The sequence below is a fragment of the Grus americana genome, chromosome 4 (assembly GCF_028858705.1).
Source record: "Grus americana isolate bGruAme1 chromosome 4, bGruAme1.mat, whole genome shotgun sequence".
Taxonomy (NCBI): Eukaryota; Metazoa; Chordata; class Aves; order Gruiformes; family Gruidae; genus Grus; species Grus americana.
In genome coordinates this window covers 64532023-64587260 of record NC_072855.1, presented here as the reverse complement: position 1 = coordinate 64587260, position 55238 = coordinate 64532023, and the positions used below count along the sequence as shown (strand labels likewise).

Below are 55238 nucleotides of genomic sequence, written 5' to 3'. Positions count from 1 at the left end.
TACAAATCACCCCCAGCTTCACTCTTTAAGGAAAATACAGTATTTTTTGCCCCCTCTGCTCTCACCTTCACTGCAAACCGTGTAAAGGGCAGGTAGAGGTTCTATCAGTGCTGCAGGGTGGGTCCGTGTGGCAGCACTTCCACCTGCCTAAACCCCAGATGGCCCAGACGGTCCTATGGATGATCCCTGAAAATATAGAAAACTGCATTTTTAGCCTAAGAGAGGTAAAAGCCAGGAAAGTTGAGAGAGGAAGAGAAGAAATAGCATGCTGCCATCTCATCCCAGTACAGCGTGGTATCATTTCGTAGCTGTACCTCGAGGCAGTGCCTGTGTCACCCGGTGGAGTTACAGTCAGTTCTTGCTGATGCTCAGGCTGAATGAAGGAAGGGTGCTGCACCTCCAGTGGCGCATGGCCAGCAGCCTGAATGCAACCTGTCCTGCTCTGAAAACTGCTACCCAAAGTGACGTGTCCCATGGGGGCTCTGGGCCTCCAGGATGCTGGAGTGCCGAAAGGGGAGGAGTGGCAGATTGTAGCCGGCCACCTTCAGTGGGGAAGCTGTAATTGCGCAAAGCAGAACCTAGGCTGGTTTCAGGTCTCTTAGTCAGAGGGAGCAGAGGTCGTTCGCCAGGGAGCACCCAGAGCATATAAAGGATGAGAACCAGGAAAAGGACGCACCTCCTGGGACAAGGGTGGCTTGGCAGGTACGTATGGCTTGGCTTTGCTTCAGCAAGAACTGTGGTACTAAACTATAGAAACTGCTCATGGCTGAAGTGGTGTTGCTGGGGAAGGGGTGGGAACAGAGGTGAGGTTTTCTACCTAGAAAACTACTTCAGAGATAAACCAGAGCGTGCCAGGTGCTGCTGAGCAGCGTCTCGACAGAAGTGGGCAACAGAGGTAAAGGACAGCAGCTTTTGCACTGTGTTGCTTGTTTGTGCATGTATACATGTGCCTAAACATAACAAAATGCTGCTTTATGACCTTGATTATCAGTGAAATGTGGCTGCATGCACCTCAGGATCCATTTTGTTCTCATCAGCCGGTTCAACACCGCTGGTGGTGCCGTGGAGCTGTAGGTTTGGGGGTACTTGGGGTGATGTGCTGGGTGTGCTGGGCCCAGCCCATCTCTCAGAAGACGAGCGTGAGGCAGAGGCTTCTCCAGGCTGCTGCCTGCTCCACATCGCAGCCTCTGTCCATGCAGAGATGTGGTGCGCTCGTACTTGGGGAGAGGAAGGGAAACTGCGTGGTCAGCCCTGCCTGCAAAGGGCACGGTGTGTGTGTGGTGGTGAGTGCTACTGGGCTGCATTTTCAATGCGCGCTGCTATTAATCTCATTATCTGGCGGTGGGGGCGTGCCTCCTTTGGTATGGGAGTCTGGTGGGGTCCTGCCCCTAAACCATCTCCTGCTCCCCCACAGGCTTCTCCCTGTAGTCCCTGCGGCCCTGCCTGCTGCTGGGCAGCCCTGTCCCTGCATGGGACTCCCGTGCTGTCCCTGCCTGGTGATCCCACTGCACAGCCCGTCCGGGCTCTGTCCCCTCCTCTGCCACTCCTGGCTCCGGCTTCTTCTTAAATCATCCCGTGCCCAGGCTCCCTGCAGGGATGCCATCTTGGGCGGGCCGTGGGGTGTTACATCGGCTGCAGAGGTGGTGGAAATAGGTGCCGGGGTAGGGCAGGAGGTGTCCAGTGAGGGGCCTGTGGCCCCCATTGCACCCATGGGTGGGGTTGCCTGCACTTGCTCCAAAGGTCCCTGCCAACAGCTGGGTTGCTTGCCCCAGAGAGGGCACAAGCAACATTTTTGCTGCTCAAAAGCCCCGTTCAGTAGCAGCAGGAAAACACCCTTGTCTTTTAACCCCCAGCAGGGGCTGTTGACTGAAACAATCCCACCAGCTGTCAGGTCACTCGTTAACTAATGGGACCAAATACTGGTGTCTCAGGGTCAGCCCGGCCATGCTTCCACTGCCTGCAGAAAGCTGCAAAAAAGTCATGAACAAATCACATGGAGACTTTTCACATGCTTGCTTTCCTTTTATGGCATAATTTAACATCCCTTTTCCTCTCCATGTGCTACCAGGGGACAAGGGTTGGCCATATGGCAATAGGCTGTGTCTGACAGCAGAGATGTGTCCGGACCAGTCTGTAAATGATGGGGAGCCGCAGGAGCTGCTGGCCAAGCCACTGACCCCTTTGCCGCCTGTTGACAATAATCAATACAAACACAATGCCACAGCCTGTATCTCTCTGGTGTCAGATGTGGGTACTGTGCTCAACGGCGTCATCTGAGTGCTGGGCATGCGAATGTATTTAGTCGGCTGTATTCCTTGTGTTTAATACTTAAGTTCTGTGTAAACATGTAATTCTTATGTGAAAACAATCCCATTCACTTTATAGTGTTTTAACAGAATTTACAGCGATTAATGCCATCATCCCTTGCTTCAAAACATTAATGCTTCCCGTTTTTCTTTTTGCTCCTCCCAGCATCCCAAAACTCAGGCGCTCCCTTGTCACATGAGGGCAGGGAGCTGCAGGGCAGGGAGGGGAGGGCTGCTCAGTGGGCACACGTACCCACACACACCCACACAAACACCCCACTCCACCCCCAGCCATCACCCAGACAGGCATCCGTGCAGGACAAACGTGTCAAAGCTGGGCAGGAACAGGTGGGACACGGACTGTCCAAAGGTGCTCTGTTAAACATCCCTAACAGTGGTCATGGAAATGCTATCAGGACTTAGCCTTTCTCTGAGCTTCAGAAAGTCAGGGCTCTGCCTTTGAGGCCCAAACCCACAGGAGTTAGTCTTTTTCTGAGCCCCAAACCCAGCACTGAGTTTCTGTTTTCCATGTGTGATGTGATGATGGGGGTAGGGGGAACATAGCCCCTGCACAGCCCAGCACCTCGCACGCAGTTTTAGGGAATGCTTGGGACCTGGGGTGGGGGCAGCCCTCCCTCTCGGGAGGGCCCAGCCCTGTAACCCGCCGCGTTAGCTGTTGGTGAAGGCACACAGTCGCCAGGCTTTAAGGCCTTTCGGCCTTTATTTGCTCTCTGCAAACAGTGACCATCCCATACAGCAAATCCAAGGGTGGCAGCATCTTCTCCCCTCTGCAGGGAGCTGTGCCTGTGAGCGCAGCCCCAGTTGGGCCGCTCACATGCGACATGGCAATGCCTGTGGGCTGTGTGGGAACCTGGTGGCTGGAGACGACCTCCCTGGGGAGCTGCCAGGACCCTTGCTGGGAAAAGGAGCAGCAGCCTGTGGTTATGGGGTCCAAAGCTCAGCTGCTTTCCTTTTGATGATTTCTTTGCTGAGGATGTGTGGCTGTGCGTTCGGAGCAGAAGAGAGCCCCTGTAGCTGTAGGAATACAGGAGCCTTTGCATCTCATCCCCATGCTGTTTATCAAAGCGGTGACGAGCCTGGGCACAGGGCAGAGCGTGTGTCTGTATGGGACTTCATATGGGAGCATCCTCTGTTTTATTTTCTTTTTAATTAAAGCTCCAAGGCTGAAGTGAGAATGGCAGAGGGTGGTGCCATGCCTTGCAGGGGGCAGCGGGGAGGGAAGGGGCTGTGCCTGGAGGTGGAGTTGTTACCTGGGTCAGGTGGGTTTGGGGATGGTGCTGTGGAGCAGGAGCTCCACTGCTCTAAGAGGCTGCAGCCCCTCACTGGGGGAGGATGGGCAGGAGTGGGGCTCCAAGGGCTGTGGTGGCCCCAGGGAACCAAGGAAGAGGAAAAGGATGAGGCACTGGCACAGACAGGCAGCTGGAGGAGGGATGGGAACTGGTCACTGGGCTTAGGAGGATGGAAAGGGACAAGGAAAAACTGCTGCCTCGAAGCCTGCTAAGAAAGCAGGTGAAGAAGAAAGGGAGAGGGGGAGGCAAACAGGCTGAGACAGGTGGGGAACAAAGCAAAGATTAAGGTGACTACTGAGAGCTTGGAAAAGCTAGGACCAAGCTGTAGTAGCTTTGGGACACTGCGAACATAAGAACACCCCAACATTTTAAGCAGATGAAAGATGATGAAAGATGAACTGGGGATGAAATGACAGGATTGAAGTGTTGAAGCACTGAGGCTCTGATGCAGAAGGACCTCTGATTTCAGAGGCATTTGTCTTGCATAGGCAGGGTATGAGGTGCTCTGCCTTTGGTGGCGGGCTGGTTGGGGGGAGGGCTTTGCTGCAAAGGACAGTAGCAGCTTTGGGCAGAGTTGTACCCCCCACTTAGTGGTGAGGGTGGTGGTGCCCTGGCAGTGGGGACCCCTCTGGGATCTGTGCTGCCCTCTCCCTCTTTGAATGCAGCAGCCTGAGCAAGACACCCACTTCAGAAACACCTGCAGCATCTTTCTCTGATGGCTTTTCCTTCCAGACCACAAACTGCCTGGAGTGACCCCACCCCACGCTGGCAATGGCATCTCACCACGTGATCACGGTCCAGCCCCAGTTTTCGGCTGCCCCACGGTCAGGCGAGTGGCAGTCAGGGCTGCTGGACTGCTGCTCTGACTGTGGCGTGTGTGAGTACATACATACTCCTTGCTCTTAGTGTTGGCTCATGATGTGTTTCTGCTGTGTTCCCTGCCCCTTCCACAGCATCGCCCCTGCTGCAAACCCCACTTTTGTGGGTACCAGTGGTGGAGCAGCTCTTGTCTGAGGTCAAGAGCCACGGCTTCCACGGCTGCGTCGCCAGCTGGCTTTCCCCCCCGCCTTCCTCTTTCTTTGCACCCCCCAGCCAAGCCCATGTCTTGCTGTCCCGCAGGTATTTGCGGAGCCTTCTGCTTCACCTGCCTGGGGTGCCAAGTGGCTGGGGACATGGACGAGTTCTGCCTGTGCGGTCCCAGTGTGGCCATGAGGACGCTCTACCGCACCAGATACAACATCCCGGTCAGTGACCAACCACGAGGCCTGCCCTGCTGGCAGCGCCGGCTGTGAGCTGGGTGCTGGGATGTGGGCTCAGGGAAGGAGAAAGGGGTGCCCAAGGGGAAGAGCAGCAGCGGGAAGTTGCATGGGCAGCCCCATAGGCAGGGAGCCAGGGACACGTGTGCATCCCTGCCGTGAGCCGGGTGTAATCCCATCGGACACTGCCTCATCCCAGTTCTCGCTGGGCATGAGCAGCAGCGTGCTGTGGGGCCAGGGGTGAGCTGCCCAGGGGTGTTGATGATGAAAATTAGGAAGACTTAAAAAGTGATGTGGGAAGGGGTTATTTGTGCAACGTCCCTTGCTCCACAGGGCTCCATTCTGGGTGACTGGATCTCCATCATGTGCTGCCCCATGTGTGCGCTCTGCCAGCTGAAGAGAGACATCAACCGGCGGAAGGAGCTGGGCATGTTCTGGTAAGATGGGCATGCTGGTGCTGGCTTATAAAGTCACTGCTGCACAGAGCCGAGTGTGTTCCCACAGTCTCCCTTTCCACCAAAGACTGACTTAAGACACAGGGTTGCTGCGTTGCGAAAACAGCAATGGCTGGTTGGCAAAGGTGACCTGTCCTGCAGCAAAATGTTGCTGGGAACCTCATGCAGGACAGGGGATCTGCTCAGGGCCCATCACCTGGGTCCAGCCAGCAAGGCGCAACTGGGACAGGGACACACGTTGTGGCGAGGCATGACCGTGCTCCCTGACCCTCCTCTCCCATCCCGTTGCAGATGCCACCATCCTTGCTGCACCCTGCGGAGCCACTGTGGGCAGGAGTCGCCACTGCCCTGGCCCTTGGGAAACAAACCACGGGAGGGTTGCCTTGATCGTGGTTGATTTCCTCTTCCCTGGGTAACACCAGCAATAAACAGCAGAGTTTGTCTTCCTGCCTGCGTGTTGTTATTTATTCCTCTGTGTCCTCCTGCAGCACCAGAAGACAGCATTGTACTTCTGTATGCTGTGCGGTCAGAGCAATGCTGAGGCCCAAGAGCACTGAACCCATCCCTGTTTCTGCCTGGACCGAGACACAGAAGGCGGCAGCGGGGGATTGATGGTGATGGTGTGGGGATTGCAGTTCCACTTGGCTCCCTGTGTACAAACCTTGTTGGGAGCCTGTCATGTGGGAGCTGCTTCTCTGTGGGGTGAGAACCTCACGGCTGTGGGTGGGTCGCGTTAAGCACACTGGCTGAGGGAAGCCCTCCCGTTGAGCCATGAGGTTCAGAAAGGAACCCCTTGCTTTCTAAACTCCTTCTCAGAGAGGTGTCTAGGTGCAGCTAGGTCCAGTCTTAGTTCCAGACCTGGTTAATGGTTTATGTCTAAAGGATTATCTGTGCAGCCACTTATAGAGTCAACACTTGCCTGTCAGAGTCCTCTCAAGGACTTTCACTGAGACAGTTTTGCAAATTTGAAAAGATAGGTAATTTATTAAGGCAACAGATACAACAGGTTCAGAATGGCCATTGATAAATACACTCCGGTGCAAAAATCAAGCTCAAGTTAATAGTTCAGTGCTTTTTTTAGCAATACTTTCCCGGGGTAACATCTAACATAGCCGGAGGTCCAAGTTTTACCAAAGAGGTGTCCCTGCTTGGGAAAGAGAGAGGGGTCCAGGCCCGTCAACCCATCCAGATAGTGGGAATTCTCATCCTCAAAATGGAGGATTCTAAATGCCAGATTGATACTCTTGGCGACGTGGGACTAAGTCAATTATCGTGTGCCGATTGGCTCTTAACAAGGCTTGTTGCGCTGTCGATCAAGGGGGGTGTGGCAGAGAACAAAGGTGTTCTGTACAGAGGCGGGGGGCCTTATCTTGTTTTACTGAAGGAACATCGGACTGTGAGGTCTCTGTTTCACCCCAGGCGTCACTCGGTTGATTCAAGCGAGCATTCGACTGCAAGCCATGACGCCTCTGGTTCTTTGCAAGATAAAGCAAGTTGCTCGACTCTTGCCCTTGCTCCATCAGTGTGGGGCAAGCATGTTGCTCAATCCGCGTCTCGCTCAAGTCAGACCCCATTACTTTCTGCCGACTCACAGTGGCTCTGTATTTGGCACCAACAAGGCTGGTTCTCCACATTATCCACTCTGTGACTTTAATCACAACTCACCAAGAGAAACACCATATAATTTGCATTTAGATGGGCCAAGGGATCCATCTTTCCCATGTTTTCATCCTCACAATTTTCAACAGAGGATGGCATTAAAGGAATGTGTTCAAGATCACAGACCCAAAGCATCCTAAGTCGTGTAGTTACAGTTCTACTGACCATAGAGTTCATGCATGGCAATCCAATAATAATAATAACAATCATTATGGTAAACATTAATGCATACTGGATTAGACTCTGAATCCATCCACTAACAAAAACAATAAATACAATTAAGCCTGGAATATATTCCAAATCAACATCTTAATAAACACACACAAGTTATTTCAACTATGGCCCACAGTTTTGTTAGCCATGGCCATATTAAAATTTTGGTTTCCGGATAAGTATGAAGATCAGAAATAGAAATACCCAACTGTCCTGGTTTTAGCTGAGAGGGTTGATTTTCTTCATAGTAGCTAGTGTGGGGCTATGTTTTGGATTTGTGCTGGAGACAGTGTTGATAATATAGAGATGTTTTTGTTCTATGGACTTATTGTTGATCAGTGCTTACACGGGGCCAAGGCCTTTTCTGCTTCTTGCACTGCCCTGCCCGCGGGATGGCTGGGGGTGCACAAGAAGTTGGGAGGAGACACAGACAGGAAGGTGACCCAAACTGACCAAAGGGATATTCCATACCATATGGCATCATGCTCAGTTTATAAGGAGCTTGGGGGAAGGGGGTGGGGTGGGGGCGGCAGTGTTCGGAGCGATGGCGTTTGTCTTCCCAAGTAACCGTTATGCGTGACAGAGCCCTGCTGTCCTGGAGATGGCTGAACACCTGCCTGCCCATGGGAAGTGGTGAATGAATTCCTTGCTTTGCTTTGCTTGTGCACGCGGCTTTTGCTTTACCTATCAAAATGTCTTTATCTCAACCCACGAGTTTTCTCACTTCTTTAACTTTTGCAATTCTCTCCCCCATCCCGATGTGGGGGGAGCAAGTGAGCGGCTGCGTGGTGCTTAGCTGCCGGCTGGGGTAGAACCACGACACCAACAAATAAAAATCAGCAGCCCTTGGGGGCATTCTAGATTGGTATAGGGGAGTCCTTGATCCTAGGTGCAATTTTCTGGCATTCAGAATACCCATGAACACAAAAGAAGAGGTCCTTAGTCATTATTTAACCAGCAGATATAGGGTAGAAAGTGAGTACTATCCACCTAGTACTGATTCGACAAGAGTTTTCCAGAGCTATCTTTTGCTTCCCGAGCATAAAGGTTCTTTGGGGTTGTTAGTACCATTGCCGCTGTCCCAATCTGAGGCATTTTAACCAGCACAGGCCAGCCCACATAAAAGGCAGTAGGGCATTTCCCTGGTTTTACATCTGCCTTTGGCACCAAAATTGTGGCAGAAGCACAAAAAGCTTTCATCTTCAGACAACCGTCTCTGCTCCATGTATTGTTTAATTGATAGGTGGCATTGGACAGTCGCAGATGCCACCTAGATTCATGGAGTTTAGCAAATTGCTTGACCAAGCCATTTGTTCGCTCAACAATACCGTTGGCTTGGGGGTACTACAGAGTATGGAATACCCACCAGATCCCTTCTTCCTTTGCCCAGTCTTGTACTACTGTAGCTGAAAAATGCGACCTGTTATCGCTTTGAATCTCCTCAGGAAGGGGGAGTGTACTAAACCTTCAGACTATTGACTGTGTTTCCCCAGTGGCAGCTGTGGTAGTGGTATGGCCATGGCTGTAGCCATGGTAATTCCTGAAATGATTTCCACTCTCACCAGTATGTATTTTATACCCCCTGAGGGTCATAGTGGGCCGAGGTAGTCAACCCGCCAGGTATGCCACAGTGTTTTCTGGTCCCGGATATGCAGGGACGGTGCCTTACTCAGATGATCTTTGTTAAGTCGCAAACAACATTGTGAACAGGCGGTTACCACTTGTTCACACAACTTTACCAATACGGGCCATCCTTGGGCTATACCTTCCCAATATCGGCTCACCTGGTGTGGCCTCATTTTACGTGCGTGTTCCCATTCCTGGCCATCATCCACAACATCAATTTTTCATAGTTGTGTGAGGCTATCGAATTGCTGATTGAACTGGGCAGTGATAGAAGCTGATCAATCATATCCTTTCACCCATCCAATACGCAGCACCCTTTGTTCTCCTGTTTTTAGCGGTTGTTTCCAACTGTTGGTTTGCCAACTGTTTACCTGCCAGTCACTGGCTGCCCAGTGGCCTACCCACTCTGTGGCTCCCTTGAAAACAGCATATGAATCAGTGTAGATATGCTGCACAGCTCATAGGACTGCCCTAAGCTCCCCTATTTGTGTGCTTCCGCTTTTCCCCCGTGGCCACTTCCAGTACCATGGCCTTATAATTCCACTCATTGTTTTGCCTCTAAGATGATGCATCGGTGAACCATTCTACTACCTTCCCTCAGAAGAGGTGCCTCTGGAATCGGAGATGGTTTACTTGGAGGGGTTTGGAAAAACAACGTGCTGTCTATATCTTTCTGCAATTTAGATACTTTAATGCTGCCTTCCATAATAGGCATAATTTCATTGATACCTTCCAGACAGGCGTACCATCTACAGACTGCAGGCTTCTGGGCAATGCCTGCAGGTGGTGCTGTAGCCTTGAGAACTATAGCCAGCCCCGGAATGATCCCACTCTGTCCTTTCCTTATCTGTTCCACTCGTTTCATCACTTGCACTAAGGACAGCAAGCCTTTTTCAAGATTTGAATGTCTCATTTCGGTGTCATTGAAATAGTGGGAGCTAAACTCTAGTAGTCTCTCTGGCCCTTCTGGTCCTTCTGCCATAGATTTCAATGAGAACCATGTTCACCAAATCCCCACCCTGTGTGGATGGGGTCGGTCGGGGGTAAGGGACCCAGCTGTTGGAATAGCCTCAGTTCTGTTATTAACAATTCTAACGTGTTCTTGTGCTGTTTAGTCCATACCTATGATTTACCTTTTCTTGAACAGATTGTATAAGGAACGGGTAATAATAGGGGGAGAAAAAAAAGGGGTATGTTTGTGCCAATAGCCTAAAGTTCCCAGAACTTGCTGTAACTGCTTTATGCTAGATGGAGTCTGCCCATGCTCTGTTTTTTCCAGGGTGTGTGTGGGAATAGAAGGAGCAAGGCTGTGCCCCTCATGACAGCACGTACACATGTGTTTGCACACTCAAAACACATGTGCACAGAGAAGCAGAGAAAGGTGGTTGTGGCACGATGACAGCCTGCACTGGGAGCTGATGTGTGTGTGTCTGCTGCAGGGACAGATGTGACAGATGTGACTGTGCTGGTCTGTGTGTGGCCCACAGACATGCTGGGTCACCTCTGCTTATTCCTGGCTGCTGGTCCCAAATCCCCATCACCCACAGCCTGCCAGGGATGGGGGGCTGGGTCTGAACATCCCCCCATGGCATCCCCCAGCTGCATGTTTTGGGGTCACTGGTTCAGCAACAGCCCTGCTGCCCTGGGAGTTCATGGATGAACTGAGAGCACCTGGTCTCAAGGTCTTCAAAGCCACCCAATCATCAGTGCTGAGGTCCCCCCTTTCCAGGACAGGTGAGCCCTGTGTCCCTGCCCCTGCAGACCCCCTACCCCCATCTCCTCTCCCACCATGATGGTTGGTATTGGGTCCCCTAACAGTCATTCCTGCTGGGGCCCTTCTACCCCGGGCGCATCCTGGAAGGGGCTGCTGGGACCCTGTGGCTTTGCCCATCCCTGATCAGGGGATCTCTCCAGGGCTGTTTCTCCCCGCAACACAGAAGTCGGGCCACTGGGACCAGAGCTCTGAGCCTCACAGGGACCTGTGTCCTCACAGGGCTTTTGTCCTTGCAGGCAATGCCGTGGCAGTGCTGTGAGGAGCCAGGAGCAGCCAGCCTCAAGCCTGGGTGAGGGGCACCAGCACCCACCTCCTCCGAGAAGTGTTGAGGGATGCAGGAACTGCAGGAGCTGCCTGGTGAATGCCCAAAGCAGCAGCCAAACAGCTCCGCACCTGACCACACCATCAGGTCTGAGCTGGGGAGCTCTTGCTGCTGGCTGGGGCACAGGGGTCTCAGGGTCACACCACAGGAGGGGTCCTGTGCCATAGGGGTGGGAGCCAGGTGGCTCTGTGCCCACAGCATAGCCCTGTGGGGTCAAGCACAGCAGGACTGTGTTCAGCTGTTGCTCAGGAAGCCCCGCTGTGCAGAGGGCATGGTGGTGTTGGTTGTTGCTGTTTGCTTAGCTGGGGCATGGTCCAAGGGTTGCTGGTGCCACAGGGAACTGCCCTGGGCAGGTTTCTCCCTTCTCGGGGTGGGGGTTCTGGGCACAGAGCTGCCCCTGCCGGGGACCCTGTCCTCTCTGCAGGGGCTGTGGGGTGAGCATAGCTGCACCAGGCTGAGCTGGGCTGTGCATCTCAGCGCTCTGTGTTTTCTCCCCTTCACAGGGAGGGAGGAGACTCTGCTGCTTCATATTGCTGCCTCACCCACACCCTGTGCCCCCTTGCAGCAGGGCTGCCCCAAGAGAGCTGGGGGGACTCCCACCTCACTTCTGCCCTCAGGAACTGGACTGGGAGAGACTCCCCTGCAGAGAGGGGCACATGGCATGTCTTTAATCCCTGAGGCTTCTCTCAGGCTCACAGCAGGACAACTCGCTTCCCTGCTGGGAAGAGCTCCTTACTGGGGACAGCCCTGCCAACTGGGCCACTCATACCACAGGGGGTGCTTGAGCAGGAGAAGAGCATCCAGAACTGATCTGAGTTGCTCGGCTTCCTCAGCTAAGCAGCCAGGCAGGGATGGGGATGCAGGGCAGGGGGTTCCTCCTGGTACCCCTAGCCCAGACACAAATCCCAGCTGTAGAAGGATCAGGGCCCTGCTCAGGAACTCCTTCTAGATGCTCTAGTGCAGCTCATAGCCAGCCCTGCAGACTGTTCCCCACAGGGCAAGCTCATCAGGCTTTCCCCTCAGTTTTCTCTGTGGTCTCCCAGGCCAGGGCTGCAGCCAGAGCAAGCTGCTGCTCCTGACCTGTGCATCCTCTGTGGTCAGGCTGTGCCAGGGCTGTCACTAGCAGCCCTCTGGACCCAGGGGGACACTGAGTTACAGTACCAGCTCCCTGTCCTGAGCCACCTGTCCCGCCCCAGACACCTGCACTTACATCTACATTTCCCTGGGCAACCCTCTGCAACCCCGCGGGTTCCTGCCCCACCTGGGAAGGGGAAAAAAAAAAAAGTTTCACACATGGAGCCTAGCTGTTCTCTCCACCAGCATCTCTCCGGCTCGGCACAGCCCGGCTGTGCGGGAGCCGCCCCGCGGGGACCGGGATGGGGGGGCCACTGGAGACCGTGCACTGCCCTCGCACCCCGTCTAACCCCCGCTATAAACAGACAAGGCTCCCGCTGCATCTCGCCCGGGCATGGGGAGCTGTCGCCAGCCCGGCCCGCCGTGCCGCTGTCACTCCGCGAGTCCCGCCGGCCACAACGCCCGGCCTAGGCGGCCGACCAAAGCCAGGGACAAATACGTATCTGGGCCCGCCGGCAGTGCCCGCCCCCCGCCATGTTCTCAGGCAGGTCGAAACACACAGATCTGGCAGCGACCCGTCCGCGACACCAGAAATTGAGTCTCCGGGGGAGGTGTTTGCAGACAGTCTGAGGGGCTCCCAGAAACAGGAGACAGCTCACCAGATGTGTGCTCCGGCCGCTCACAAAGCACACCGTCAGCGGCGGCTAGCTGGTCCTGCAGGCTGCAGCGGCGTTAGCAGCCCAGCTGTGCACACAGGGCCTCCGGTGCAGCTGGAGGGGGAACCTGGCAGCGCCTCCCCCATACGTCGTGTGCTCGCATGCACAGTCTGTACCGTGCTGCTGGCACTGCCGTGCGCCCTGAAGCTAGCAGAGCATCAGTAAGAGCACACAGAAATGCTGTGCACGCCTGCAGAGGCTCCGGTTCAGACGGGGAAGCCGCACACAGCCCCCACAAGCTCACACGGGAGCCCTGCAAAGCAGCCGCTTGCGCACAAACACACAGTCACTGCGCAGGAGGGGGGTTTCTAGGTAGTGCCGGGGGAAGAGCCTCATCGGGCACCCGAGGCAGGCGTTCTGCAGCTCCCGGGGCAGCAGCTTAGCCAGGGCGCAGGCAAGGGACGCCCCCGCGCAGGCAGAGCGGCCGGCGGGAAGAGGACAGCCTGCTCCGGGGCACATCACCTTCCCCACGGGGACACGGGAAGCTGCAAGGCACGACCCCGAGCAGCAGCTCAGGCTCGGTTCTGTTGGGGGCGATCTCTTAATTAAAGGCACTGTTAATATGCTGGATGGTGGCAAAAGCGCCGCTAATGCAATCCCCTCCTGAAACAGTCTTTCGACGTTTCCACAGTGGTTCCCTAGACTTTCAAAAGCACTTTTGACATTCCTTCGGTTTTGTTTCACCTGGGGCAAAGCAGTGGTGGCGTGCCTGCATGAAGTACAGGAAACTAAACCAGATCACCCAGTTTCACATCCCAGACTGACACGAATGGACAAATTCGATACTACTTATTTTCTTCCCCTGGGCTTTGTCTCTAAGCAGCTCTGTAATTTAGAAATCCTCTGTGCAGAATGAGCCGGGAGAGCAGTGTCAGTCACTAGAGGGCATCAGGGTAAAAGGATGCTAAGAGGCCCACTTGCTTCTCTGCTTAATAGTCCAGCATACCGAGGAGAAAGAGCTCTCCAGAAATGTCCTCGCTGCTGCTGCTGCTATTTGCCCACAGGCAATTCCCCCATGACAGGACACTTCTGCGCAGGCACAAGGTCACAGCAATTGAACAGTGGGAAGGAAACATGTCAGTCCCTGGTACGTATTAGAACAGCGATGAATGGATGTAAAAACTGAGTCTATCTATCAAGTTGTCTTTGCCCCTCTACTCATTTGTGTTTGTGACATTTCACAGTCTGAGCATAGGTGCTCGCCATCTATGGTGCTTCAACTCCCTCCCTGGGACTTGCTGTCTATCAGACAGCTGGGCGGCAAAGTATGGCAGCAGACACAGAGTGGGGTTGTTAGAAGGAGCTTTTAGGGAGACCACTCTCATAAAACAGCAGCATTTTTACAGAGAACAATAGATAGAGTAACTTCTCCTGGTGCTCATATTGTCTGCTTCACCATTTCCAGTGCGGCTAGCAAACGGGATTACATGTGGATCATGCCCTTCAGCATCTCTTTTCTCTCCTCAGCTGTGGACAATCCTGGAGGACTGTTTTCTCCCTGGGGTGGTGGGAATGCACACCACTGAGTGAGCACGAGGGAACCACAGTCTGCTGGAGGCACAGTTCTGCAACACACTCATCTTCCCCAAGTGCCACCACAACCAGCATGCTGGGGCTGGCACAACTGACAGGGTGGCTAGGTGCAATTTCACTGGTGGTAACAGCTCTAGGGACTGTTGTGTTTACTGATAGGAAACAGAGGTCTTAAATATTTCCTAGGTATGTTAATTTATAAGTATGTAAGGCTTTGGTCTAAAAAGCAAAGTACAGGTAAAACACTTGTAAGACAAAGGACCACAGGGCTGTGGAGGAGCACAGTTCTAAGCCCAAACTGAGGAGGAGGGAACACATCAGTGAAATGCAGCCCACTGAGCAGCAGGGAACCTGCTGGGAAACCTGCCACTCAAGTAAAATGTGTGATGTTAACATGGTGATTTAACTGGTACTCTTCTGGGGCATGGATGACATCATGTGATGCGTCCTTGCAGGAGAAAGGTCCATCGTGTTATTTTCAGGGCTAATGGAACAGACCAAAGGGACTCCTGAGAGATTTGCATCTGACGCCAAACTGCAAGTACTGTACGGTACCATGCCAGCCTGATCCACAGCTCAGGAGTAATTCCTGGTGAGCATCATATCAAGCAACAGGATGAGGCTCCACAGCCCTTCCTAGTGTTCATCACTTCAAGTCTTATTAGCAATCAATTACTCCTACAAAATATGTTCTCTTCTCTTCCTAATAAATTATTATTATGACTTTTAAACATCGCCTCCAAGTGCTGAGTGAAGGTGTAGAGCCCTTTTCACCTCTGAATAGAAAAGGGGCAGACCCAGGGACCTCACCATGGTTGGTGTGGCGGCTGCGCAGATTCCAGCTTCTGTTAATGGACAGCTAGGGTGGTGACCTTCTGCCAGATTTAATATTAAACAGCACATGCAGATGCATGAATGCTGTTTGGAAGCATTGTCTAGTAAGGCTATATCTCTCTCATGATATGTACAACATCTCAGGGTTTATGTATTGTGAACTGACCAAAGGTCAGTTGTGTGAGATGGGTGTGTCACACATCTGACCAAGCACAAAACACAAGTCTGAAAGGTTGAACTCCATGTTTAAACAGTTACTAAGTATTTTTGTGATATGGCCACAGGTTTCATTCAAAGACAGATGAGTAAAGCTTTATGATTGCTTGTCACGCATTCTCATCTGACAAATGAGCAGTCGGGGCAGGCATGGCCTTGAAAACAGTAAGATAAAAAAGAATTTATTACGGTAGAATTTATTAGTGAGTTTTGCACTCACTTCTGTGGGCACGGGCTTCAAGCTCTGCAGCAGTACGAGTCCGGGGTTCAGCTGATCCCCGTGCAGCAGTACGAGTCCGGGGTTCAGCTGATCCCCGTGGGAGCCCTGCAGTAACAAAGCCAATGAGATGGCAGAGTCAGCACTGCCTCTCTCTGATGAAATCTGTACTCTTATCACTGAGGAATTATGTTTCTACACTTTCTTTTATTACTAATTTTAATGTATATAGTTCTGTACTATCTTTATACAAGACTATCAAGCATCTCAGCAGCTAGCAGAGTTGATAACGCATTCCCAGCATTAGTACATGTGCTCTAAAAAAAAAAAACCAAAAACTTCACAATGAAATTAAGTAACTCCCAGCCACCTCCTGAAACTGCAGAAAGGCAGGCTGAATATCTTTCACTCAATGTTTCAGACTGTAATGCAAGCATGAGCTGTGGCTTTTCTTTAGATAGTCTGCTCCATGGAACAACTGTGTATTGACCCACTCAGAAATTATCTGTGCCCACAACTAAAAAAAAAAATAAATTATATTGGGTTTTAACAGTAGTGCAAATATCTGTGAGAACAAAACAACTATAGTTTTTCATCTCTATTTTGTCAACATTGTTTTGTTTCAGCATGACTGCCAGCGTCCTGTGCAAATGCTTTTAATTTTTCCTGACTCACCTGGGAATAGCCCAGATCCAATACTACAGTCTGCTGAGGTGTCCTGGTTTCAGCTGGGATAGCCGAAAAATTCCACTACTGAAATTTTCTTCCTAGTAGTGGGTATAGTGCTGTGTTTTCAATTTAGGATGAGAATAATGTTGATAACACACTGATATTTTGGTTGTTGATAGGCCGTGTTTACACCAAGTCAAGGACTTTTCAGCTTCTCATACTGCCTCACCAGTGAGGAGGCTGGGGGTGCACAATATATACCATATGACGTTATGCTCAGTATATAACTGGGACGAAGCTGGCCGGGGGTTGAGACCACGGCTCGGGAACTAGCTGGGCATTGGTGGTCTGTGGGTGGTGAGCAATTGTGCTGCGCATCACTTGTTTTGTATATTCTTTTATCATTATTGTTATTATCTTCCTTTTCTGTCATATTAATCTGTCTTTATCTCAACCCACAAGTTTTCCTTTTTTTTTTTTTCCAATTCTCTTCCCCATCCCACTGGTGTGGAGGGGTGAGCAAACAGCTGTGTGATTGTTTTAGGTGCCTGCTGGGTTAAACCACGACATGAGGTTTCCGGGCCAGACTGCAGATAATGCTCCCTGAATGAGATAACTATTTTTGCATCTATTTGGTCATACGTGCACCTTCTCAAATGCTACTGGGACTATGCAATGGTCTTCACTAGCTGCTAGGATGCTTATAAGTCTTGTATAAATACAGTACAGAGTTAATTACAATAAAACTACTGATAAAGGAAAGAACAAGATCCCAGAAGCATGATTCCTGAATGATGAGATACTTACCCATCCCAGGTTACAGCCAGCTAAAAAAAGGTAGCCTTGTGATGTTCTGACCCAGACAGCTCTTACACGTAGCCTTGGTGTTTACTAATTAGTGATGAGTCTTGCTAGCAAAATGAGAGCATAAAGCTCATGCTTTTAACTGGAAACCAATTGTAACGTGTGATCTTCTGTGTCCTTCTGCCAAGGAAAACGATTGCGACCACGTGAGTTCGTGTTCTTGTCAAAGCACTAGCAGAGCCTTCCCACAGGATGGTGCCTGGGATGCTGGCCAAGCGCAGGCAGCCCAGCTGAACTGAAGGAGTTCTTTCAGCATCCCCCCCAGCCTGGCTGACCTAATCTCTGGGGTTACTGGATTCAAAAGCTATAGCTGTCCTGGCAAGCAAAACCATGTCAGGGAGCAAATGGGACAAGCGGCATGCCTGTCCTTGGTGCCGCTCTAGATGACAGTGCAGCTCCTGGTAAGCTGTGGGCTGCGCTGCCCAGTGGGCCCAGCCGGGCAGACAGCATGGTTCCCTCCATAGCATCAATTACATGCCCACATATTAGCCTGTGAAAACCCTGCTTTGATGGGCTCAGTACAGACTTTGCATTCTTGCAGGTATTTTGAAATGAAGGAAAACATACCAAGGTAATACCAATCTGCAGTCCACTCTGGGAGAAGACTTCACAACCAGCTGTGCCTTGTCTGACATGCCATGCTAGCATTCATCACCCCCTGCCAGCTCTACCAGACTCGGCCATCACTGCAAGCCTCTGGCAGGCGGAGATGCTGTACTTCATTCAAATGTCACGGCTACCGATGTCGTTGGTTTGGGGCAGCTCCTGACGAGGTGTGCTGCAGCTTGCTTATGACTTGTTCGGCTAAAAGAAAAAAAGGTGAAAGTTGTGGCTCATCCTGGCCCTGCCCTCCCCATGAAGCGCTCTGGCTTCCCCAGCAATCAGAGAGAGGGTGGAGACTCCCCGGGGTGACGGAGTGCGGGGAACCCAGCTCCTTGCTCGCCATCGTTTTGCAGCAGACACGATGACACGGGTGGGACTGCCCTGCCCTGCAAGCTGAGCGAGCCGCTGGGGCTGTGTTCCTACACATCACGCTCTCCTCTTCCCTGGCTCCTGCTTCCCTTCCACCACCTCTGCCACCTCCTCAGCAGCCCGGCAGCGCTGACCCAGACCTGCTGCTGGTAAGTGAGTCAATAGCAGCAGTTCAGCCCTTTTATTGAGATAGATTTAATTTGGTGTAGTGGCTTGCTTTCTCATCTATGAATTGCTTACTCTGCCATTGCTAAAGAATTAGATTCAGCAGCTGTTTTCCTCCAACAGCCAAGGAAAACATAGCAAAATGCTTGCCTACCTTTTCCCAGCTTTTCAAGGGATTTTATTGAGAAATTTGGCAAGAAATTAATAAAAATATGTTTTATAAATGGGGGATGAAAGCTTCAAGACTTAAAGTAAAACCAGTAAAAAGGTGAAAAGTTAGAATATTTTGCAGGAACTACCATACTTAGAGTTTGCCCATGCATGTTAAGGCACTGCAGATAACACGCATGCAAATGCCCACACGCACACAGTGCTGCTTACTCGGTCCCCAGTAAACACATAGGGCTCTTTTCACAGAAGGTAGGTTACAAATCCCTAGTAAATCAGTTGGCAATTAACTTACAGATTGCCTGAATCGCATTATCCTTATTTACTCAAATGGTTTTAATTTCCTACGCGTGTTCCTGAGAAAGAGGACTGTTTGGTCCTGGGCTGGCAGTACTAGGCTGTACTGCCTTCTTTGCATGCCCACGTCCATTCTCTGGCCAGCCAACACCCCCTGTAAGTACATGCGGCTACAGAGGAGAAAAAAGGTATACTTACAGCTTCTGTGAATTTATATGTATCCAAAGTCTAAAATGCACATTTGTAGTACATACTGTACTGTTTCAGCTTGCAGGTTGCAAGATTAAACTTTGTACCCATTAAAAATAATAGAAATAATAGCTCACTTAATTGTGGTTTCTCTGGCAGGTTCAAGTATTCAGAAAAAAGCAAGCAGGCTATTTTTTTAAAGGGTTTGAGCCAGCTTCCTTTACAAAACTCCGCTGAAAGTTGCTTGTGTCTCTAAAACTCTCCCTCCTTAAGTAATTTCAATGCTTATTATCTAGAGAGATAAAATACTTTGAATAACTGCCTGGATTTTAAAAAATCAATTAAAATGCACTTCTGAATTTTGCCATTCAAAATTTTACTACCACTCCTATAGTACTGTTTTTTCTATTTGAACTGCAAATCCCTCCGGTGCCAAATGCTTTCAAGAAGACTGGCAGGAATTAATATTACTTAGCTTTTTATATAGACAATATATCTTAAGGGATACAAATAGGTTTACTGAAATTGATTGAAAGACCCCAGGAATGGTGTTGCTGTGGTTCAAGTAGGTTGAAGTCAATGGAACTTTGTAGTACATTTTGTTGTCGGTTTATGGTTTTGTTTAGTGCTCCTGTGTATGGAGGGAAAATGAGACTCTGTACTTTACAAGTCTCAGAAGAATACACAGGGAAGTGACCATACTGAGAGTTTCATTTTTTGTGCATCAAAACAGTGGACAAAGAGATTTCATCATCGTTTTTAAGAAAGTACTTTCATTTTGCCATTAATAAGTGGTTAAATCTCAAGATCCAGTACTTTGCCTCTGGACAAAATTTTCTCAGACTAAATATCTCTGAAGAAAAGGGGTTTCTATTAGGCTTGAACTGAAATTCATGCTGAAATCAGTGGCAATGAAAATATTTTAGAAATATTTGGGAAAACAAATGAAATGTGTGAAATTCCCAAAGAATTTGTAAGTTTTATATTTAGCTGAGGCAAAAATAATGTACTATACCCAGAGCTGATATGATGAAGATACGAAACACTTTATCATATTAACGAATATTTCTAAATACAGCAGGCAGTACCTGTTGCCATTGAATCTCCTGCTTATTTCTGATCTAAAGTAGATATTTGTAAGCCACTGGCAATGAATTCTAGGAAACTTCATTTAAAAAATGCATAGAAATTAATTTGATTGTAATTTATCACAGTTGTTTCTTTGTCCTGCACATGCTCTGACTTAAAATGTCTCATAGCTGTATGTCACATTAAACACAATAAATAATTTTTTTAACAAGGCCTAAAGCAATATTTTAAAAAAGGAGCAACTGCAAACAGCTGCCAATTGTATTAGCTGTAAAGGAGCATGCCCCTGTATTCCTATGGTGAAGGTTATTGCTAGATCAGAAATGGAAAGGTTGGTTTGTAAAACACCAAACTGTTTATCTCACTGCAAGTACTTACTCCACAGTGAAATATGGTCTCCAAAAAAAAAAAAAAGCTAATCAAAAGCCTAACTCTAGCACACAGGCATTCTTTCTGCTCTTAGCACTTCATCTTCTCTCACTACACTTTTAGCTGAGATCCAAATCGCCACTCTCAGAGGTTTCCCAGGCAAAGCCGCGGCTGCCCCCATCTCATGTTGGTGACAGTCCTGCTCAGAGGGAAGAAGCTGGGTTGTGGGACTTCCCAAGGCCCCTTCCCACCAGCACGTCCAGAAGTCTGTCATTTTGTCATCCCATGGAGCTGCTGTCACCGAGTCCTTGCAATGGTTATGCTCCTTTGAGAAGAGAGACAGCTAACAGATTTCATAGAGCAAGTGATAAATAACCATTCAAGTTTTTTTAAACAAATGAGTATTCTGCAATTTCTTTCTGCAATAAATTCTAGTAGCTCTGAAAATGTAAAATGCTGTTTTCAGTATTAACCTAACATCTGAAAGAGAGTATTTTTACTTTGATAAATGGCATATGCCCACAAATACACCTTTCCCTGAAGGGGCAGCTGTCAGGAGGAACAGCACACAGACGAATCCGTATCTTCCACCTATAGCATCCCACCCTGTCACTGCAAGTAGCACAACGCCTCTGCAGCATGAAGGGCCATGCTGACTTACACCAGAGGTCCAGCTCTGAATCCTCTACTCATAACTGCCAGTAACTAATGCCTTCACAAAGAACAATATCAAATAACACTATTTTTCTCTGTAAGACTCGGGCAATCAGTGAGCTCAGACCTTCCTGAACTGGAGGTTTCCTGCTGACAGTGGCATTAGCCATTGAGGGCCTGTCTGCTATGGATAATCATGGGCTAATCTTTCTTGCAGCTGATTTATTTATCTCGCTTCTGCAATGTTCTTTGCAAAGGTGTGTACAATCTAATCATAAGTCAATTGGTAAATTAAACTTCAACGTACTGTCTGTTCTTAAGAACGACTCTGTGAAGGTAGTGTGATCCTCTATTTATGAAAATAGTTTCTGATCCTCTGCTTCTTGTCTACCAGTCAGGTTCTGTCTGGAAGATTGAATCTGTTTCATTCCTAAATAAAAAGCTTGTGTTCTAAAGAGCATTTCTGAAATTTCAGTGCAAGTGCTAAGTTAGGTTTTTATACTGGTCTTTTTGGAAAAAAACCCCAACAAATACAAATGAAACAAAGAAGAATCTAACTATTCTATTGATAATACCTGAGGTAAGACTCCACCACACTCTCCTCCATTTCCTCATAGCATTACATCAGTAATACTGAAACATTAAGCTGAGAAAAAAATCTGATCAAGTAAAATACTGATCTAGATACTTTATCGATGTAGTGATATATCAAGGTCAGATTCACACTGTCTTCTGAAGAATTCTGCACTCTCATCATGCTGCTGGTTATCCAGCAGTTCAAGGGATTTTGTAACGTCTATCTGTGGCGTTGACTCTGCAGCTGAGTGTGTGGTACCTTGCTCAGCATGGTAGCAAACGTCTGCTCAGTGTATGGTGAGACTTTAAGTGAAAAGTTCCCACTGCAGTTCTGAATGCACATCTCTACTTTACCAAAGCATCCTTTCAAATGATTGATGTCCAGCCAGATTAGCCCAGAAACTACTCTATAAATAGCTGTATAAAATTAGCTGCCCTCCTGCAGCTAAAGTCTTCTCTGGCACAAGTAGAGAAGAGTGTAGGGAGTTTACCAATAAAAGGCCTCCATACTTTAAGTTGCACATTTAATTGATGTTCAACTTACTCAAAATCCATTTTAGCTTAAATTAAAGCTAGTCCCATTATAATTATATTTGGAACACAGTTTCTTTTCATTGTAGGAAAATTGGGCCAAGATTACTGATTACTAAAACATTAAGACCTTATATTTTCACCAGCACAGTAGACTGCAGTTTTGTCAGAAGTAGTAACCTTGGGATAGCATCACTGGGAGACAGATGAACCAGCCTTTACATGCAGATAGGGCTGCTGCTGAAAGTAAGGCTTCCAGTTTCACTGCGCTGATAGCCACAAAGGAGAATTCAGCTCTCTGTCAAGCAACCTTAGCAAACTGACAAGATAAGGGCTTGGGTTTTTATGTGACCATATGACTGTGATAGATTAAACGGCTTTTTTTGCGAGGCTCATTTTATTAACTGCTCCTGAATTCATTCAGCATTTCTAAAATAGTCTCATAATTTGCCTTCTTCCTTGCTGCAAGCAGTATAAGTATGCTAAGGTATGGCACTGATCATCCCAGAGCTCCTAGCTGCTCATCTCCCCTCTCAGTTCCCATGAACTACTGCATTACTAACATTTCCCTAGTGACAATTAATTAGACTCTGATGAGTCAACGTGATATATAAAGAGAGACCAGATCCTGCCTCCCACCTAAATGACCCTACGGCACTTAGAAAGCACAAAGGGGACAAAGGTCTGCATGCACAAGGGACAGCTGGGGATGCCTCCATGGTGCAGGTGGATGGCTCAACAGGCAGGAGCCTGGCTTACAAGGGAGGTGAGATAACTTTAACTATTCCACAACTACCTTCTAGTTTTTACATTGAAAGCAAATCCAAGGAAGAGAATTACTTGGCAGTGGTGTCAGTTTCCATGCTCCTATACCCTTGGCAAAATTATTTTGATTAAAAAAAACCCAAAAGTTTTTAGATTTTGTCACCTTTGCGCAGGAGCACTAGAGTAGGAGGAGTATCTTTACTTTCAAACCACTCCTTTAAAAAAGTATCTAATGAGCAAACTCTAAGCACATTCAAAACTAGAAAGAAGTCTGACAAAGCATACAGGCAGAAGGCCAGATCCTTTTGGACCTCAATAATTTTGAGCTTATCTTTCAGTGAGTCACCTGTTGTACTTGTGGTTTCCAAGAAGCATGCAGTTTATGTACAGACCTCTCTGCCAGGGACAGTGCTCCAGAAAGAGCATAATGTCATGGTAGTGCCCTCTGTGAGAGGTACCTACTCCTTTGTACACGGAGAACAGATGCAGTTGGTGCCCGTGGCCAGGTGCTGCTGCAGGGGGGCTGCTGGGGTGGCCTCTGTGAGAAAGGACTCGAGGTTGCCCCGTGCCAGGAACAGCCACCTCCAGCCAGCACCAGCGGACCCACTGCTAACCAAAGCCGAGCATGTCAGCGATGCTGGTAGTGCCTCTCTGAAAACCTATTTAAGAAGTGTAAAAGACGCTGTGCAGCAGCTGTGAGAGAGGACTGAGAAAATGGAGAAACAGCCCTGCAGACATCAAGACCAGTGAAGAAGGAGGGGGAGGAGGTGCTCCAAGCACTGGAGCAGAGATTCACCTGAGAGGGCAGCTGGGTGGGCATCTGGTGGCCAGGCAAGGTCAACCTACCACAACAGACCATCAGGGTGGAGGGATACTCTTCTATCTCCCCGACACTGCATGTGGTGTGAAGCAATATGGCTGACCCAGCTCCCCGTCAGCACCGGGTCATCTCAAGGTCTGAGCCCACAGGACTCAAACTTCCTATCTGAAAGACAGACACTTAGATGAACATCTGCAAGGCCCCCAGTAGGTCCAGTGCCGAACACTGGACCCAACAGACACATCTTTCATGCCTAATCAAACCTTTATCTTGTTTTTTTTTCATTTATAGAGGAAGAATGGCAGAAGGCCAGCCACACCTAAGTATTCAGATGTCAGACTCAAGTACAAATGGCATCCCCAGCAGAAAGCAGTCCTCTCCAGACCTAGCCGGCAGGGGAGGAAGTGTACTAACTTTCCACAACATCTGCTACCATGTGAAGCTGAAGACGGGGTTCCTGTGTTTTCAAAAAACAGCCCATAAAGAAGTTTTGAGGGACGTCAAGTACGTATTTAAACATTTCTTTAGAGTATGTGTATGTTTTATTTCTGTCCGTACAGTTGAGTCCACTCATGTCACTAAGCCACTAAGCACAATATACAGAATTTTATCAAGATTTAGAAAAAATATATATATGTTTGGTTGCTTTGTGTTTCCTATCAACTGTACTTAAGTTTCCTGCTAGGGCCCAGTGGTGCTCAGTCGTTAGAGCCGAGCCTGTACAACACAGAGCTCACGCTCCCGGGCACTATTTCCCCTGGCGCCAGGGAGGGACGGCCTTCCTGGCTGCTATCAGCACCGGGGCACACGAGCCAGCTGTGGTCGTCTTCCACTACCTGGCAAGTCTCCCACTGTCCCGTGGTGTTTAACTGAGATACCAACAGCCTGTCCTCGATGCTTGCATCTCTTTCCCTAAGGCGGCCTTTGGGAAGGTTAATTTTGTTAAAATGTTTAAGACAGTAATATAAACAAGGTTAGGTTAACTTTGAAGAGATGTAAACTTTTCTCTCTCTTCCCCTCCCCCCCGCCAACACTGAGCACTACTGCAGTAAAGGAATGGCGTTGTTATGGTCTTTGTTCAATAACCTATGCATAAAGTTTGCCCATTCACAGTTCAGTAGTTAAGCTAAGTGGCACGTACGCATACAATATGCCATTCCAAGCCACTTTCAAGCACCCTAACTCCAATTTCTACCATAAATATTCACCCTTTTGTGTAGCACTGTCTGTCCTGCTCTTTGCCCATGCAATCTCCACACCTCCTAAACATGAGCTCTTAAAATTTTTCCTACTCTCCTCAAGAGCCATATGTTATAGTAACTCAATTGACTGACATTGGCCATTTGCAATGATGTGAGAAAAAGGCCCCTCTTGTGGCTTATTGTACAAGACCAACATTTAACACACATTATGCTTTTCCCTTTTAGAAAATGCAACATCTGCATTTGTTTTGGTGTTAAAATCACATACAACATAATGTATGTATAACGTGTATGCTTCTTAATCTGTGGAACCATAAATTTCCACGATAAGAAACTGAAGGAAACAAATATGCATCGAGAAGAGCAAAACCAAGCCTCCTAGGCTGCATGTCATTGGACCCTAAGAACAGCTGTACTGGGTCAGACTCACAGCCAAGTACCCAGATTGCTGATACCTGCATTGCTGGTAACAACCAGTATCAGAGTGCAGTTCAAGACAAACCTGGTACACATACAGACAGGCATCTGTATGTGCAGTGTGATTCTTGTGTACACCAAAGCTTGTTGAGCGCAGATTTTAGGGGCTAGTCAGGAAAAAGAGCAGTGACGCCTTCATGTGCTCCAGCAAAAAGACAAAAAAAAAAAGGCAGCAGTATTTCCATATACTGTATCATTTCTATAGGGTCTTTTCCCCAAATACTTAAAACCTTTTCTATCTGGCTTTTGAGTTTCATGTGGTTTAAAATCAGATACGGAGAAATTATCAACTGCAGTTCCTCTAAGTATAGACAAATCCCTAATATGTTCGGTCTACAGGGACCATTATTCTCTCTGTTAAGAGAGTAATACCTTTAGAACTGAATGTGGTTAAAGCAAGTGTGTGCTTCATTCCTAGAGATCCACGGGGCAGAAGCATGCATATGAGTTTTGCTACATTTTACTCAAGTTTCTGTGTTGTCTTCATTATATGAAGATTAGTTCTTCTTGAATTAGGAATAAAAATTAAGGTGGATCACAAATATTGTTTGTAATCAGGCAGCTTCATTAATTCCAAAATTAATGGGATGCAGAAAGTAGTTCTACAGATAATTTACACTAGCTTATCAGATGAAACAGTAAGCGAGATAAAACCACCCTATCTATTTTGTAAAACCTACCTGTTTTGTCTTACAGTGGCATCATGAGACCAGGACTAAATGCAATTTTGGGACCCACTGGCAGTGGTAAATCTTCGTAAGTGCCCTCTTTGCCCTACACAGAAATTACACCAAGGAGAAAATGAACCTGCAAATATTTAGCAGTAATGGACAATACTTTCAGGGAAAGATTTTGTTTTCATTTAAGTCTGTGCAAATGTCACTGTTTTTTGAGAAATACCTGAATTCAAAAAAAGACAATCAGCTTACATTACAAAGATGTAATTCAATTTTAGTCCACTCTTTCCTGATACACGATCTTTACGTATCATTCTAGGTTAAGATCATGTTATGGAATGAATGGACACAAATGCACTACGAAATTACACAGAAAATCAGGACAAAAGAAACTTAGTCCTTGAAAGTTGCGGGAGGTTTTCTGAATAGCAAATTTTTACCATGGGATGCTTTTATGTAGTTGTTCGTTCCATGAACTGGGTTTGTGGTTCAGAGAGCTTACCTCTTGCACAGTCACCTGACAAAGTAACCAACTTATCTCCTAGTCTACTTGACATCTTGGCTGCCAGGAAGGATCCCCGTGGGCTGTCTGGTGACATTTTGATCAATGGAGCTCCTCAGCCTGCTAACTTTAAATGTACCTCTGGATATGTAGTACAGGTAAGTAATTTTTATCACTCTATGGATTTTATTGTCTCCTGACTGCAGCTGCAAGAAGTTGCTGCACTGTTGCAAGTAGCTTGTCTTGATCCAAGAATCGAGGCTGGTGCAGTAGCAACTCCCTACATGTTGTGGATGCCCCATCCCTGGAAGTGTTTAAGACCAGGCTGGATGAGGCTTTGGGCAACGTGGTGTAGTGGAGGGTGTCCCTGCCTGCAGCAGGGGTGTTGGAACTAGATGATCTTTAAGGTCCCTTCCAACCCAAACCATTCTATGATTCTATGTCCACCCTCGCTGGGAAAGAGACTCTACTTTGTATTTGAGTCTCTTTCCTTAATGCTCTACAGTCAACGGGAGCGGATGCTTTGGATCCTTCCTTGTTCTCCATTTGGGGGAACAGCTGTAGGCTACCAATATGAATGGAATATTTTTCAAGTATGATGCTTTCTGGTAATATACAGCTTGTAACTCTGCTTGCCCGGGGACAATGTCACTAAGTCCTGTTCTGAGAAAACCTTAGTCCTGCCAGCATAGGCTGGGGAGAAAGACATGTGAAGGACAAAAGAAGGAAAACCACATCCCTCTCTTCATTTCTTTCCCCTCCCCACTACCCGTGCTCAGCAGCATGCTTGCAGTTTATCAAGCCCTGAAGAGGTGCACCTATGAAAACCCCTTAGAAATTTATGGTCAGCATCTTACAGAAAGGTAGTCTCTCAAAACACACATAACTCTCTGAACTTCCTATGTCTGACAGATTCCTTTTGCAAGAAACAAGCAGCTAATATCTCAAAAACCTATCCTCCTTCCTCCTTCACTGAAACAAGCTTGGAAAACCTTCACCCTACCCCAAATGGACCCAACCTCTCTTTTCCTTTCCTCTCTTCTCCCTGCACTTACCTGCAGTGGGCTGAGGCTGCATTAACAAATGCACACCTGAGCTGTAGCTGCTCCTTAGGTCCCTTTAGCATCTCACTCAACACCTCCAAAAAGCCAAATAAGGTAAGAATACATGAGGGATAGTTTTGAATACATTGCTGTTTATGCATTTTGATATCATGCATGATGGAGGATGTTCCTATATTGCGTTGCTTTATGAATAAAGGCAAATATAGTTACATGCATGAAATCAAGTGTCTGCTGTAACACAGGCATTGAAGACGCACCTTACCACGTGTTCTGGTGGTTGTTACTGGCCCTCTGCATGCAGGACAACATAAAACACATGTAGTTGCAGTTCTCAGAGGAAAAAATAGAAATTGCTAAGCAACCACCAAGTATCTACTTTTTTTTTCATCAAGGATGATGTGGTCGTGGGAACCCTGACTGTAAGAGAAAATTTGAAGTTCTCAGCAGCACTCCGTTTGCCGAAGTCAGTGAAGGAACAGGAAAAAGATGAACGAGTGAATCAGATTATCAAGGAACTGGGTTTGAGCAAAGTGGCAGATTCCAAGGTAAGGCGTGTAAATATGGTACTTAAATAATGAACAAATTTTAAGTGATTTATTTAATTAACCAAATGGCTCAGCACAGCAGATAAAAAAAAGTAAAATTCAACAGACTATTCCGGTAATACAATAATTAATAACATTTCAGTATGGTAATCTGTACAGACCCTGCATTGATACTGCCATATGCTATTACATTGCGGGGAAGGGGAAGGGTAGTCTGTGGTTGGAGAAAAAGAGACCACCTCAAGTAATAATAACGTTAAGAAACAACCTATGTGTGAGGTAACATCTACATCTGCACCTAAGAATAGGGTCAAAATTTCTTACAACTCTTCCCAAATATCGCCATGTTGGTAGGATACTGTTCACTGAAGTATTTGTTATCAGGCCAAACGAGACAAGTTTCTTGTTTTGTGGCAGGTTGGCACCCAGTTCACTCGCGGGGTGTCTGGAGGAGAGCGGAAAAGGACCAATATTGGGATGGAGCTCATCACAGATCCTGCCATCTTGTTTTTGGATGAGCCAACTACAGGACTTGATGCCAGCACTGCTAACGCTGTCCTACTGCTACTGAAAAGGTGATGGCCTTGGAAACAGCTTCCTGTTTTCACCACTCGACTCTGCTACATTCCAGTTGTATTTGACTTAAATTACAGTTGGAATGGGCAATCCGGGAAATCAAACATGTAGTTGCTCACCAGTGAGCCCACGCTGCAAAGGAAGTAGGAAAAAGGCTGTATGAATTCTCTCACTCCAAAGTGGCTGCTCGCAGCAGTACACAAAGTGCCTTGCACAAAGCGTGTGCATGCCGGGACTGCAATTTGGCCGTAATAGCTGTCATGGACAGCTTCATTTTCATGTCTGCCTGGGTCAGAAAAGTGATAAAAATGCCTGTTGTACAGTCTGGTAAGGTGATCAGTTTTAACACTGATAGCAGTTAGAACACAGTTAGCTATTCTATTTGCAAAGTTTACATAATTTTGCATCTACTACAAGCAAAGAGGACTCAAACACCTCTCTCCAGAGCTTTCTGTTTGCATCAAAATCTTCCAAGGACCTTCCCTTCCGACAACATTCCCAGTGAGAGGGAACTTTCTTTTCTCACACAGACACTAGGAATATTACCTAAATATTTTTTTTTTTCTTAACTTAACCAAGGCTTAACTGAACTTGCAAATTCTCTTATCTAAATGCTGAAACAACTTGCAAAGCTAACACCTCTGTCTCTCTTCACATTCAGGATGGCAATACAAGGAAAAACAATAATCTTCTCCATCCACCAGCCTCGGTACTCCATATTCCGACTGTTTGACAACCTGACGCTGCTGGCTGCCGGGAGAGTGCTGTACCACGGGCCCGCTCAGCACGCCATCGGGTACTTCCAGTCTATCGGTGAGCACAACTCACAGCGGGGCCAACTGTAGCAACATCTTCAGTTTGCACTAACTTGAATAAAATGCCAGTCGCACTTGATCAGAATTGGACATGGTGTGTATTAGCAAGCCGGGATTTTAACAGGCCAAGCATTTCTCTTGATGTTTCACCTCTTGACCCATATGTGGGTTTGGACAATAGGGCTGACCTCTAATCAGCTGTTCCTGGGCACATCTTAATGAGACAAAGCCCAGGCTAAGGTTGAGAAGGGCACATTGCTAGCTGTCACCTTGCTTTCACTGATAGAGCTGTCCGGCAGCGCTGTTCATCTCGTGGGTAAGCACGGACCTTTTGAAGCCCGCAATGCTTACGGTGCAGGCTGCTCAACAGGCACAGTGGTGTGGCTGTGTTCATGACAGCCATGCCCAGCCTTCTGTCAGTCACACAACCACCACTCAGGGCTTGTAATGCTGTCACCACAGGCTACAAGTGTGAGCCGTACAACAACCCTGCCGACTTCTTCCTGGACATCATTAATGGAGACTCCACTGCAGTGGCAATGAGCAAGACCGATGAAACTAACACAGGTACGAAACCCAGAGCTGAGTGAAATTACCATAACGCGTATTTTGCCAGAAGGCATCCAGCACAACATAGAAAAATCACAAGTGTCAAACAACCAATATACATGTTGTACAAGCATACTGTTATTTGTGTGCATGAGAGTATTACATACTGCTGATCCATGTTGCTTTAAAGGAAAAAAACCCAAACCCACACCATTTCTTTTTGTTTATACATGGAAAATAATTAGCATAACCTGAAATAAATACCAAATTCACATACAGCCCTATTATACAAAATATTCCTGTCTATGCAGGAATAGTTTGCTTCTCATAAATAGGTATTTAGTAATTTATCATTGCTATCCATTTCTTCAGAAACTCACCTGTATACTTTTGTGTCACACTCAAACTACAGGATGTTAAAGGTGAAAGAATATTTTCCTGTGTTGAAGTTATAATGTCTGGGAATATAAGAAACTATTTTGTTACCTCTCAACACAGAGAAAGAGCTTCTTTCATCTTTAAGGCTAACCAACTGAAGTCCTGGAGAAACAGAGACAATAAACCAGGACAATTGTTCCAGTTACGAACGTAATTTGATGCAGTTATGACTTGTATTTTTTACCTAATGGTAATGGTTTATCTGTTATCAAATTACTGATTTCCTTCCTCTGAGTAGGGTAGGAAGAGGGGGTAGGGGATAAGGGACCAGTGTTCTCCTGATGCTTCCCTGAAGTTGTGGTAAGGCAGAAATTACCCCAAACTAACAAATAAAATCTCACTGTTCACTAACATGCTTTTTCATCCTGTCTGTTGCTACTCATTAATAGCACACTCTCTTTTCACATGAATGAAAAAGGACATGAAATAATGAATATGCTATGTGCCCAAACACACAGTTTCACTGTACCTTTACCAAAGAAGGCACCAGCATTTTACAAAAATGCTGAGTGTGTTCAGGGTCTGACTAATATTATAGCTGGCAACACACATTGTATTTGTCAGTGGAAAAGCACATAGTGGAGTACAGTTGAGACAAAAAAAAGGAGCTCCAGCTGAGATTTCTTTATGACAAACTCCAAAGTTTGACTGAATTAGACACATGCCAGATTACCTGGGTCTAAAAGTCTGGGATGTCTAGGATTATCTCATCATATCTGCAAAACAGATCACTTACAGAAACCTGGGGGCGAGGGGGAGGGGGGAATCACTTTTTGATTAAAAGTCAGATTGCTGCCAGTTTGAAATTTCATCGGCAGACAAGGGTTTACCTAGTCAGTCTGCTGTGAAGCAGCTGCCTGTGGGACAGGTTGCATAGACAAACACAGAGGTTTGGTCTTATTTATACTGACTCTTTTGAATTGCATGCTAGGAGACGGAGTGCAATGAATCACTGGAACTAAACGTGCACATTAATTCTTCTGGTTCGTTAGTAACTCTCCCACCCCAACATAACTCTCCAGGCTTAACTCCTAAACAGTCTTCCCGTCCCTTACAGAAACAGTCATATTTCTTTTTAATCTTTTCAGCAGAGAGCACTGAAGAACACGCTGAATATGATAAAACCTTGGCTGAGAAGTTAGCAGAAAAATACTTCAACTCTGCCTACTACCAAGAAACAAAAGCAGCATTAGAGAATATTTCTCCAGGAAATATAAAGAAAACAAAAGCAGTTTTCCGACAAATCACATACGCCAATTCCTTCCTTCATCAGCTGAAATGGGTGTCCAAACGCACATTTAAAAATCTGGTAGGAAACCCTCAGGCTTCTATAGCTCAGGTAATGCTATTTGTATCTATCCTTTTGTGGTGTAGGTTGAATTTATTCCCCTCCTGTATTAGATAAGTCACTGGGATGGTTTTGCCTCTTGATATTTTGACTGCAGTAAGCATCTGAAAAAAGTGTTCATAGTCTGTGAATCTGATTCACTACAAGGTGTCCTGAATGCTCCCAAATGAGCAGCATAGGGACCATTCGGTAATTAATTTTGGACCACTGAAAGACTTTGGGAGGCCATACCTTTTCCAGCAGGGTATTCTGCTGCTCCCAGCCGGGAGATTATCTCCCAAGTAGTTTCACACATTTGCTCAAGAACATTCTTCAGACTCCAGTTGTCCAGGCTTGGCACTGCGGGGTTTGGCTTCAAATCTTCTCCCCAGCCAGGGAAAGTTAACAGACTTAATTAAACTTCAGCACACAATGAAGTGCTGGCAGTTGAATCAAGTGTAAAAATATTTTCACAGTCTCCGTAATGCCTGTTCATAATGGCAATGATGTCTTCTGGAGATGTGATGAAGACCACAATAGGGTCTAACACCTGCCACGGAAAATGAGCATGTTCTACATGACTGGCCCTGTTAGTGCTGCTTTTTCAGAAGAATCAACACCAAAAGTGTTGATTTCTTCAAAGCTGCACATTGCTTTCAAAAATAAAGAATGCCTGGCTGACCTCTGCAGAATGGCTAATCCTCAGGAATTCCCTAATTCATGAGCCAAACTCTGCAGTCCCAGCACCAGCAAAACTCCCACTGCAATTCTCAGCAATTCTAGAGAAGCCAACAGAAAAATTGGTCCCAAGCCAGGGGCTATAAATTATCTTCATAATGGTTTATATAATGAGTGAACAAACAGCCAGTATGGAGGGGAAATGAGTCCAGAATCTCTGAGGTTAAAAGGCTTTGAGTATGTGTGTGTGTCTGTATGTTGATACTATGGAGATCCTTAATAATTGCTTTGTAAAAGCTTGACCTTGTGACAAGAATTAGACTCTCAAGGATCTCGTAATACCCCAAGGTCATGACTTGTTTCTCACAATCTCTTCTATCTCCCCACCCTCATTAGGGATGGATTTTACAAGCATTCTTTGAGAGGTACATGGCTCATTAAGCCTTTTTTCATTAATCTGCTCCAAATTGGTCTTGATATGATCCCTGCTTTCCACTGCAATTGGCTTAGGAGCTGAATTATCCCTGACATTTGCTCCTTTCGGCAGGATCTTAGTGATAGGGTACCATGGATCAAGGGGTTTATGGCATTACAATTCATGCATTGCTCGTGCTTAAAAATGACAGAACTGCCTGATACCATCAGTTTTGCTGAGATTTTTGTCATTTGCATTTAGCGTTAAAAAGCGTGATGTACACACTTCAGTCTTTTAAATTAGATCCTTGAGGCAGCTGGTATCTTTGCTATTTAAATTGTGTTACAGACTGCAATTATCAGTACACCTATGGCCTGATCTTGCTCATGTTAAAAAACATGCTCATGTTAAAAACAATCCCGTGAATAAGGTGTGTGATAGAGCCCAGCAATTACACACTGTGGAGCATGAAAAATAACTGTCATCCCTAACCCAGCAGTCAGGAAAGACTGCTTTTGGTTATCGATTGCCAAGCGCAAAGTAGCACTGAGACAGCTCGAGAGAAAACCTCGCGGAAGCACTGCACTGAAGAGCCGTGGTCAGCCCTAGAGCTGAAGTTACCCTTGTCACTGGCAGCAGATGAGGAGTCACTGACTGTCCCAGGGAGGATGAATGGTGAAGAGTATCAGTAGGGAGAGAGGAGCAACGTCACAAGACACCACCGATTAACTTAATCACAACATCCAAGAATGGCGGAAACACTGGTGGGAGAAAGGAGCTTGGCTGAGGTGGACGTGATGCTGGGGTTCCTCTGGGGAAAGGTGTTATTCCCTCTTCCTAACCTGCCCCACCAAGCCCTTGCTATTGTCCTCCTCCTATTGCTGGTGCTAGCATCCTCCCTGGCACTGAAGTCATAGACCTGACCTGGCCGGAGGTCGGGGAAAAGCTGTGATACGGCTGCAGGAATGTACCTCCTGCCAGTGCCACCACAGAAGAGTGAGCAGCAGTTGAAGCTCCTGTACAGTCCCTCCTTCCTTAGTCATCCCAGTACCTTGCCCACATGAGGCAGCAGCGTCTGGCTGCTGCTGAGGGCAGGTGGCACCAGGGAGCTGCTGTGTCTCACAGACACTTCTCAAAGGATACCGTGGGGCAAGACTCAAAATACTGCTGTGCTGCAGGTTGCTAACCACCCCATCAACTCCCTTCCCAAAAGCTTGGGTAGCTTTTCTCCTTTCTGAAAACATGTCCTGACAATCTACACTCACCTGCTACATATTTAAAAAAAAAATACTGAAACTTTGAAAGCGATGAGAATAATACTTTTCCTCTTCTTTTCTTTTTTACATTTAGCTGTGTGTTACAACTTTCCTGGGACTGGTCGTAGGTGCCATTTTCTTTGGACTTAAAGAGGACTCTGCTGGACTACAGAACAGGTTAGTCAGCTTAGGTAATGATATCCAAATTTTAGATCTCCAAAAATTTGATAAAGCTCTGTGTTGGGTTTGCGTGGCAAGGTTTTGGTAGCGGGGGGGCTACAGGGGTGGTTTCTGTGAGAAGCTGCTAGAAGCTCCCCCTGTGTCTGATAGAGCCAATGCCAGCCGGCTCCAAGACGGACCCACCGCTGGCCAAGGCCAAGCCAATCAGCACCTCTGTGATAACGTATTTAAGAAGGAAAAAAAACACTTAGAGAGAGAGCTTTTCCAGCCGGAGAGAGGAGTGAGAAGATGTAAGAAACTCTGCAGACACCAAGGTCAGTGAAGAAGGAGGGGGAGGAGGAGCTCCAGGCGCCGGAGCAGAGATCCCCCTGCAGCCCATGGTGAAGACCATGGTGAAGCAGGCTGTCCCCCTGCAGCCCATGGAGGAAGGATGAGGGGGTGTAGAGATTCCGCCTGCAGCCCGTGGAGGACCCCACGCTGGAGCAGGTGGAGGCACCTGAAGGAGGCTGTGGCCCGTGGGAAGCCCACGCTGGAGCAAGCTCCTGGCAGGACCTGTGGCCCCATGGAGAAAGGAGCCCATGCCAGGGCAGGTTTGCTGGCAGGACTTGTGACCCCGTGGGGGACCCACACTGCAGCAGTTTGCTCCTGAAGGTCTGCACCCCATGGGAGAGACCACGCTGGAGCAGTTCGTGAAGGACTGTAGCCCATGGGAGGGACTCCATGCTGGAGCAGGGGAACGATGAGAGGAGTCCTCCCTCTGAGGAGGAAGAAGCGGCAGAAACAACATGTGATGAACTGACCGTAACCCCCATTCCCTGTGCCACTGAGGGGGGCGGAGGTTGAAGCCGGGAGTGAAGTTAAGCCCGGGAAGATGGGAGGGGTGGGGGGAGGTGTTTTAAGATTTGGTTTTATTTCTCATTCCTCTACTCTGTTTTGCCTAGTAATAAATCAGATGAATTCCCTCTCTAAGTTCGGTCTGTTTCGCTCGTGACGATAATTAGTGAGTGATCTCTCCCTGTCCTTATCTCGACCTACAAGCATTTCGTTATGCCTTTTCTCCCCTGTTTAGTGAATGAGGGGAGTGAGAGAGCGGCTCTGGTGGGCACCTGGCCTCCAGCCAGGGTCAACGCACCACAGTCTTTTTTGGCGCCCAACGTGGGGCACAAGAAAATCGAGATAAGGACAGTAATTGGAAGAGGTAACGGGCAAAACATTGACTGAACGTAGTTTGAGAGAGCAGCTCTGGTGGGCACCTGGCCTCCAGCCAGGGTCAACCCACCACAAGCTCCCTCATCACTGCGATAGGATAACAAACACCTTGGAGGCTGAGAAGGAACCCACAAGCTCTTTATGAAATATATCTACCTCTTTAAGCAAATGCTTCCCTTCACATCAGTAGGTAAGGCCAAGCCTACATTAGTGACTTGAAAGTGAAGACATTCTTCTGCCTCTAGGGAGCTCCCTGCAGAACTGAGAGGGGGATGCAGTTCTGCCCTGCCATGCTGTAACCTGGGCAATCAGTCCAAATGGAGTAACGCTACTTCTCTAGGATGACATTTTTCAGTGCCAGTCACTGAAAGGTTTTCAGGTTGCTGAAAACGCCGAACAGCAGACATAATATTAAAAAGGCTTAATTCAGCATGGCAGCATTTTAACTTTCTACAAAGATTTCCTCAAGATAAAAAGATTAAAGATGAAAATATACAGACTTGGCTACATAAACCTAGGTAACTAAAGCTTTGATCTTGCAACTCCTTCTATATACATGCTTGAGTTTACCAGCAGTATGTCTGAAGGTGCATCTAAAGCTAGCTTTTAAAATTTTTCGGGTCTATGTATCATTTTGACAGCTGTATGTACATGACCTGACAAAGGGGTCTGCAACTAAGAAAGCTCTGGGTTCTTAGTCTTGAAACACGTCATAGCATTTACTTAAAAATGGCCCAGTTTTAAATTGGATATGAAAGTGTGAAAGGAAAGCCTTAAATTTTAGTGGAAAAGGTGAAAACAACTTCTCACATTGCTTATTCAGTTCACAGACTGAGAATTTTTAACATGTCATGAAATTACATTAAAAAAAAAAGGAAAATTAGTTCATTTTCTATTGTTTGACTGCATCAGAGAACATTGGATGCGAATAACAAATGCTGCCTGTACCATGTCTACTTCAGGCTTTTTATGGACTTGGACTTGTAACTAAGCCTTTTCCCATGGAATTTGGGATGGGAGGTCACATACTGCTGAGCTCCAGGCACTATGGTTGGATTTACGCACGCTGCAACGGAAACACTACATTTACATTAGATTTTTAATAACAGCTCGGTGTTTTGCTTTTTGTAGAGTGGGTGCAATGTTCTTTCTGACCACCAACCAGTGTTTCAGCAGCATCTCAGCTATTGAACTCTTTGTTGTGGAAAAAAAGATATTTACGTAAGTAAAAAATACAAAAAGGTTATCGGGGACTACTGTTGGAGAGCTTGTTTGTTTGCCCTGCTGTAGCTAATTGTCATCTAAGTACACCTAGTGCAGAGTTTTCAAATTATTTCACTGTTAGTGCTCATTGCAAGTGTACTCTTTTAGCTTGTTAGTGAGTTGTCTGCAAATCCCCAAAACAGTACCTACGACTGCAAACGGCTCAGAGTTTAAAATTATTAACATATGTAGGAATAAACCCCTGACTACTCAATTTAGGTATTGATTAATAAGTTTGTGACTTGCTAGTGAGGACAGTAAATACTATCTGACTGGATTCCTTAAAGGTATGCACATTACACTGTACAGAAAATGAAAATTATTTAAGCTTTACCCTCCCTCTCTGTTTTGATGACGTGACACATACATTTACTAAAAATTATGTGCATTAGTATCCATATGAATATGCCACCATTACTATAGTATGTGGCTTACTGGACATTTGCATTACAGCCTAACCATGAAAGAACTCTTTTTTTTCCAGTTTGAGCTAGAATTCATTTCTCTGCAGGTGCAAATAATCTTAGTGGGTTTTAGTGATTAAATTTGTAATATGCCTCTGTTCCAGACATGAATATATCAGTGGGTACTACAGAACATCTGCATATTTCATCTCAAAGCTACTGGCTGATTTAATACCCATGAGGACTATACCAAGCATCATCTTCACCTGTATAATTTACTTCATGTTAGGCAAGTATGGTCTCCTACAGTTCCATTACAACTCTCTCAATAAATCAACAAGGCACTCACATTTTTTATATGTGCATGTATACCTGTATATTTATATAGGCTAAAGCACTACATCGACATGGCAGTGGTTACTACATTTGCTTTTAGGATACCATACTGTTTACAGAAAAGACACGCTTCCAAAGATTTAAGCATTCCTGTCAGATCTGTGGCATGTCTCATCTCCACTGTCCCTAGAAGGAAGCGCGCCATAATCATTACTACATAGGTTTGATTTATTCCCTTTCATTTATGGCCACCTTAGCTTCCAGTGACTTTTACAAGACACTTTTATCCATCCTTGCAAAAACATCTATCAAAGAAAAAGTTTTGTTTTAAAAACTTAATATTGTGTGAATTAATATCAGCTTGTTCTTTTTGGTGAAATGCCTTCTGATCAATGAGCAGACTTTGAAAATTGCTGGCACCCACTTTTGCAACCGTAGAACACCTTCAAACATCATCCTCAAAACATGTCCCAATCAGACCATTTTCCTAGGGTAAGGTTTGAAAGTACAAGCAAAATCTAAAAATAATCACAGTTCTCTTTGGTCTGAGATTTTTTACCTAAGGAATAGGAAATAAGGCCACATCAGCAACAGGCTCTCAGACTGTGAAACTAGAGTGAGATAGACCTCGCTACAAAATCCATAGCCACCCAAGGTCCATTAGGAGAGCTCTCTGCTGGAAACAAGTGAAATGCTGCACAACTGCTGCTCATGGAAGTGCACTAGAAATGTCTCCTTTGATAGACAACTTGAAGCCACAATGAAGTCTTCACCTTGGACTGTGTGGAGTACAGTACTGTAACTTCTGCTATCTCCAGTGTTACTGCATACTACTTATTCATCCTGTCCTCTGTTGTCAGGGCATACCCATATGGGCTGTCACAAGCACCACTGCAGTCTTGGGTCTCAGTGACGTAGCCTGTGCTGTCAGACAAAATGTATTCCATAGGCAGGATACACTACATAAGTCAGGATAGGGGTAGAGCTTTTGGCAGGATCATACTGAAATCCTTCTTGTTCTGATCTTTAAGGTTTGAAACCAACAGTAGAAGCCTTCTTTACAATGATGTTTACCCTTATGATGGTGTCCTACACAGCCACTTCTATGGCACTAGCCATTGCAGCAGGACAGAGTGTGGTCGCTGTAGCAAACCTGCTCATGACTATCGCATTTGTTTTTATGATTGTGAGTAGCATTGTTCAGTTTTCTAGACTGAATCCTGAAATCCTACCAGCACAGAGTTCAGCTGAATTCTGCTAAAAGACTGTGGGGTTGAGCATGTCGAATATCCTGATTTGTCTGATTTGAATATTCTGATACTGTGGGGTCAAATATTCTGATTTGTCCTTTTAACTAACAAGAACCCAGGAGCTGGGGGGCTGGGTTTGAGGGGGAGGGAGAATGGTTCCTCTGACCTCTTCTCTGTGGCCTTGGCAGCCAGCGTACTGCCTGGAAAGCAGAAAAGCGGCCTGGAGCTACATTACGTTCACTCTCCTTTAGCTTTGCCAAAGACAAATTTGGCTGGCTGAGGACATGACCTGTAGCCTCCTGCTCTCTGGGACCACTACTGTAGTTGCTCTCTTCAGCTGCAGAGCCAACCACTGGGCACGTTAGAACCGGACAACACACAAACAGCTACAGTTAGAAGACAGGCACCATAAAGAATGAGGCAGCAGTGAACCAACAGCCAAAACCCACATTGCCTCAGACTCAGGGCACACAAGCAAAACTGAGTGCACACCGCCAGCAGCTCCACACACCCAAGTAACAGCAGACAGTTCATGTGAACCCATGTGGAACCCATAGACGGGAAGCATCCGGGTTTAATGCACGGGTGAAAGCATTCCCCGTTATTCATTTTGGCAGAAGGATCACATGGGGTTATGGCCCAAAGCTGGGTAACAGAAACGATTCCTTCCCTCTCCCCTGTTTTTCCACTGGAAGAGTTTCTTCCTCTAAAAATGCCTTCCTGCTTGTTTTTAATCTGAAGAAGCAGAGTCGAGAGCTAGAGAAGAACACATGGTATGTAATTTGTAATTTTGTTGTTGTGGCTTTTTTGTAATCCTTGCCTCTAGATTTTCTCCGGGTTGCTGGTCAATCTCACAAGCATCATGTCCTGGCTGTCCTGGCTCAAATACTTTAGCATCCCTCGATACGGAATGACAGTAAGTGCTGTATTTTCCTGTGTACAGACCTGGAAGATTTGCTAGAAAGGAGTGTCTTTACTCATGATAAAGAGAACTCCAAACTTTATGGGCTAATGAGCAAAAGGTAAGCTAATTAAACACAGCAGCCTTAGAACGTAGGGCAGTATCTTGAAACAAGAAAGGTTTCTCATCAACCAGCACCCACTGTTGTTTACAAGAACTCATTTCTGTAACTTGGAAACACCTCCTAATGAGAGAGACACTAAACAACTACATCCACCGGAATGCAGTTGGACAAAAACGATACAGAGTAAAAGAAAAAAACCCCAATTCTTCTCTTTTCTATCAATTCAAACAAAAACTTGTCAAGCTAAAACTTTTCCCCTAATTTTTGGTAATTTAAGCCAGGGTGATGTTTTGCAGAGAAATTTGGGCTTTACTATGCCTGTGCAGACATAGTCTAGCCTGGGGGAAGCGTTAAAGCCTGGTGACGCACGTGCATTGCAGGGTGTGGACTGCATACATTCCTTTCGTAAAAGAACCGTGCTGCTCAGTTAAAAATGGGGATTTGGGCAACATAATAAATAGTGATACCATCCTGTTTTTAGAATAAATTTGAATTTAATTATATCTCATCTTGTTAATATATCATTCATTTACCTACTAATTTATGTTGTCATTGTTTCTTTTATTTTAAAAGGCTTTACAAATCAATGAATTGACTGGTCTGAACTTTTGCAGCAGCAACACAAATTTAATAAGCAACAATAACTATCGAGAGATAAGCCAGCTGTAAGTATTTTGGTACATTAAAATGATTCCCACCACCAGTAACTTACAAAGTCCTAGAGCATTAGTCTGTTTGTGAGATACAGATTCTGCTGGTCATCAGTAAGTTTTTATATGGAAAATGAAGTTTTGACTGGGTTTCTGCATTCTGTCTGCAGAGAACATTCTGCTCATTGTCATATTTAGTATTTATAACACTAGAAATATCTGGCATTATGCTTCTTTCTTTTCTTTAAACTGTGTTTACTGAAACACATACACACACACTACCATTATACAGCCTCACAAAATCCATTTCAGCTTCCTATAGGAAACTGATTGTAGCTACAAGAAAAACGAATTTACAAATAGAAAATAAAATAGTACCATATAGCTGGTGTTTGCCTGGCCTATTATATACGTGAAATCACACTACAACTTCTGTGGATCTTTGTAGATACTTCAAACTGACTAAATTTATAAATGTGTGTGTATTTATCCATAGGTGGTGTACCGGAGAGGAATATCTGAAAAATCAAGGCATTGATGCAAGTAGCTGGGGCCTGTGGCAGAACCACCTGGCTCTCGCCTGCATGACAGTAATATTCCTTACCATTGCATACCTGAAACTGTACTTCATGAAGAAGTTTTCTTAAAACCAGAATGAAAAATGCAATTCCCACTGTTCAGCAGTTTGATAAACTAACTGTGCAACTGACTTGATTCTTTTTAAGAGACCTACCTTTGTACTTTTGTTTATGATTACACAAGTCAAGGTGAATACCATCCTTGTATATCAACTACTTAGTATTAATGTATGTTGCTGAAAAGTCTAGCATGCCTCAGTTCTCTTTGCCATAAAGAATATACAACTATTCATTTCTTCAAGAGACTATTCAGTCTTTCTGCATGTTCTAGCTATGAATTTGTTAAACTAGGAAACTAATATTTAACGGCTTAACATGAAAAAAAAATATATTCCATACTTTAAACAGCACCTACATTCACTGGCAATTCAGTCCAAAGTGATGCTTATCAGGACACCAATGCGGTCTCAGCTGCTAATGTGGTCATGGTCTACATGAGACAGCAACAAAAACACCCTCCCCATCCCAGTGCACATCTCATGCTCTTTCCTATGTGGGAATCATTACTGCTCTAGAGTGTACTTGATTGATGCCATCAAGTATTTTCTTACCAAGTTCAAGTGGTAGAAACACTATTTTTTAAATAAAGGTGATTGTGTACTTCCTTATTCTGCCAGTTTTCATAACCCTTGTACTGGAATTTGCATTTTCTCTGCATAACTGCAAGACATCTTCACTGTCCTGTTACTGCTGCTATTGTGAGTCTTTTTTATGGTGACCAATTTCAAGTGTACAGGTAATCAGGATCGTACCACATCTGTAAGAGCCCTTAGGTTGCAGCAACCCTTTCCTGGCAGCCCAGCTTTTCCCCTGGCCATACACAGCAACGGTAGTTCATCTCCTTCCACTTTGTGCATGTGCAGCAGCACTTCCAACAAAGATCTCTGCCCTTCTCGCTCCCCATTATTATTTCGTGCAGTAAAATTTGTTCTACTTTAAAGAACTGTTGCTTAATTTTGGCTGTGGTCTGCAGACTCACCAGTCATCCCTCCTCTTGAGTGTACTTAGGAGGCGCACGTGCAGTATAATAACATTATGGGGGAACACCTGCCTAGCTGCACTACTTTGCCAGTTGTACCTGCCATCTTCCACAAAAAAATCCACACACACGGCTTATCCTCTAGCTTGTAGCTGACCCGGTTTGCTCCTTGTATGCAGCCTGTGGGCTGCAGTAAAACTACATCAGCGGCCCCGAGGCGACGTTTTGCCATGTGAGGCGAGGGAGAAGGGGATGAGAGGAGGCGGGATGGAGGCGAGGCGCCCTTCCGCGTCCCTCCTCCGCCCGCGCCTGCCCCTCGCTCGGGGTTACAACGCAGTACCCAAGGGCCGAGACGCGTTAGCGCCCCACCAGCCGTTGTTAGCCGCACACCGCCCTCCCGTCCCGCAATCAATCACCGCCGGGCCGGGGAGCTCCGCTCCGCGCACCTCCTGCCGCCGCCGCCGCCGGGCTGAGGGGGTCCGCGGCTGAGGGGGGTCCGCGCCTCCGAGGGGAGGAGGAGAGGAGAGGCAGAGGCAGAGGCAGAGGCAGAGGCCCGAGCTGGGCCGGAGCAGGCGCAGGTGGCGGTCGCTGGCCGCCGGGGTGCGGGGCAGCTGGAGCGGGCGGGCCAGCGCCCAGCCCCGCAGAGCCGGCCGGCACGTCCCGAGCTACCGCCCGGGGAAACGCTCGCTCTGCTCTCTTATCCAGGTACTGGGCGTAGCGGTTGCCTGCCTGACAAGCTTTCAGTTGTCATCTGACATCAAGTTAAACTATTTCAAAACAGAATGATTGCAATGCAAAGGATTTTACCTGCAGAGTTATGCATAAAGTAAATGCATAAAAATGCACAGAAGACAACTTTCCAGCTCTTCCTTGGGCTGTTGCCGTTAAACATTGCAGAAGCAACAAGCTTGCCCTAGTTTGTACGGGTCATACACAGTCACATTCGGAAATTTCTTAGTGCTGTCTGGCTTTCGTTAGTTTTTATATCACCTGATTTTAACTGAGCCAGCTCTCGTGCTAATAGCATAAAGTTAACAAATACAAAAAATACAAATTACTGTTACACTTTTCTATCTCCAAATTTATTAGTGTTGCATTTAAATTGCGATGTGTGCGTTAAAATAAGTTACTCTTGAGTGGTGTGTGTCCCAGAAGTATGGTATCCTTCTGAATTCTGCCAGTTTTCCTGCATGTTTCCTCCCTGTGCAAACATCAGTGAGCTCAGCTCCTGCAGAAGGCAGCAAGTGCTGTAGATACGCATACAAGCTGCTCTCACGCACCTAGACTAGCTGAGATCCTTCTGCCTTTTTCTCCCTGTCCTTAAGTATTTTTAACCTTTTTTCCTCAACCAGAGTTTCAAGAAACTTACAAGACCTTATTTCTGTAAGAGTCTGATACCACTCCTTCCAGGATGATTGTAGTTTTATGGCCATTTCAAAAATGATTCAAGGCAGAGTGACAGAACTGGAGAAGCAGTATGGGCACACGCTCTCCTTTTCAGTCAGAAACACTTGGTTTGGAAGCAGTAGTGCAGATCATGAAGCAGAGGAGTGAGGGTGAAGGAGAATAGGAAAAAAAACCCTACAGTGTTCTCCAGCCTCCCTTTGCAAGCCTTGCAATGAGTACCATGGAATGAGGCTTTCTGTAATGGTAATCTATAGCTGTGCTCTGAAAGATTTCAGAGTAAGTTTTGAAACAAGTGGCACAAGTCCTGTGGAGTAACATTTTATTCAGACACTGTTATTCACAGTTGAACTGCATGAGAGGCAACAGACAGCTGCAGAACAGCATCCTGAATATAACTACAAGTTGAGTTTTATCATCTTGACAAAGCTACGTCCTCACAGTGCGGTCCTTGCTCTGAGCGAGGTTAGCTCGTGCTCTCACAGGCTTTTGCTGCAGCCAGCCGCGACTGCCCTCAGCTGTGGCACAGAAGCAGCTCCACCGCAGCGGCCAGTTGTTGGAACCCAGCACCGAGAGCTTGCCCACAAGTCTGTTTGCTGTAGTAAGGCATGGGTTTTCTGCAGAAGCCACTGTTATTGTCCGCAACGTCTGCTACAGATTTTCAGAGTGGCGTTTGATGTTGTCAAAAAATAGTAGATATTTTAATAGATATCAAGTAGGTGGTTTTAAAAACATTATGCTTCATACCCTTTTCCATTCAGCTTTGTCACAACTCTGCACAGGCATCCAGCAAATGAACCGAAAAGTAAAAGACGAAATAGTGTTAATACTGATAAAATTACAGATTCACAGACACAATAGCACACACTGAGTTAAATTTTCAATTTCCAGTTTAGTTAGAAGGGGATCTTGTACAGGAAGGTGTTGACGTAGACCTGAATTTTAGGGAAAAACACATGTGACTTTAAGAACACATGCACAAATAGAGTAACACATGCAAAAGAGATCCTCAAGATTACAAAGAGCCCTGAAAAACTGAGGAAAGTAAAGAACTTGCTTGATCATTAATATTTCTGTATTTAGTTATTTGAATGTATTCAGTTTTCAGAAAACAAGTTATGACCCTTTTAAAATCCGTTTACCTGAGTCTTGCATTACAAAATAGTTTGCTATTAATTTATACTTTGGTAAAATAATTTAAATTTCTGGAAATAAAAATTTCTTCTTAGATTATCAGGAAATAGTCACCTTAAAACTATACTAAAAGACAGATTCTCTACATTTACACTGGTATGGCTGAACTATAAGTCTGACCTCATGTATTTCTATGCATGTAACGAACAATTAGAACCAAATTAAAATGAAATCATAGTTTTGTAGTACTCAGGCCTTTTATTAGTTCTTGACAGATTTTCATTTTACAATATATCAAAATGGATAGACATTCAAATTAACAAAATGAATATACAAATAGAATAATTTTGGGTTTGTTTTGCAGTGGGACTATGAGACTCAGCCTTAACACAACCTTGGGATGCACTGGTGTGGCAAATATTCCTAAGTGTTCCAGCAAAAGATTTGTTCCACATTGGCTGTATTTACCACCTATGGACATGTCAGCAAGCAGCATATGACTATTCACTTTTGCTGTGGGTGAATAGATGCAATAACCCTAAGCATTCTACATCACTCCTGTTCAAGCCCAGAATTTGTGACATGTACATTCCATCTTCGTGGCACTTCTTTGCTCAGATTAGGCACTTTGATGTTCAGTGTAGATTTGTAGAGCAGAAATTTTATTCGTGGTATAAATTTAAGTTCAAGACTTTTGTAAGATGGTATAAAGCTAGAAGAGATTGGCAAAATGAAAACCAGGTTTCTCAAAATGGCTGTTCCAGCTGACTGAATAAATTTTTAATTTGGAGAGAATTCCACTTTACACTCAGCAGGGAAGCTGGAAGTATCTATGTTAACTAGATAGGCAAGCCAATTTTTACTTTGCTTTTACTATGTTTCATCTACTTCTCCAGATTCCTTTCAGAATGGTTTGGTTTCTTCTGAGGCTCTTAGCTATTTTGGCTGCAAGGGAGGATGCACATGGGCTCTCTGGAAACATTTTGATAAATGTACCTCTGGATATGCCGTAGAGGTAAATAACTGCCTTTGCTGTTTATGTTCCCTAAGGGACATTTTCTTCATGAAAATGAACCGAGTCATTCCATGCAGACTTGCACGGAGATGTCAGGTATCGAGCTTACTGTGATAAAACCTCTGTATACTAGTTTCCATATATTGGTATCAATATGCGAATATATATTGAATATATTTCCATATATTGATATATGGATAATTTATATACATGGAATTGTTGTCCTGTCTCCCATCCCATAGTTCCATGGTGTCATGCTTTAATCCCAGCTGGCAGTTAAGCACCACGCAGCCACTCACTCACTCACTCCCCCACCTCCAGTGGGATAGTGAGGAGAATTGGAAAAAAGGTGAAACTCATGAATTGAGATAAAGACAGTTTAATAGGACAGAAAAGGACGATGATAGCGCTACTGCTGATAATAATGATAATAATAACAACAACAACAAAAGAATCTACAAACCAAGTGATACACAGCACAATTGCTCACCACCCGCAGACCACCAATGCCCAGCTAGTTCCTGAGCCATGGCGCCCTCCCTGGCCAACTCCTCCAGTTTATATGCTGAACATGACGTCATATGGTATGGAATATCCCTTTGGCCAGTTTGGGTCAGCTGTCCTGGCTGTGGCCCCTCCCAGCTTCTGGGGCACCTCCCGACTAGCAAAGCATGGGAAGCTGAAAAGTCCTTGACTTAGTGTAAACATGGCCTAGCAACAAACAAAAGATCAATGTGTTATCAACATTATTCTCATCCTAAATCCAAACCACAGCACTATACCAGCTACTATAAGAAAATTAACTCCATCCCAGCTGAAACCAGGACACATGGAAAGGATTTGGTTTAGGCTTAAACAACACATCATTTAGGATAGCCTCATGGGGTTAGATATATTTTGCAGTTGTTGCTTATTTGCTTTTTCTTTAAATTGTCTTTTCAGTTTGATATTCAGGAGAAGAGTCATAGTATTACCTTGTTCTGTGAGATGTGACCCTACCCAGTTTTCTCTCTGCTTTGTTTTTAGGATTTAGCTAATCTCTGTTTTCACCTACTTCATTTACAACATTATATTTTGTAAATAATATATATGATTTTTTTTAATAAAAAGATCCCAAATATTTCTGGAAAGGAAAAAAAGCTGAGACTAAGCAGTGTTTTCTACAAGTCTTTCTCGGGGCAATATTTATAATGTTATTTTAGCAATCAAGCCATCAACAGTATCAAATTTTATGTGGTTACTTCCTAGGAGAAGAATTTATCCTCAACAAATATCATGTGAGCACAAACCTACTCTTCTGCTCAGATTTTACATAAGCATTTAAAGTCAATGGCAATATATTTCATAAAGGCTATTTAAACATGGAAAAGGTCATCAGGGTTCATACTGATATGCTTCGTACTACTCAGATTTGCAGGCATGCGTGTTATTAGTTATTCACAGCACAATTTCTCGCAGAAGGGGGCAGGGAGGATAAATGCAGAAGCTGAATGCCAGTTCTGTTTTTTCTTTTACATTCAGGATGTCGAGGCAAGGTAGGGCAATCATCTTTTCCGTTCATCCACCTCATTATTCCATATTCAGAATGTTTGACAGCAGGCCAGGTGTACCATGACCCTGCTCCTGATGCTTTACAGCACCTCAGATCGATTGGTGAGCTTTCCACAATTGGGGGGTTTGTTCACAATGACAGACACTGACTAAAACAGATTTAAGCCTTCCACCTTGCCCTATGTTGATTGTGTTTGTAAAGAAAAAAAATTATTAAATTTTCGTTAGAGCCCATTTGGTTATACAAGATAAACATTACTTAAATGATCTGTAGCTCCCTCTTATGGTAAGGTTTGAGATGTTACACTGCTGTGTAAAATGCCTGTCCCCAAGAGAAGAGCTTCCCATACAACTTTTGAGGAGTCACTACTTTCATTAAAATGAGACAGTACTCTGGATTTAAATGACAACATACTTTTTTTTTTTTTTTTCATTTAATTCAGATACTCCAGCTCTATTCTGAAATGGTTTGCAGGAAACAGTTTACCTAAATATTCTGGTACTCGCTCGCTGATTCCTGGGGTAGGAAAGGTCTGTTGAACAGTGCGTTGCAGTCAGAATGCCCTGCCTCCATCTTCTAGGTTTAGTAGGACCCTAGTTAGAATTAACGGCCAAAGCATCTAAGTGAGTTGCAGCTATTGGGAACAGATATATACAGCTATGTTATTCATTGTATTGATAATTCAGTTCCTGAGTCAAGGGCCTATTTTAACACTACTTTGAAACATATGGGGAGTGTATCATCTCTGTTCGTATCTGAACTTGGTAATAACTGTCATCTTTCTAACTTTCCATCTTTTTAATGGGATGAACCAACATGCTGAAACTATTTTTGAGCTTTAGATCCAATCCTGATCTGAAGACTTTGGCCCTTTGCTATTTCTGGCAGTGCCGGGGCTTTTTTTGGATTGTTACCAATAGTACCCGCGTTACTGCTCTTTTAAGACTTTTCATAGCGTTAGCCTTAGAGCATTCTGTACCCGTTTATTAAATCTTACCTTAGTCATTTTTGATGCCCAGTATTGTTTCAGTTTTTTGCAGGTTATGAATGTGAGCCATCCCACAATCCTGATTTTTTTCTGAATATTAATACTGAAGACTCAACTGCTGCGGCATTGAAAAATGCACGTGACAGTTCTTCTGGTATGACAAGATGGCTCCTTTGTGACAAAAGAACATTTCACAGCTTGAGGATAAGCAACAACAACATGTAATTTGCAAAATGGTAATCTACTTCCAATAGAATTATAATAATAGTTTGTTAAAAATGTTGGAGGCTAGATTAGTTTTAATGCAAATTTAGAGGATACTTCTAAAAAATCTGTATAAGATTTATATAGACAGCTGTAAACAAACTGTTATAGCGGGCAGGTATCATAAATAAAAAGATGAACCCCCTTACAGAATTCTTTTTGAAGATTTCTCCTCTTCTTTATGTTTGCAAGTGTTTAAAAGCCTTCCAGCATGTCAGCTTCTGCTATCTTTCTCATGAAAAAAGAAAAAGATTGCATTAGAGATTTGAAATTTTTGTCATTTTGTATTTGTATTCTCTTCAAAACCCCAACATTTTTATTAAAAATTTTGAAAAAATTCTTCACCTCACCGTATTCCACTGAAATACTGCACAATATTTCAATATATTAAAACATAATGACTAATTCAAGAATTGGGTCAGTCATTGTTAAAATAATTAAACTGAAACAGTTATTCAAGCTTAAATTTCACAGCTTACATCCATGAGCACTTGTGGATACAATTAAGGCTTGACTGCTTGGCTCAGAGCTGCTAAGACTGTAACATAATACTGTATTTTAACCTCCTGAAGAACTCAGGGGAACTTCTTCACATCCTGAACACAAGTCCTTTGTTAGATTTTTGAAAGCTGAATCACAGTGCTCATCCTATCAGTTATGTCCAGCATCATTAGAGATGATGCTCAAGACAAATACAGTTGTGTTAAATAAAACCACTTCATTTCTTACCTGTGCAGCTTCCTTGATAGTTGCAATAATCACAGACCACTGAGGCATACAAAGAAGTTAATGTGGCTTAATGAATTCCTTATCCCTGCCTCATTTAAGCCTCTGTCTCATGGAATTGCCCCAGTATGAATTTCTCCTTTGATTCCTTCCTGTGTGCAGAAGGCTACAGCAATGTGAATGAAGAGAGATAACAGAGCTTTCAGGAGTACAGTCTTCCACCGTGACTGTTTCCTTAAGAATGGAATTAGTTAGAATTTGTGTTTCGATGCTGAAACACGTTCCTCCAAGAACGCACCATCATTCTTGGTGGTAAAATTCTGATCGTAAAATATAAATCTGTTCAACTGTTTCAGCTGTGGTTTATATTTACAGGTTTCATTGATCTTCGATTTCAATTCAGAATTTATCTTTCCAGAACATTCAGAGCCAGGATGCTACTTATAAGTAAATTAAAGGATCTAAGCTTTTGGACATCTCATAGTATCTTCTAAACTTAACATTTTGATACATATGAATTCAGGATTCTTGCTGACCTAATCACTAACTATTGTATTGCTTTGACAGTAAGATGTAGTGCTGCTGGGGAAAATGAAAACTTCAGAGTACAAAAATTGGCAGAAAGTGTGCTGTACCTCTAGTTTACTTATACATTTTTCCTTTTTAAGGAGAAGGAAACAGTGAGGAGATATCAGTGATGTAGTTGTTGCAAAGAAATCAGCAGAAAAAAAGACTCCAGCTCCTCATACTACACAGAAATGAAAGCAGAATTAGAGAAGCTGTCTTTGGAGAAAATAAACAACCCAGCAGCCCAGATTTAAAGCTGTAGAACTCTACAGCCCAGGTAGTTGTAGCTGGTCCTTAACATTTGAGCATTTAAAGAGTTATAAATGCGATCATCCAAACTGTGCTCCAATCTGAAAACAAAATAAATTTCAGTATACAACAGTGGCTTCTGAGAAAGAAAATAATCAAATTAAGTTACTCACATTTTGAACAGACTTTGACACAGTATTGCACAGCCAGTATTTACTAAGAAACTCCTAAGCCTTTCTTGCTTTTCACTACTCATTTTAGCAGTTGGCCATCTATAAGAACGTATTTACACGAAACAAATGTTTCTTCCTGCACTGTCCCATACTTAACTCTATCAATTACTGCCTGTATGATTTAATTTCCATTGAAGCAGCCCATGTGACCAGAGCAAATCCCAGAGTTGTTGCCCAGGAAGAATTCCTATTCATCTCAATGAAAGGATAGTCTGCTACTCCTAAGTGCATCACTTTTTAGCTTATTTGCTCCCAGTGATATTAATGAGCATGCCCACACACTAATGAACTGACCGCAGCACAATCTACCCATCAGACTTGTTAGCTTAGCTCTACAACTCCATAATGAGATTTGTAAAAGTCTATACCTTAGTTGCATGAGCAGAAATTACAGTAGTAATCACGTCAGACTTCACTGTCACACCATAGGTTTTAAATTAAGGTTATATTTTTCTTCTTTTATCCAGCATTCTACTTTCCACATATGTATATATATGGATCAGAAGAAGATAGGACTAATAAATTGCTTGAAGTTGATCCCTCATGGCAGACTATTTTCTTGTACTGTGGAATGATTCAAATTGACAGTGAGTGCTAATGCCAACCTGTCCTCATTCAAGATTAAAGTTACAACAGCAAGGCCAACTATGGCAGAGACAGGAGAATTTTCCTTTCTCTCTTCATTCCGACAGAGGCACACAGATCAAGCTGAGAGAAAGGCAGAAGTGAAATAATAAATAAAACCTTGGTTCTTCACTTTTCTTTGGGCACTGACCAGTACAATTAGATCACTTGCACAAGCCAGGAGATACATCATCTGTAGAGGTACTATAACATGGACCTTTATGAACAAGGAAAGCAGGGGAAAACAAGTGATTAGCAGGAGAAGGGAAGTGAGTCCAGAATCTCTGAGGTTAAAAGGCTTTGAGTATGTGTGTGTGTCTGTATGTTGATACTATGGAGATCCTTAATAATTGCTTTGTAAAAGCTTGACCTTGTGACAAGAATTAGACTCTCAAGGATCTCGTAATACCCCAAGGTCATGACTTGTTTCTCACAATCTTTTCTATCTCCCCACCCTCATTAGGGATGGATTTTACAAGCATTCTTTGAGAGGTACATGGCTCATTAAGCCTTTTTTCATTAATCTGCTCCAAATTGGTCTTGATATGATCCCTGCTTTCCACTGCAATTGGCTTAGGAGCTGAATTATCCCTGACATTTGCTCCTTTCGGCAGGATCTTAGTGATAGGGTACCAAGGATCAAGTGGTTTATAGTGTTAAGACTCCTACATTGCTCGTGCTTAAAAATGACAGAACTGCCTGATACCATTTTTTTCCTAAGATTTTTTGTCATTTGAACTTAGTCTTAAAAAATTGTGATGTAGAGAATTTAATCATTCTGATTATATCACTAACTGGATTAAAAATGTGGTTTTGTGTATGAAAATTCCTGTTTCAGTTTGCTTACATTTAACAGTAAGTTATTTAATCTGGACTCTATGAAACTTTAAAAGACTTACTTATTGTTTAGGTTTTATGTGAAATTATTGAATCTGGTTGAAGATTTTTCTTTAAATCCTCCATCCGAACTACTTTAAAATAATTAAAAATAAATCACAAGCTGAAGGTTGTTACTTTATAAAGAGGTACTATAATTAATTTGAATTTATTAGTTTGAAGGAAGCTTTATGATAACAATAATCTTACAAGCTACTGCTTTTAAATTTTATTGCTTTTAGTACAGAAAATAAGGTTTTTATATTTTCAGTGCCAGTAACTCAAAGTAATTCCTTGTTCCTTGTAATGAATGCTCCATTTGCTGTAATTACTAGCATAGCATTGCTAAATATGAGAGGGTTTATATTTTTACTAACCCTTGTTCCTCTTCAGCAAACCAGGGATCTAGAGGGAAGTGTTTTCCCCCCAGATACCTGCACATGTCACGTGAAGTACTCATCTCTGACTTGCTCGGTACGAGCATTCTTTTTATTCATTGCCTAAATTACAACTTTTCCATCTGTTGGATCAGCTGTTACAATCTCCTAGCCATAAGTTCTGTTACTAGCAAGCACGTAATCTTATTCCTACGTAACAGGCAAGAACAGGTACTAAACTGGCTAGGTACAGCTAATACTTCCAAGTGTGCTGCCCCAGTAGCATCTTCCTCTTCTTTGACTTATTTTACAAATAATTAACTGGAAGTCAGCTTTCAAAGTAGTAAATAATTATAGGAAAAACATCCAATTTCAATTAGGATTTATTTTTAAATTGAAAACTGCATCTTTTCAAGTGAATTCAAAGTACTATTTGACAAACGTATGCATTTATCAATATGGATGGTTCAATATACTAAGGCTTCTATCAGAGTTCTCACTTCTATCGCAGGCCTTGTTGCAGTTAAAGAATAGGTGCAATTACAGCGCCTACAGAATAGATTACAAGTGACAGATTTGATACACAATTCTCAACAGAATTATCATTTGATTCCATAGGGATCTAGTCTTGCCACTCACTCATCAGAAGGTATAACTGGCCCTAACAATCCTTAAGACCATCTGCAGAAAAAATATACTGTGAATTTACATTTACAGTACCCCAAAAATAGAAATTTCAGTCAGTGTTAGCATACAAAAATCCAATCCAAGTGTTCATGTTTTAAGAAGAACGGTTAAAGCCTGTCTGGTATGGAGGACAATGGCTGAAATATAAATGGGGAGGCCTGGCAGATTGATTACATCACACTCCCACAAACCCACCAAGGCAAGCGCTATGTACTTGCAGTGGTGGAAGCAACCACTGGATGGCTGGAAACGCATCCCGTGCCCCATGCCACTGCCCAGAACACTACCCTGGGCCTTGAAAAGCAAGTCCTGTGGTGACATGACGCCCTAGAAAGAATCGAGTCAGACAACGGGACTCATTTCTGAAACCACCTCATAGACACCTGGCCCAAAGAGCATGGCACTGAGAGGGTGTATCACAGCCCCTGTCATGCACCAGCCTCCGGGAAAATTGAACGATACAAGGGACTGCTAAAGACTACACTGAGAGCAATGGGTGGTGGGACCCTCAAACATTGGGATACACATTTAGCAAAGGCCACCTGGTTAGTTAACACTAGGGGGTCTACCAATCGAGCTGGCCCTGCCCAATTAAAACTTCCATGTACTGTAGAAGGGGATAAAGTCCCCGTAGCGCGCATGAAGAACATGTTAAGGGAAGACAGTCTGGCTTAGCCCTGCTTCAGGCAAAGGCAAACCCATGCATGGGATTGCTTTTGCTCCAGGACCTGGGTGCACTTGGTGGGTGATGCGGAAGGATGGGGAAGTCCAATGTGTACCTCAAGGGCATTCGGTTTTGGGTGAGAATAGCCATTAAATTAAATTGTATGATGTTAATTGCTAAATAACCCTGCCAGTGTATGTCATCACTGCTACAATTGCTATATGCCATATCAGTGGTATTACAGTAAGAATCACCCAAATTAATGAAGGAGGAACTTTGATGAAACTGAGCAAAGTGTAGCGATAATGGAACTAGAACTGGCTTCAGCAACCAGCACCCAGCAACTTCTTCAAAATCGACATCTTCAACCCACAGACCATGGGCATGGGCTGCACCAGATACACCAGCTGTGAGCTCCAGGTGCAGCATGCAGCAACCCAACACCACACACCATCTCTCCTGCCCTGAGAGACTGTTCTGACAGATGGAGCCCAAAGTCACAGACTAAATCAACTCAGCGGATGTTTTAGAGGGATGGCCCCTAGACTAAGGGAATGATATCTGCATATCTACCTACCTAAGACATTAAAAGTGGTAGTGATTAATTGGATGGTGTAGCATCTGGACATTATGTAGATGGTACAGAATAAGGGGTGGATAATGTCGTGGTTTTCAGCTGGGATAGAGTTAATTTTCACAATAAACTGGGAGGGGACACAGCCAGGATAGCTGACCCAAACTTGCCAAATATTCCATCTATCATGCTCTGGATATAAAGGGGGCTGGCTAGAGAGGAGGCACTGCTCCTTCGGGATGGGATGGGCATCGGTTGGGTGAGCAAATTGCGTTGTGTATCACTCACTTTGTATATTCTTTTATAAGTACTGGTGTTATTTCCCTTTGCTGTCCCAGTAAACTGTCCTTATCCCAACCAACAAGTTTTACCTTTGTCTTCTGATTCTCCTCCCCATCCCACCGGGGGGGGGGGGTGGGGTGGGTGTGTGTGTGTGTGGTGTGGGGTGGGTGTGTGTGAGCAAGCAGCTGTGTGGTGCTCAGCTGCCAGCCGGGGCTAAACCACAACAATGACAAAGCAATCATTTTTCCAAAATGGAAGTTGAGGTTCTTACAAGGGGACTTGCTGCCTGTTTAGAAAAATGGAGAAGTTCACAAATATTAGGCAAATTATTGGTGCTCAAGTTTCTAAAGCCATGCCTCAGTAAATCCACCTTGATCCTTGATAAGTGTTACTATTACAAAATGGGTCATATTGGGAAAGGAATCCCTGATAAAGGAATCCCTTCTCTTGACATTTACCTGGCTTAGCAGGACTAATTGGCCAAGCATGGGTAGTATCTTTACAGTAACAGCATTCAAAGCACAGTAACATGTACGTTTTAAAATCATAGCAGCTGCATGCCTTTTCTATATGGTAAATATGAAAACCTACTTCAGCTGAGAGCTTTCCAGATCTGTGGCTGTCTCCTCCTGGGTCAGGGGATGGTTGGGAGAGAGTGAAGAGGCTGGGTGCTGCCAGCTGGGGAAGGAGACTGCCCAGGAAGACCCGGCCGGCCGTGGCAATCGCTGAAGTCGGCTGTTCCTCTGGGTCTGCAGTGGTGGCCCCGGCAGCTCACAGCTAAATGCTGAGTGTCCCCAACGTGCGTCAGGTCTGCTTCCCTGCAGCTTAAGGTTTCTCACAACTACATCTCTCAGCAAACAGCCATCTGTAACTGGGGAGTCAGGGAACTCGGTCTTACAGCATCCATCTCAGCTGCAGGAAAAGCTGA

At 45.1% G+C, this 55238-nt stretch overlaps 2 protein-coding genes across 3 annotated transcripts; both read left to right on the top strand.

Annotated features, from left to right (window-relative positions):
* Positions 1-622: 622 nt before the first annotated feature.
* LOC129206107 (placenta-specific gene 8 protein-like) lies at positions 623-5756 on the top strand. Its single transcript, XM_054824823.1, has 5 exons — positions 623-702; positions 4349-4493; positions 4736-4860; positions 5206-5309; positions 5619-5756. Coding segments are annotated over exons 2-5 (336 nt in total). The 5' UTR covers positions 623-702; positions 4349-4387; the 3' UTR covers positions 5620-5756.
* A 12215-nt stretch (positions 5757-17971) lies between these two features.
* ABCG2 (ATP binding cassette subfamily G member 2 (Junior blood group)) lies at positions 17972-41690 on the top strand. Of its 2 annotated transcripts, none has more exons than XM_054825437.1 (16): positions 17972-18165; positions 23931-24143; positions 26015-26074; positions 26541-26655; positions 27954-28106; positions 28524-28681; positions 29344-29495; positions 29960-30064; positions 31576-31823; positions 34255-34337; positions 36681-36770; positions 37381-37505; positions 38584-38738; positions 39629-39718; positions 40401-40492; positions 40974-41690. In XM_054825437.1, exons 2-16 carry the CDS (start codon positions 23938-23940, stop codon positions 41122-41124), a joined length of 1983 nt encoding a protein of 660 aa, XP_054681412.1. In that variant the 5' UTR covers positions 17972-18165; positions 23931-23937; the 3' UTR covers positions 41125-41690. The 2 variants fall into 2 exon arrangements, with proteins under 2 accessions (XP_054681412.1, XP_054681411.1); XM_054825436.1 differs by having other exon boundaries at positions 31573-31823.
* The last annotated feature ends 13548 nt before the right edge of the window (positions 41691-55238 follow it).

Bases quoted from the DNA above. Each gene is read 5' to 3' on its own strand.
- LOC129206107 (XM_054824823.1), top strand. From the start codon at position 4,388: ATGGCATCTCACCACGTGATCACGGTCCAGCCCCAGTTTTCGGCTGCC. The intron at 4,494-4,735 runs GTGAGTACATAC...GCTGTCCCGCAG, and splicing joins CTGCTCTGACTGTGGCGTGT to GTATTTGCGGAGCCTTCTGC. The intron at 4,861-5,205 runs GTCAGTGACCAA...CTTGCTCCACAG, and splicing joins GCACCAGATACAACATCCCG to GGCTCCATTCTGGGTGACTG.
- ABCG2 (XM_054825436.1), top strand. From the start codon at position 23,938: ATGGCAGAAGGCCAGCCACACCTAAGTATTCAGATGTCAGACTCAAGT. The intron at 30,065-31,572 runs GTACGAAACCCA...TAATCTTTTCAG, and splicing joins GACCGATGAAACTAACACAG to CAGAGAGCACTGAAGAACAC. The intron at 37,506-38,583 runs GCAAGTATGGTC...CTGATCTTTAAG, and splicing joins TATAATTTACTTCATGTTAG to GTTTGAAACCAACAGTAGAA.